General features: G+C 44.8%; 3 protein-coding genes across 5 annotated transcripts in view; 1 reads left to right on the top strand and 2 right to left on the bottom strand.

Annotated features, from left to right (window-relative positions):
• The window catches only part of LOC111143115 (sestrin 2), an 18,109-nt gene extending 4,177 nt beyond the window's left edge, over window positions 1-13,932 (bottom strand). Inside the window, exons 1-8 of the mRNA XM_022496599.1 lie at window positions 13,443-13,932; window positions 6,714-6,779; window positions 5,250-5,447; window positions 4,542-4,724; window positions 4,222-4,434; window positions 3,524-3,674; window positions 2,920-3,038; window positions 2,366-2,556 (exon numbers count right to left, since the gene is read on the bottom strand). Of these exons, the coding sequence (XP_022352307.1) occupies window positions 2,366-2,556; window positions 2,920-3,038; window positions 3,524-3,674; window positions 4,222-4,434; window positions 4,542-4,724; window positions 5,250-5,447; window positions 6,714-6,779; window positions 13,443-13,535 (1,214 nt within the window). The 5' untranslated portion in view covers window positions 13,536-13,932. The remainder of the gene's footprint in view (window positions 1-2,365; window positions 2,557-2,919; window positions 3,039-3,523; window positions 3,675-4,221; window positions 4,435-4,541; window positions 4,725-5,249; window positions 5,448-6,713; window positions 6,780-13,442) is intronic.
• A 22,686-nt stretch (window positions 13,933-36,618) lies between these two features.
• On the bottom strand, window positions 36,619-38,897 carry LOC111143258 (ATPase inhibitory factor 1). 2 transcript variants are annotated; one of them, XM_022496877.1, is made up of 3 exons: window positions 38,732-38,897; window positions 38,557-38,639; window positions 36,619-36,883 (listed from the first exon to the last, which is right to left on the bottom strand). In XM_022496877.1, the coding sequence occupies exons 1-3, from the start codon at window positions 38,816-38,818 to the stop codon at window positions 36,739-36,741; spliced, it is 315 nt and encodes a 104-aa protein (XP_022352585.1). In that variant the 5' UTR covers window positions 38,819-38,897; the 3' UTR covers window positions 36,619-36,738. The 2 variants fall into 2 exon arrangements, with proteins under 2 accessions (XP_022352585.1, XP_022352586.1); XM_022496878.1 differs by lacking the exon at window positions 36,619-36,883 and adding an exon at window positions 36,922-36,958 and having other exon boundaries at window positions 38,732-38,860.
• Window positions 38,898-41,364: 2,467 nt separating this feature from the next.
• LOC111143329 (DnaJ heat shock protein family (Hsp40) member C8) lies at window positions 41,365-68,381 on the top strand. Of its 2 annotated transcripts, none has more exons than XM_022497001.1 (9): window positions 41,365-41,471; window positions 44,134-44,235; window positions 55,366-55,422; window positions 59,392-59,458; window positions 59,973-60,067; window positions 61,604-61,675; window positions 65,018-65,109; window positions 66,478-66,553; window positions 67,626-68,381. In XM_022497001.1, exons 1-9 carry the CDS (start codon window positions 41,394-41,396, stop codon window positions 67,677-67,679), a joined length of 693 nt encoding a protein of 230 aa, XP_022352709.1. In that variant the 5' UTR covers window positions 41,365-41,393; the 3' UTR covers window positions 67,680-68,381. The 2 variants fall into 2 exon arrangements, with proteins under 2 accessions (XP_022352709.1, XP_022352708.1); XM_022497000.1 differs by having other exon boundaries at window positions 67,557-68,049.
• Window positions 68,382-70,037: the final 1,656 nt, after the last annotated feature.

Here is a 70,037-nt window from a genome sequence, read left to right as displayed (position 1 = left end):
GAAGGCAGAGGCTCAACCTACTGCCACCCAGGCACCCCTGTTATTTCTGTTTTCTAAATTTACTATAAATCTAGTTGTTTCTCTTTGGAAACATCAAACATACATTTTAAAAAACATAACCATCATAACTCCAACTACACAAAGCAACTACATTAGAAAGAAGAAAAGCAACCGAGAAAGAATGTCACAGGATGTGGATGTGGTTGTGAAGTAGCTGAATTTGGGGAAAGGTTTTTTTGTTTTTTTTTTTTTTAAGATTTTATTTATTTATTTGACAGACAGAGATCACAAGTAGGCAGAGAGGCAGGCAGAGAGAGAGGAAGGGAAGCAGGCTCCCCGCTGAGCAGAGAGCCCGATGCGGGACTCGATCCCAGGACCCCGGGATCATGACCTGAGCCGAAGGCAGCGGCCTAACCCACCGAGCCACCCAGGCGCCTGAAAGGTTTTTTTTTTGGTTCCTTAATTCTTTGAATTTCCCACAATGTTATCAGAGTGAGATTTCTTCAAATAATAAAAAAAAAATCGTTCTGGGGGCACCTGGGTGGCTCAGTCGGTTAAGCGTCCGACTCTTGATCTCAGCTCACGTCTTGATCTCAGGGTTGTGGGTTCAAGCCCTGCATTGGGCTCCACCCTGGGCATGGAGCCTACTTAAATAAATAAATAAACAAACAAACAAATAAAATTGGGGGGGTGGTGCCTGGGTGGCTCAGTCAATTAAGCCTCTGACTCTTGATTTCAGCTCATGTCATGATTTCAGGGTTGTGGGACAGAGCCCCAGGTTGGGCTCACACTGGGCATGGTGCCTGCTTAAAGTTCTCTTTCTCCCCTTCCCTGCCCTCCAAAAAATAAATTTAAAATTTTTTTTAAAAATTGGTCTGTGTATATTCTTGACAAGTAATTTCACACCTAGGGCTCATCTACAAGGACTTAGTGTGAGGCTAGTCAGTGCACATGATGTTTTTAATAGTGAAAAACAGTGAACTAGTTATAACTGGAAAGTGGTTGAGTTAGGCTACATCCATAACGGAACACCACACAGTGGTTAAAAAGCATAAAGGAGGGGCACTGGGTGGCTCAGTTCATTAAGCATCTGCCTTTGACTCAGGTCATGATCCCGGGCTCCTGGGAATGAATCCCACATCAGGTTCCCTGCTCAGTGGGGAACTTACTTCTTTCTCAGCCCCTGTCTTCCCCCCTGCTCATGCTCTCTCTTGTTCACTCCCTCTCTAAAATAAATAAATAAAATCTTAAAAAAAAAAAAAAAAAAAGCATAAAAAGATCTATTCATCCTGACAAGGAAGGCAGTTCACAATAGATTATTAGGTGAAAAAAAGCCAGTTGTAGAATATATCAAGCATGATTCTATCAATTTAAAAAATCTACTTAAAAAATCAGGAAACGGGGCACCTGGGTGGCTCAGTGGGTTAAGCCGCTGCCTTCGGCTCAGGTCATGATCTCAGGGTCCTGGGATCGAGCCCCACATCGGGCTCTCTGCTCAGTGGGGAGCCTGCTTCCTCCTCTCTCTCTGCCTGCCTCTCTGCCTGCTTGTGATCTCTCTGTCAAATAAATAAATAAAAATCTAAAAAAAAAAAAAAAAATCAGGAAACATGGGGTACCTGGGTGGCTCAGTGGGTTAAGCCTGCATGGGGCTCTCTGCTCAGCAGGGGGTCTGCTTGCCCTTTCCCCTCTGCCTGCCTCTCTGCCTACTTGTGATCTCTCTGTCAAATAAATAAATAAAAAACCTTTAAAAACAAAATCAAGAAACACTTAGGTAACGAAATGAAAATGTAATTAATCACACACTATCCAGAGACAACCATTATTAATTAACATTTTAGTGTGTAGCCTTCCACACATTTTCCATGTACGCACACATTTTTAGCAAAAAAAAAAAAAAAAAGAAGGGAAACAAAAGGAAGATTCTGGTCGGTAACCAACTTTCTTTCTTCTCAATACATTTTGAACAATTTCCCATAGCAATATAAAGAGACCATTATTATAATTTATAATAGCTGTGTACTTCTTCACTGTGTGGATATAACGTTATTTAAAGTCTCCTACCAATGTGCATTTATGTTGTCCTTATTTACTGTAAGAGAAGAAGTCCCATTTGGAATGGAAATACACTCTCCCTTCCCTCTCTCTCTCTCACTCTAGGGGGTGGGATTAAAGAGTTTCATCTCCAAGGTTCAAACAGTCCACACATCTAGTATCATTTATAATCGGCAATGAAATAAATTTGCTTTGAAAAACAGTATAGGCAAGAGGAAGGGAAAATGAAAGAACAAAATAGAAAAGGAAAGAAGCTCTTGAGCTCAGCCTGAGGACTTGTGCACATGCACTGGATGAGGGGCCGTGAGCTTACCTGATACCAAACACACAGTGGATGTAATTCCAGATGGCCCTGCGGAGCACGGACGTGTCCACCCCGCTGTGCATGGCGATGGTGTTGTAGGTGAGGCTGTAGGCTGCCTGGAACTTCTCATCCAGCAGCTGCCCACCCTCCGGGTAAAGCCGCTGGATCAATGAATAGCCGTGGTCTTCCCAGGTGTAATCCTGAGAAACGTGGAAAGGGGTCAGGGAGTACAATCTTAGGGGCCCAAGTCTGGCCACAGGGACCCCATCCTCTGGAGCACAACTTTGCTCTCTATAACGTCCCTTTCCCGCCCCACAAATCTAACCTGCTGCTTGGTCTGGGCCTAAGAAGCCATGGAGAATCCACCTTGGTGATGGTCTTCTCCCTGTGATCAGGATCCCCTGAGCTTAGGGCACAGATGGGCCCTGTCATGATCTAGGGTCTTCTGTTTCCCTCATGGAATCTTGAAGGAGAAGGTGCCTGACTCTCCAATCACTCCACCCATCCAGCCCCTGCTTGTTTGTAAACCCAGAGTGATACCAAGAAGAGCCCGGAGGGCCTACCTGGGCACGGAAGGTGGGGGGCGCCTCAGCCCCTCGCCGGGTGAAGTCCTCATATCCAAACGTGGGGTCCTCCACAAAGCACAGCATGTCTGGGTGTGGAGAGGGCTCCAGGAAGTCAGCTAAGGATGTCAGAGAGAGGCCACAGTGAGGCCAAGGCATGGAGTACAGGGTACCTACTCGTGATTAATCACCTGGTGGCTGGAGGGAGATGAGGCAGGCCCATGGACCTGGGGATGAGGCCCCCGTTAATAGTAACAGCAACTCTGGCAACACTAGTCATTTGTGAAGCCATTTACTCTGTGCTAAGAGCTTTGCTTCCATTGTCCCATTTACCTCACAAACCAATCCTTCACATGGGAGGAGACGGAGGCCCTGAGACAGGAAGTAACTTATCAGGGGGTCACACTGCTAGAAGGGCTGACAGGTCACCATTCTCACCCAGATCTGACCCTAAAGCCCACGCTCGGAACCTCTTAGAAGAAGTGGTTGAGACATGGCCACCTTCAAAATATAAGCGTTGCCATGCACGGAGCTGCCTACTCCCCAGCAGAGATGATGTCAGAAGGGGGAAGACCCTGGACCTGGGATGCCTGCGATCCTGTACCTGAGGGAGTCACCAGAAGGCTCTCTGACTTCTCCAGCTCAAAGCGGCTCTCCATCTCCTCCTGGGATGCTCCCTCATCCCGTAATAGGCTCTCCTGCAGCTGCCTCATGCGTTCCATCAAAGCTTCCACGTCCCGGGCAGCCTCAAAGCCCTGGAGGAGGGACCCAGCAGTGACCGTTTACTCCTCGGCCCCAGGAAACCCCACACATCCTCCCCACAAGCCAGGCCTTCCTGAGTGATCGCAAAGGCCTACTGCCTCCTGAGGCAGCCATGGAGCTGGGCGGCTCGTGAGGCCTGTGTCTTCTAAAGCAAAGTTTAAGAAGATATGGGACAGGCCTATCTTCTCTAAGCATCAACTTCCTGCACAGGAAAGGGATTGTTAAAGTATCTATAAATTTATATTAAAACAAACAAGGCCGCTTTATAGGATAAGAGGCAAACTTTGTATTGGTAAAGGGCTAATACCCAGGAGACGTTAAGCCTCTGACACAACATGCTGAGGGACCCACCATTTACTCCTCACCACCACTGTGAAGTAGGGTTCTTTAGCCTCATTTCACAGATGAGGAAACGGAGTCTCAAAGTCAACTAACTCTTCTGAGGTCCTTCAGTGTGAGACAGGGAAGCAGTGGCTTCCATCCGAGGACCGGAGGCCATGCAAGCTTCCTCTCCCCACAAGACCTGGACCCATCACTTACCCCAGAGCTGTTCAGTGGGTCCCTGCTGGGGGGGCTGCTCTGCTCACTGGGGGGTGAAGGTGCCTGGGGGGCAGGGCTGCCTTCGGAGTCCCCCTCAGGGAGGATGCCACAGCCAAACACGAAGGAGGCCAGTGAGTGGCAGTGGGTGAGCAGGACCAGGGCCTGGATGAGCTCGGCCAGAGACCAGCTGTGCTCGCCTGTCTTCAGCAAGGCCTGGAGAGGAAAGAAGGGCAGACTTGCTCAATGCCTGGCCCTGGGCTGACTGCCTGACATGCCCCAGCCCGGCCCCCGTGCTCCCTGTGCCTCTCTGCCCACGGCACCTGGATGTGCTCCTTGGTGATGAGCCACGGCCGGTGTGCCAGCAACTTGTTGATCTCACTGAGCTTGCGTAGCTTCTCAGGGGCCCGGTGGAGACCAAGCAGCCACTCAGGGTCACCGCCAGTCTGCAGAAACTCGGCCATGTGGGAACCCACCAGGTAGGAACACTGGTGGCGGGCGGCAGCCTGTGGAAAGGGTGGACAGAGCCTTGTTCGGGGTGGATACCCCATGGAGGGAAGAATCGCGGGCCTCACTATTGCCAGAGAGGGAGGACACTTAGGTCCTAACCCCAGCAGCTGCACTAGTGTGCTGTCCTCCCGTGGGCAGGTCACCTGACTCTCTCATGCCTCAGTTTTCTGATTCTGACTAAAATGCCTCTCTCTGGGGCAACCGGGTGGCTCTGTTGATTAAGCATCCAACTCTTGATATCTGCTCAGGTCTTGATCTATTTCAGGGTCGTGAGTTCAAGCCCCACACTGGGCTCCATCCCGGGTGTGGAGCCTACTTAAAAAAAAAAAAAAAAAAAAAAAAGGCCTCTTTTCAGAATCCAGAACTCTGTGGATGATCAGATAGTTAGGGCTTTCCTCTGCTCTGGGCAGCCTTTCCTCCCAGCCTCTGAAATGGGTTCAAAAAGCGCCCAGCAAAGAGACCTGAAGACCAAATCCCCCCACGTGGCCAACTGTACAAGGGCTGGGCTCCGACAGGCTTACCATGATGGCAATGTAGTGGCGCCAGGAGCTGGCGAGGGGCCCATCTGTGTGTAGCAAGAGGTAGTGCAGGCGCCAGAAGCAGGTAAGGTAGTCAGGGTGCAGGCCCATCACCACAGCCAGGTTGTCCACCCGCCCCGAGGACATCAGTGCCTCAAGCCTCAGGTGCTGCTCCAGGCTCTCTGGTCCCTCCTGAAGGACCTGCCAAACAAAGGCGAGAGGATGGGTTCCCGGCCCGCTCTCCGCACCAAAGAGACCAACGCACTCATTGTGTTGGGACTGTAAAAGCCAAGAAACCCAAAATGACCACCATGTCCAAAAAAAAAAGGAAAATAGGGGAGGAAAAGATAATTCATTAAGTGACTTCCTTGCTCAGGTTACAGATCTAGCAAATGACAGAACGTGGATTCAAATCCAGATTACCAAAAAGGCCCATTTATTTCCTCCATTATAAAAGAGGACCGATTATTTACAAATGAAAAAATAAAATATGAGGACAATACTTGAGTTGAAAATTCTGGGCTAGATACAAATAATCAGCAGGTGGTTGTTTGCTTTCCATTTACAAAGGGTGGAGAGGGAACTGGGTGGGGGGGGTAGGTTAGACATTTGTTAACAGCTCATTAACTACCTGGCTACACATTTAGGAGAGCAAACAGGATGACAAAACAAAACATTTATTTTTGTTCACCGAAGGCCAAAGAAATAGGAGGAAACTTATTTTTAGAATTTTCCTGGGCATGTATTTCAAAGGTGTCCCTGCCACCATCAACCCCATCCTAGAATGTCAGCTGACAGCAAGGATTTTTGTCTGACTTGTTCTTTGCTGTATCCCCAACACCTACAACAGTGCCTGACACAGATTAATCATTCAACAGATATCTGTTAAATAAATGAATGAATGATCTGACTCGGTGGATGAAAGGTTATCTCTTGTATTAAGTGACAAAAATAAAGAATATGGCCATAACCCCCTCCTCCCCAAATGTTGTAAACCATGACCTTGGTTCCATATGACAAGAAGTCCAAGAAACAGTGATAAATGTTAAGGAACAGTGATTACCTCTGTGGGAGGCAAGATTACAGGAGACTAGAGCTTTCTGAGGCATTAAAATTTTTCTTATAATGAATATAATATTACTCTTCAAGTTGAGAAAAAAATGTCATATATGTATAGTCGAGGAGGAACAGTTAATATAGACAGTTCTGTCTTTTTAAAGAATAGGCCTCGCTCTGGGGAATCAAAAGTTTGTTCATTACCTAGCTGCGTCATTATCACTTTATCTCTTTGAGCCTGTTTCTTCCCAGCAACGTCTGATACGCGTGCTTCAGAGAGCTGTTTGTGGGTTAAATGAGTCAGGAACCTGAAGCTGCTATTTCAAGAGACAGGAAAAGACCTCCACCCACACAATGTCCCATGTCCTTTCTTCCCAAGAACCAAGAAGTCCTTACCCCCTCCACGCTTACCTCCTCTACCGGGATGAAGGCACTGGGCCCTCGGGGGCCTCGCCGAGCCCGGCTTTCCCTCTGCTCCTAGAAGGAATCACATCACGGTTACTGGAGGTAGAAGGGAGGACTAAGAGTAGAGTTCTCTCTTCAGCTTTCTCCTTCTACCCAACAGGCCATGCTGAGCTTTTTTTGTTGTTGTTTTTAAATTAAAAAAAAAATTTTTTTTTAAGATTTTATTTATTTGACACACAGAGAGAGAGAGAGAGATAGAGATCACAAGTAGGCAGAGCAGCAGGCAGAGAGAGAGGGAAGTAGGCTCCCCGATGAGCAGAGAGCCTGATGCGGGGCTCGATATCCCCAGACCCTGAGCCAAAGGCAGAGGGTTAACACACTGAGCCACCCAGGTGCCCTCACGCTGAGCTTTTAAAACCAGTCTTTTGGTACACCCTGCATGAAGGAGTCAGGTGGGAGATAACCACCTGCTGGCAGGTGGAGAAAGGGTAAGCAAGAAGGCTCACCCCACAGGCTGAGTTCTTCAGGAACTGGGAGCCCCAGTTTTGGGTGGGAGGGGCGTGGGGAAGGGAAATATACAGACACCATGGTGCACATCTTTAGGAGGCCACCCTTTGAGAAGCCCTGGAGATCCCAAGAAACCCCCTCGTTTTGCATCCTGTAGCCAGAGTAGCAAGCACCTTAGATTCCTATGGATCCTAATCGAAGCCCCTGCTGTCTTCTATGGTCACTTCTCTATCCCTCCCACCACCAGCACCTCATAGACTATAACCATCTCTTGTCTGGACCCCACCTCCACCCCGCAGCCAACAGTCTCACCCATGGTCTCCCTGCCCCCACTGCCCTGCCCTCTCCTACTGATACTCGCCCAAATTAATGAATAAAGAAAACATCCTGCCTGAGCGACACCTCTAGAACGAGGAGCCCATGCAGTGAGTCCATGACACTGGTGGTTTCTAGGAGGGCAAACTTTCTGCAGCCAAAGGAATATTTCTTAAGTGCAAATTTGAGCAACCGGCTTAAAACCCTGCCTCTAGCTCCCGTAACCTTCCAGGGAAATGAGAGGTTCAGGCCTACTGTGCTCCCACTGGTCACTCCTTTTGCAAAACTAACTCACAGTCTTCCAGGGTCTGGAAACCTTCTTCTGACCCTAGGCTGTGACCCTACAATTCCTGGTGCTTTTGCTTCTGAAAACATTGTCTTACAATTGTCTGATTCAGATCTCCCTACTGCCAGGTCACATTTTGTGGAGAGTGGGGCCAGGTCATTCATACCAACCTGTGAGGGTTGGTATGAGAAAGCAGAGAAAGCAGAGCGGAGTAGAGGGATTCAAAGCAGGGCACAGAAGGTTGCTGGTACAACTATTCTAATGCCTCTTTGGAAACCATCAGTCACGTACTCACTAAATCTGCTCCTAGTCTGAGAAGTGGGGTTCAGAGAGGATGTTTTATTTATTCATTTGTTTTGGTTAACTGGGAAGGGGGCTCTTAGTACTGGCCTCGGAAATAGTTTACCCAAACCAGAGTCACCCTCACTGAACACAGACAGTGTGCCCCTAACTCTCCCCTCCTCATTGGAAACGAGACTGAGTATCCATCCCCAGGTGTCCAGAGGCTAAAGATTATAATTGAACCTTCCTTCTCACCAGGCCAAAAGACCCCGGAGGGAGGCAGAACTCTGGGACTCTCAAAGACCACACAGAAAGAACAAAGGGATCTGGAAGTCCCAGGTCCTGGTACCAATTCTACTACTAATTTGCTGTGTGACTTCGAGAAAATGACCTAGACTCTCTGGGCCTTAATCTTGGACAGAGAAGATAGCTGGGCTAATTGCTCAGGCCCCTTTCAGCCCACACTTCTGGGTGCTACCAGGGCTGGCTGGTCCAAGTCCAGCACAGAAATCCCAGCAATCTCCAAGTACTCATTCAGCATCCCTCCTCCCTCACCAAAGAAAAAAAGGTTAACAGCTCTGTCTAGTGGGAGATAAGGACTGCTGACTCCACAACCCAGACCTCTCCCTCAGGGGACCTGAGGACAGATAGAAAACCACAGCCTGGGGAGGGCAGGAGACAGTTGGGGAGGGGGACCTGGAGGGCCCCCCAGGGTACAGGTGAAGTACAGGGAACAGCCTTGGGAACTCCTTCATACTTTAAAACTTGCCTCAGGACTGGTCAAGGCAAGGAACTGATACCTGTGGGTCTCCAGGTGATAGGTCTGGACCCACCATATTCAGTCCTGATGACGATGATGGTGATGATGGTAACAGCCATGATGATGATTGTAGAGTACATTTAAAAGATACAGGCTCTTGGCCTGGGATACCTGGGGCCACTGGTCAACTCCATACCTATTATCTGCTACCTATGGAGTCTATAGTTTCCCTACCAAATAATGGGGATAATATTACCCACTTTCACTGGGCAGTCATGAGGATTTAATGAGATAATGCTCCATAGCCATTACCTCAGTACCTCTGTTGCCAGAACACTTAATAAAAGTCAGCAGTTGGCAATCGTTAACCTCCACCTCCTTGTAATTTCAAACAAGGGCTTTTCAGCGGGAGCAGCACAAAACCCCTTTGAGAAGCTTTTAAAAAGATGCCAGTGCCAAGGTCCCACCTCCAGCAATTCTAATTTAACTGGGTGGGGTCCAGCATCATTTATAGCCAGGGTGGAAGGCCACTGTTTCCCACCCTTTATCGATCATTTTCTCAAGTGTAAGTCACCATGCTAAGTGCTTTCCAGGTGGAACCAGAATTAATTTGTTCATTCAACAAATATTTTTGATGACTATAATGCAGGCAGCTAGAGAACAGGAATGAAAAGACAGTCTCAGCTTTCAGAGAATTTATGATCTAAAGGAGAATGACAGATGATGAACAGGGTTTCAAAGCACAGATTGTATAAAGTAAATGAAATAGAGCAACGAGAGAGTGTATGATGGGGTGGGGGTATACCATATATTAGTCTGAGGAGACAGGGAAAGCTACAGGGGAGGTAATCTTTGCGTTGATATCTAAATATCAAATATCTAAATGAGTTGATGAGAAGGCAGCAGGGCCCATAAAGATCTAGGGGGCAAGCATTCCAGCCGAAGGGAACAGAAAATACAAAATCCTGAAAGCAAGACCACATAGATTCCAATCCAGAGCTCCAATACCCTGAAAGCTTCTCTGACCCTGACACCTAGAACTTTAGGGGAAGCAAACAGGACAGGGTCCCGCTGCCAAGAGACGCTGCCTCCAAATCAGCCTTCTATTTCCTGAGGTCGGAAGTCACAACAGCCAATGGTAGGTAGCACCACTGATTACCATCAGCCAGGCATTTCACCTGCCCTTCGATGTCGGCTCGACTCCTCCTCCTAGGGCTCCCATTCTACGGATGATGATTAAGTCTCAGAGGGGTCAAGTCAGGCTTTGCACCTGTGGTTTATTAACAGGAGAAGCTCCTCTTCCCTGCCCATGTTCCCGGGGATCCACGGCTCCCGGTCATGACATCTGGATATTGGGTTTTTTTCTCCGTTGGAGGACACACACTGGATCTTCAGTAACAATGAAGTCAGACAGTGCTCTCGGGGGCAATGAGCAGGGAAGGCTTCAGGCAAGTTGTAAAAAGAGGATAATCACCCCTCAAGCTCAGTGCCTGGCGCCTAATTTAGACACTAGCTCAATGTTATCTTTTATATTAGCTCGGGCATCTGCACACGGGTTCCATCTACTCTTCATCAGTTTTGGGGTGGGGGTGGGAGGTCTCTATGTTGCACCCACGGAAGGATTAAGAGTCCAGAGGTTAAGCACCAGCCGACAAGTGGCCAGCCTGAGATGTGAACTTGGTTCGGTTTGTCTTCTAAGGGTTCTGTCCACCACCCACAACAGTCTCTTGGAGCAGCCCCAGACTTTATTCTCGGTATCCTATCCAGAGCCTGCAACCCCCATCCCAGGACTCAGCTACACACACCTATGAAGTCCCACCGCCAGCTGGGAAGGGGCAGAGACTGCCAGCACCCCACTCCTCGGACAGCTGTCTGCAGAACTCAAGTACCTGCCTGAGTTTACACAGGAGAGGGAGACCCCGTAGCCCAAGCTGCCTGCTACCTCCAGCCTTGGAAGGAGAGGGGGTGATCAGAGCCATGGGCTGGGCCCTAGGCTAAGTGCTTTTACACAGACGATCTGGCTGATTTCTCACAACTACCCTGAGGGAAACAGGGCTTATTTTTCCTTCTTCAGAGAAAGCTCACTGAGGCTCCTTTGGAGTCCTGCTCCAGACGTGCACAGCTCATAATCTGACTTTGAAGCACGCACAGGTCATGAGGGTCAGTTAAGCCAACAGGGGGTTAAGAGAAGCATTTACTAGGGGCGAAGAACCACGCTGGGGATGTGACCTACAGAGTGTTTCTAGTGTAGCACAGGAGACATGCAAAATGCTGATCACATGACTGTTCCATTATAATTGGGATTAACGCTCCAGCCTCTGAGAAGAGGGACTGAAAGAAGGTATGTAGGAAGGACTTATTGGGTGGGGGAGGGAAAGCTTCCCTGAGGAAGTGATGTTTGAGGAAGTGATTCTAGAGCCCAAGAGGGCTCTAAATACATACTACCAGTCCTAGAGTCAAGTCCTGGAGTCCTTGACCCCTTTAGGTTAAGGGCATGTGGTGAAGTGATGGGACTTGAGGGGTCTGTTTATCTGGGTGTCCCTTGGGAATCGGGCTCTGTTAAGTTCAGTGCCCTACTGTCTTCTAACGATTCTGCATAAAGCAGGCATCTTCCCAAGGTCCTCTTTTTCTTGAGAGAGAAGAGTTATGTGGAAAGGGTTCAGATATCACCATCTTTCCCTTGCTGACAGGTGGCTTCCATCTAAAGGCCACTCCCTTAGAGCCTGCCCAGACCACCTGGGGCACTCTCTTCTCCCCAGGCCACTTCCCAGAGAGGGATGGGCCAACTCGCCCCTCAGGCAAGAGGGACAGGTTCAGGCACCCCATTGTGACACACTCTGGGGAAAGGGAAATGACCACATTCTAACGATACCCAGCATCTCTGACTCAGTTACTGTATTTCAGGCACTGTGCTTTAGCTTTTGCTTGTATTCTGTCATTTCTCCCAACAATCCTCAGAGATGCTATCAAATATCCATGGGAAGAAACTGCAGACGGGAGAAATGATCACTTGGGCCAGGTTACACAGCAAGTGAATGGGAGGACTGGGATATGAACCAGGCACCTCCCCTCTAGTGGCCAGGGATCCTCATTGATAATGTGAGTCCCCCTTAACCCCCACCAGAAAGAAATGGACTCCGAGTAAAGTGACTGGGTGCCACTGGGCAGAGAAATGACAGGAGTGGGTTTCATTCCTCCCCCTGGAGTTCTCAAACCATGATGTTCAGGAAGGGGCGCCTGGGTGGCTCAGGTCATGATGTCAGAGTCCCGGGATCAAGCCCTGCATTGGCCTCTCTGCTAAGCAAGGAGCCTGCTTCTCCCTCCCTCTCTCTCTGCCTGCCTGCTTGTGATCTCTCTCTCTGTCAAATAAATAAACAAAATATTTTTTAAAAAGTATTTAAAAAATTTAAAAACATGATGGGGAAGGATAAACAAGCTCACAGAAAACCCAGGACATGAACCATCCACCGCTGGAGGTAAGACCTCCTAGAAACCAAGTGACTCAGACAAGTCAGCGATTTTCCCAGGGTCACACAGTTCAGGACTAGCACTTGTCGCACTCCCAGGCCCAGCAATACACTTGCTCCAAGCTCCAGGACTGGAAACTAAAACAAGCAAAACTCTCTGTAGTGCCAAGCACCCTAGGGAATCCTAGAGAAGCCCAGGCCAAAGAATGAGCTACTTGGTGGGACTAGTGACGGAAGTCTCTCCACAGCCCCTCCTGGGCCTCAATTTCCTCATCCTGGAAAACGAGGCTACAGCGTAGCTCCTATTTTGCTAGTTTAGTCCTGAGGACTCAGAAAAGGCAACACCCGGAGACCGGCATCTGGTAGATGCTTAAGAAACGGTAAGATAGATGTGTCGGTGGTGGTGAGGGGGGTGGGGAGGAGGCAGGAGGTGTGTCAGATTAGGCCCAGCCCATTCCTAGCTTCACTGCGAAGAGTCCCTGAGAAACAAACTTCTGCGACCTCAGACCACTTAGTAGGGCGCAGCCTAATGCGCGCTAGCCGCGCCCAGAGTTTCTCCCCTTATCCCCCAGCTTCGTTCCGCCGCCGGGACGCCCGCGCTCCCCCGCTCCAAATCGGGGGTGCAGGTGTGGGTGGGGGGCGAGGTCTACCTTCCCTGGCACGTCCCAGGTGCCTCAATGCCCGCACTGGGAGACTGGAATGGGGACGTATCCTAGAAAGAGTCCTCCGCGCGCCAGCCCCAGCCTAGAGGAAGGGAATCCGCGGAAGGGGGCGGGGAGGAGGAGTGGTCGGGCCGCAGCCGCCGGGGTTTGCCTGGACTTGAAGATTCTCCCGTCAAGAGCCCAAACCGAGGATAACCTCGAGAAGGCTCCCCTCTCATTGGCCAGGAGTCCGAGGGAGCCAAGGAAGGTTCCACAGCCCCGGGGGGAGGGGGCGGAGAGGGCCGAGACAGCCGGTTGATGCAACCCCATTCCTAGGTTACGCGCTCCGCTCCCCCTCCCCGAGCCTGGGCGGTTGTGGCGGGGTGGGGGTGCTCATAAACTCAGCTCCGGACAGCCCGAAGCTCGGCTGCAGCTCGGGGCTCAAAGGAAGAGTGGCGTCGCTCGGCCGCTGCTTACCTCTCCGGCCCCGGGGCCGCCGCCGCCGCCGCCCGGGGCGAACGGCAGGTAGCCTTTCAGCTCTGCGCGGCACTCGGAGTCTGCAACGATCATGGTGTGTGCCAGGATCCGGCCACTGCTCGCCGGTGACCCGTGCACCCGAGGGGGTTTGGGACGGACGCACACAGGAAGCGGGGACTGGGGGCCGCTGGGGAGGTTCTAGAGCCCCGGGGTGTCTCTCGGGGTTCCAGAACACTCCGAAAGCCCAGAATCCGGACAGCAGCTTCTCCGCCGGACTCTCCCCTCGGCCGGCTTCTAGAACGGTGAATGGCCTCGGGAGCCTGGGATTGGCCTCGGCCCAGGGGTTTTCACGGCCCGGAGTGCCTCGGAAGTCCGCAGTGGCCACGGCTGCTCGCCAAACCAGCGCTCTTCAGCATCCCCGCCGCGGAACTGCCAGCGCTCGCCCGGCTCTGACACTAGCAGCGCCGCTCAGCCTGCTGCGGTCCCCGGGGGAGGGCGGGGACACAAAAGCCCCGCGCCGCAGCCAATCAGATGCCTGTTTCCCGGGGAGGCGGGGGCGACACGATCCCCTGGAACCGACGGCTCGGCCAATCGGCACCGGGAAGCGCCCAGGAACTCTGGGAGCTGTAGTCAGCCCCGGATGAATGCTGCAAACTTTTGCAAAAGGGGTTAGTCAGATTGTTGGCAGTATCAGCCGAGAGTGACAGCCAAGAGAGTCATTAGGGCTGCGTGATGAAACGGGACTTCACCGGGCTGGGCCGGTGAGCCGGGTGTAAATCCCTCCCAAGTACGTTCTTCAGCTTTTCAGTTCCTGCAGGGACTGGTTAGGGTTAGGAGAGCTGGTGCTAATTACAGAGCTGAACCCCAGATCTTTGGAGATTAGAGGGCACAGCCTTGTCCCCCTGGCCTCCGGGAGAGCTCCACCTTAAAATGTACCAGGCACGGGGAATCCATCTTAATGGTGGAGTCCCTGGAAAAGCCATTCATCGAAAGTTTCTTGTCAACCCTATGTCTAACCTCAATCCCTATGTCGCAGTTTCCTCTCGTTTGCTTCCTCGGGGCCTCCTCCAGTCTTGTCTTCCATTCCTGCCACTCCCTTTCTAGAAACTTTGAGACAAGGTGTTCTCCTGGGTCTTTTCTCACATCTCTCTCTCTCTCTCTCTCTCTGGCCACTCCTCCTCTGACTCCCTAGAACGTGGGTGTTCCCCAGTTTCTATTTTTATCCCTCCTCTCTCCAGACATTCTGGCCTTCCCTGATCTCATCCACTTCCTGGCCTTCAGCGCTCCATCTGGGAGTAAGCTACTTCTACCAGCACCTCAGCACCTCAAAATGAATTCATCTCCTTCCCACAGTCTCTTCCTTCAGTTTTTCTTCAGACCTCCACTTTTTGCTTCCATTTCAAAGTCACTGTTTATCCTGGATAGAGAATCATGGGTGGGCTAGATGACCTCCAGTTTTCCCTCTTGAGGTTTTCTGAGACTAGGCTTAACCATTCCAAGGATGACCCTCTGATTTGGTCTCCTGCCTCCAGCTCTTGGAAGAGGGAAATGAATTTCACCCTCTGCTGGGCAACAAAGACACTTGGGCTGGGGCTCTATTATAACACGTATCCCGCTCTACTTTATATTGTAATTTTCTGTGTACATGTCTTATCTGACCCTCTTGATTATAAGCTCCTTTAGGGCACAGTCTGTGTCTTGACCTCTTTGTCTCTGCCCTATGCCACCAAGGGTGTCCTGCTAATAATATGCCCTTGGTGACTGAATCGTTCCTTGAATTGAATTCCCCTCTAAATTAGCATATGTCAGACTCAGATTTCTTTTTTTTATTTGAAGATTTTATTTATTTTGAGAGAGAGAGAGAGAGCACGAGCAGGGGGAGGGGAAGAGGCAGAGGGACAGAGAGAATCTCAAGGAGACTCTGAGCTGAGTGTGGGGCCTGACATGAGGCTCCATCCCACACCCTGAGATCATGACCTGAGCTGAAATCAAGAGTCAGACACCCAAATAATTGAGCCACTCAAGTGCCCCCAGATTTCATGTTTAAAATCTACTCTGTAATGTCAATGTTTAAAGATTTATTTATTGATTTGAGAGAGAGAGGAGTAGCAGAGGGAGTGGGAGAGAGAATCTCCAGCAGATTCCCTGCTGAGTGCAGAGCCTGACTCAGGGCTCAATCTCAGGACCCTGGGATCATGACCTGAGCCAAAATCAAGAGTCAGACACTCAACTGCCTGAGCCACTCAGGTGCCCCTGTAATGTCAATATTGAGATCAAAAAGTTTTACTGGCATTTCATCAGCTACAAAATAAAGGTCAAACCTCTAGATTGACATTTATATCTGCCAAGATCTGCCTCAATCTACCCTTCCAGTCTTATCACCTGCCACATCCATGTTTCTTGTTTGGCCTTCAAACCTTTCTTCCAGTAGTTCTTTCTGCAAATCTCTGCCCACTGAAATCCTACCCAGCATTCAATTCTTTCATGCGTGTTTGTGTGAATGAAGCCCTCAAAATACCACTTCCTACAGAAAGGTTGCTTTTTCAGATCAGCTGAAAAAGATCTCTTCCACTCCTCCACTTCTTAACACATTGTTTCTACCTCTTTATACCACTGATCTCCAAATTTGATGCAGCCTTGTTATCATCTCGGTGTGTCTTACCGCTTCCTTCTAACTGACAATAGAATATGTCACTGATCACTTTTGCAAAGTGTGGAAATTTGAGCTCAGAAAGGTAGAGCTTCATGTCAAGGTTGTACCATATCTTCTTTTGACTGCACCAGGCTGTGCCAGAGCTCCTTTGAGGCAGTGTCTAACTGCCTTTGTATTCCCCATTAGCAGGCAGTGGGTCCTCAGCAAATATTTTTGAATTAATAAATGAGTGACTCCATAGAATAGTCCCTTAGAAACTTCAAGGAAGCCACTAAATCATTCCCTGACTTCACATACCAAGTTAGTGATTTTGTGAAAAGGAAACACAAAGGATACTGATATTCTCAATTTGATGCACTTTTGTGACCCAATCTCCAAGGAAGGAAAGCTCAGAAGAGGCACAGATACTGCCATTTACTGGGCTCCAACAACAGTCCAGGATACATCTAATATTTCATGTAACTCTGACCACAACCTGGTGAGGTGTGCTTTATGCCCATTTGACAGATGAGGAAACTGAGGCTCAAGAGGTTTGTCGGCCAGGATAGCTTAATAATGTGTCAAGTAAGGATTTCAAACCCAGGCAGAAATGACTCCAAAGCAAAAACTATACACACCAAGGACGAGAGAAGGACCTGAATTGTAAGAAGCAGGCTGGCACAAGGGAAGAATGCAAAAAGCGGAATTACAATATATTAATTGAGAGTGACAAATATAATTGTCAAGTGGCCTGTAATTGGTGGGCCAGCACACCCCTCTTTACAGGACAGCCTCCATGAAAAGCCAAGTCACCATCTGACAGTGGCTTAGAGCAATTGAAATTTGAGCAAGAGAATCCAGTGAAAAAATGAATCACCGAACCAGCTCCACTCAGAACAAATCTGCTGGTCAGGGCTCCCATTTCTTCCCTCTCTCTTTTACTCAGTAAATATTTATTGGCAAGCTAGTGTATACCCACCTCTGTCCTGGGCTCTGGAAATCCAGCAGGGAAGCCTCTTGCCCAGCAGGGCATGGCCTGGTGACACAGGCTGGGCCTACTCCTTCCCTCCCCCACACCTTGTATTTTTGGTTCAGTTAAGATCTCCACCTCCTGTTGCCATACTCACTTGACTCTTGCATCAGCTATGTTGAGACCACTGATTGGCCAAAGCTTTTTTTATTCTTCAATCACATTCCAGCCCTGAAGATACATCTAGATTGGATTTGAAATGTTTTTGAGGTTTCTTCAGCTTCAGACCCTCTCACAGATTTTAACCCTAATGGGATTCTCATCCGTTCTGTGTTCATTCTTCCTGAGTTAATTTTCTAATCCCAAATTCTGGAATCACTCTGCTATAATCATCTTGTACCCTGACCATACCTGGGGCTGTGATTTATCACCTCATCTGTAATTCTGTGAGCTCTTTTTATTGTTTTCACCGCCCCTCCCCCACCCCCCACCTCGGAATATAATTCCTGCCTTTGGGGAGCTTTCAGGAAAGAAACCTAACTCCGACTGGTTTGATAAATCAGACCCACCCTCCATGTCTCATTCACACATTTAATTACTCTGTAGGTAGGCATTGTGCTAGGTGCTTAGGAAGATTCTTCTGGCTGACAGGTCCTGAGCTGTGAAACCTTACAACCAAAAGTGCAATTGTCCTTTGGAATTGTGCATTAGTGGATAGGACAGCCACAGACTCTAGGAAACATAGCCAATTGTCTCCAAAGACCACTATCCAGGAGTCAGGCACCTAGGGTGCTAGTGCTAGTTTTTAGCTAGGCAACCCAAGTGACTTTGGGTTTGTTTGTTTTTTTAGCTTTTAGAATTTGTTTCCTCATCTGTAAAACAAAGGAACTGAAATGAGCTCCAACCCTTCAGAGCCACTGTAGAGAGGACTCCTGTTGGGCAATGAGTATACTTCAGTTTCATCAATTGTGTACTGTGGACAGAAACTATCAGGTTTCAAAAACCTCACCCCTCTTAATAAATAAAACACAAAAACTGACCAGCTGGGTGGTTTGGGATAATTCCCGAAGAATTTCAGTTTGCTTGCGTCGGCTGAGTGAGCCCTCGGCGCCCCCTGCTGGCAACACTCTGCTACAGTTCAGAACGGACTGGGCAAAAGAATGGATTGAGGGTCACCCCCAAACCATTTTGAGTTTATAGGATTGTCAGGTCCCATGCCACCGCCTAAAGGTCCTGAAAAGAGTCCAAGCAACAGCTAAATAAAAATCGTGTGGTTGCTGAGGATTCCTCCGATGCCAGCAGAGGCCAGACTCCCTAAAGACCTCCCAGCCTGAATGCACTTGCCGTCGTTTTGGCTTACTCTTTCATCTCACAGGCAGGAAGCTTGAGGGCCCCCAGAAAGTTGATCACAGGGCAGAGGCAGAACCTTTGTCAAGCCCCCACTGCAGGGCCACTTGCACCATTGTAGGTTACCCTGGGAGCCTCACATTCCCAGAAACAAAACAAAACAAAACAAAACAAAACTGATTTTACTCTTCTGTTCTCTCCCTCTTTCCCTTTCTCCTCCACTCCTAGAAGTCCTGCACTTCCCATTTTCAGACAGTCGCCCTGAGGTCTGTCCTTGGCCCTTGTCACCATCCTGTCTCTGGCCCTTGTCACCATCCTGTCCCATCTCTTCCTACTGAAAGACTTCTGTACCCACTCCCCCCAGAAAATAAGTTGGACTTGGAGTCAGGATATAGGGATTGAAGTTTCCAGTTCTAACCCTTTCTAGCTGTGTGAACCTAGGAAAGTCACTTCACTCCTCTATACAGTTTCCTGCTGTATAAAATGGGGCAATCAAATTTACCTCCAGAGGTTGTTGTGAGGATGAGAGCTAATGCATACAAATTCCTTAACAACGCTTGACGCAGATCAAGTGCTCAATAAACTGTAATTATTATTATTTACGTGTTACTGTTCTTACTTTAAAATATCTGACTCAGAAACTGGCAGATAGTGGGTGCTCAAGAAAGGTGATCTAACCATTAAAATTTAAAACTCTGGAGCACAGAGACTGGCATTTGGCAGGAAGTGGACTAACGGTGGTTTGACCCAAACGCGCAGTAGGGTCACAATCCCACATTTTCGCTCAGCAGTTCTTTTCGCTCGGCAACAGGCTCCTCTTACGTAAACAGCGGCAGCTAATGAGCAGGCAGATGGGCGGGGTTACATCGCAGCCAATAGCAGCCCACAGCGGCGGGCAGGCTGGGCGTAGGCGGGTTTCCTGGCTGGTTAAGGAAACTGAGCCCGGAGGCGTTTGAGGGGCGGGGAGTATCTTCAAATCTCCTGACTCTGCCTATCAACTGAGCTGTGATTGGTGCAGGCCCTGCCTGCCCGCCCCTCCCTCCATCCAGCCCTGGCTTCCTGCAAGAGGGCAGGGACAACTCTGTTTGCTTTCCGTTTCTTTCTTGTTTTCTCTTTCCTTTTCTTCTTTTTAATGAACGTTTGGTTTTAGTTTTCGTGTTTCCCCTTCAAATTGTAAGTGACATATGTTATTGCAAAATTTTAAAAAATACAGAGAAGTTTAAAGGTAAAAAAGAAATAATACGAAATGGTATCTTTCCCTTTTTGATTTTTCAATGTTTTTTAGGCTTTCTGACTTAAAACTGGTATTACTCCTGATGGTGGCTCTATTGTGGTAAAAGCATAAAACTGGAAGCGATCAAAATGTCCTTCAAGGGTACTGATTAAAGTAAGATAATTTCGCCCACACAATGGAACAACTTGAAAAGAAACAGAAGGAGGTAACTAGCTATGTGAAATGAAAAGGTGTGCAGGATTTAATGTTAAAACAAAAAACAATCTGCACAATAATATATGTATAGAGTAATCTCATAGACATCTATATGAGTCACAGAGGCAAAAACTGTGTGGAAAGATACACAGTTTGCAACACAGTATACAGTTGCCTTTGGGGTGCAGGGGGAATAGAGAAATGATGATTCTTTATACACTTTTTAATTTTTTTATGACAAGATGTATTATGTCTGTAACTTAAAAAAAATTTCTTTATTAATTGATTGATTAGTGAGGGGGGGCAGGAGGGACAGAGGGAGAGGGAGAGAGAATCTTAAGCAGACTCTCAGCAGGCTCCCAGACCAACCTGGAGGGCACTCCCCACCAACTCAGTGATATATCTCACAACCCTGAGAACATGACCTGAGCTGAAATCAAGAATTGGACCTTAACCGAATGAGCCACCTAGGTGCTCCACCCTCTCCAAAATTCCTTTAAAGAGAGAGGGAGAAAACATCCTAAAAAGAAAGAAAGAAAGAAAAAATGCTAATCCCACTACCAAGAGAGAACCAATGATAACATATTGGGTTTTATTCTTTGCATATGTTTATTACATATTATGTATTACTATTATATGTGTATTCTGCCTTTTGTTTATGCTTATATTTGTAGTATATAAATTATTTATAGTAACATGGGTTGCTTTTTCCACTTACTACATTTCACGATATTTTCATAATATTTAATATGCTTTAAACATAATTTAAAAAAATTTTTTTAAAGAGTTTATTTATTTACTTGACAGAGAGAGAGGAGCACAAGCAGGGGAGAAGCAGGGGCAGAGGGAGAAGCAGGCTCCCCACTGAGCAGGGAGCCTGATGCTGGGCTCCATCCCAGGACCCTGGAATCATGACCTGAGTGGAAGGCAGATGCTCAACTGACTGAGCCACCCAGGTACTCCTCCCTAAACATAATTTTTAATGACTTTATTTGAGAGAGAGAGAGCAAGAGTGCTAGCAGGGTGGGAAGGGGAGGAGCAGAGGGAAAAGGAGAGAGAGAATCTCATGGAGCCTGATATGGGTCTTAATCCCACAACCCTGAGATTGTGACCTGGGCCAAAACCAACAGTCTGTTGCTCAAATAACTGAGCTATCCAGGGGCTCCTTTAATGAATTTTTTTTTTTTTTAAATAAGCCCTCTCTGCAATAAGTTTAAACTCATAAGCCCAAGACCAAGAGCTGCATGCTCTACCAACTGAGCCAGTCTGCACCCCAGACATAATTTTTTAAAAGATTTTATTTATTTATTTGAGAGGGAGAGGGAGAGCATGCACACAAGTGGGAGGGGCAGAGGGGGGAGAAGAAAGAAATTGAAGCCGACTCTGCACTTGAGCTTGGAGCCTACATAGGGCTCAAACTCACAAGTGAGATCTTGACCTGAGATGAAACCAAGAGTTGAACACCCAACTGACTGAGCCACCCAGGTGCCCCCAAACATAATTTTTTTCCCCAAACATAATTTTTAATGGTTGCAGAATGCTTATGTGTGATATAATTCATTCCTTGATCTCTGCTGCTGGAAGATTAGGATTTTCATTCCAATTTTTCACTGTAATATATCAAGATGAGATAAAGCTCTTAGCATAAAAGGTGTTATATTTTATCCCTGATTCATTCCTTAGGTTAAATTTCTAGAAACAAATTCATGAGTTGAAGGCTATGAGCAAATATATTTATGACTCTTAATGCTAATTGTAAAAACTTCAAGAAGTTTATTTTTAACATTATTGATGCTTGTCTTAGTCAGCTTGGGCTGCCATAACAAAATTTCATAGACAGGGTAGTCTAAACAATAGATATTTATTTTGTCACCATTCTGGAGGCGGAAGTCTGGATTAGCATGCCAGCATGGTTGAGTTCTGGTAAGAGCTCTCTTCCTGGCTCTCAGATGGCCACCTTCTTGCTGTGTCCTTCCATGGCCAAGAGCCAGCAAGTAAGCTCTCTGGAGTCTTATAAGGGCGCTTGTCTCATCATGAGGACCCCACCCACACATCTTCATCTAAACCTAATTACTTTCCAAAGGACCCAATTCCAAATATCATTACATTACATTACATTACCAACACACAAATTTTGAGGAGATTTCGGTCCATAGCAATGTCTATGATGGAGCTATACTGTGATTCAGGCAGGAGTACAGAGCTGAACACTGCCAGGATCGAACAGGTGAGGAAGATGGAAATAAATATAAATTGCTCAGACAAGCAAAGAATCCTAAAATAGTCTGTCCAAGTCACTACTGGACAAAACTCTTCATGGCCCTCATTGTTCAGACTGTGTTTGGACATACAGTGGGTCATATTTGGTCTGCTGAAACACATTGTTCAGTCCTCTGGGCTTAACAAAAAATTGAGTAAGTTGTTAAGCTTTAAAAATTAGGAGATTTTAGTAAAATCCCCCAATTGGGAATTATCTTAGGAAACAAGTAAAATATGTTAACAATGGGCCTCCATTCCTGGTGCCATCAGTAGGACTGAGTACCTGGGCTTGTCTCCTCCAGCTCTCAGTTCCCATAATAGTAACACACAGACCACTTGACTCATTTATGTTACTAGCCTGGGAACCTGACTTTGAGACCTTAGGACAGGGTCAAGATTCCTTAACATGGCATTCAAGGCCTGTGATGGTTTTGTGCCTTCCCTTTCACCGTTACTTGCTTCTATTGTTCACTTTTGCCCAAACACACCTTATTCAAGGTTAAAGGATAAGGTCGTGGCAGAGTGGGAATTAGAACCAGGGTTTCTCATTTCACTCTTTTAACTACCTCATCTGGTTCTTTACTCATTAACTTGAGGTGTTTGTTTTTTATAAGACTAGGCCAAAGCAAGCCAGTTGGCATAAAACCAAATGGAATGTAAAACAATAACAACAACAACAAATGGAATGGAATGTTCAGAGGTGGAAATTTTGCAACCAGATGTGCAATATCACCAGTGTCTTACTCCCTCACTCTGTTCCAGCTATACTGACTACTTTGCTTTGACCATGGTAAGCCACTCATGTCTCAAAGCCTTTGCCTTTGTTATTAGACTTCAGCTTGAAATGCTCCGTATCTTCATAGCTTATGCTATTATGTTCTTTTTTCATAAATTTTATTTATTTTTAAATTTATTTATTTTTATTAACATATAATGTATTATTTGTTTCATGGATATAGAGGTCTATGATTCATCGGTCTTACACAATTCACAGCACTCACAATGGCACATACCCTCCCCAATGTCCATAACCCAACCAGCCCATCCCTCCCACCCCTCCTTCCCTCCAGCAACCTTCAGTTTGTTTCCTGAGATTAAGAGTCTCTTATGCTTTGTCTCCCTCTCTGGTTTCGTCCTGTTCCATTTTCCCCTCCCTTCCCCTATGATCCTCTGTCTTATTTCTCAAATTCCTCATATCAGTGAGATCATATGATAATTGTCTTTCTCTGATTGAATTATTTTGCTTAGCATAATACCCTCTAGTTCCAACCATGTCATTGCAAATGGCAAGATTTTGTGGATTTTTTTTTAAAGATTTTGTTTATTTGACAGAGAGACACAGTGAGAGAGGGAACACAAGCAGGGAGAGTGGGAGAGGGAGAAGCAGACTCCCCACTGAGCAAGAAGCCCAATGTAGGGCTCAATCCCAGGACCCTGGGATCATGAGCTGAGCTAAAGGCAGACACTTAATGACTGAGCCACCCAGGTGCCCCGAGATTTCAGGGGTTTTTTGATGGCTGCATAATATTTCATTGTATATATACACCACATCTTCTTTATCCATTCATCTGTTGATGGACATCTAGGCTCTTTCCATAGTTTGGCTATTGTGGACACTGCTGCTATAAACATTCATGTGCGCATGCCCCTTCAGATCACTACATTTGTATCTTTAGTGTAAATACCCAGTAGTGCAATTGCTGGGTCATAGGGTAGCTCTATTTTCAACTTTTTGAGGAACCTCCATACTGTTTTCCAGAGTGGCTGCATCAGTTTGTACTCCCACCAACAGTTAGGTGGGTTCCCCTTTCTCCACATCCTATTAATCATTTTTTAAAGTAATCTCTATGCCCAACAAGGGACTAACTCATGATCACAAGATCAAGAGTCACGTGATCTTTCAACTGAGCCAGCCAGGCACCCCTCTTATTATATTCTTTAGTCCCATATCTTATTAGGACACTCTATAAAGTGGCAACCTGATCTGATTATACTACATAAAATAGTTCAATCTCAGCCATTTTATATCCCCTTACTCTGATTTATTTTTCTCCCACAAACTTGTTTGTGTAGAACTTTCTTCTACAAACTTGTTTAATTTTTGCTTCTCACATTATGAAAACTCCAGGAAGGCAGGACTTTGTTTGGTTTTCTGTTGTATTCTAGAACCTAGCACAGTGCCTGGAATAAAAGAGGCATTCAATAACTGTTTGTTTTAATATATTAATGAATAAATAAGTGCATTATACACGCCTAGAAGAATCCTACTCTTTCACAGACTAGGTGATTTTCAATTCATTACATCTTTCTCCCACAAGTTATGGAAACTTTGTTTTTAGGACTAGAGATACTGAGAATGGAATGAGAAAGTTAGAGGCACCAACAAGAGGAACACTTCTAGCATTGTCAGGAAACTGACGGCAATGCCAGAATCTTCTGACCTCAGTCTGTTTGGAAGGATGAAGGAAGATACACTAGGCATAAGAGCATAGGGATTAAGTTGATAAGAAACATTCAGAATGTATTTCATCAGGGTCTTTGAGTTAATGATCACGGTATACAACTCTTAAGATGTTTCCCCGGCTTACAATCCAACTTATGGAAACTACTCCATATACAAGAGGGGACTATAGCCATGCTTTCCTGGCCCTGGCCCTTTAGACTAAGTGGGATTGTCTGACTTGAGCTGGGCCTGAGTAATTCCCAAGAGTTGGAAATTTGCAAAGTAGACTCTTCCTGGATCTAAGTTACAGTTCTGATCAACAGCTGTGTTAAAGTGCAGATTACTGTGGGTGCCGGGGTGGCTCAGTCAGTTAAGTGACCAACTCTTGATTTCAGCTCAGGTCATGATCTCCTGGTTGTTGGATTGAGCTCCATGTCAGGCTCCACGCTCAGCGCAGGGTCTGCTTGAGATTCTCTCTCTCTCCCTCTCCTTCTGCCCCTCCCTCTACTCTCATGTGTGCGCTCCCTAAATAAAATCTTTTAAAAATGCAGATTGCTGGACCTTGCTTCAATATTCTAATTCATGAGACCTGAGGTAGAAGTTAGAATTTTTCCATTTTGGGGGCGCCTGGGTGGCTCAGTGGGTTAAGGCCTCTGCCTTCGGCTCAGGTCGTGGTCCTAGGGTCCTGGGATTGAGCCCCATATCGGGTTCTCTGCTCGGCGGAGAGCCTGCTTCCCTTCCTCTCTCTCTGCCTGCCTCTCTGCCTACCTGTGATCTCTGTCAAATAAATGAATAAAATCTTAAAAAAAAATAAAAGAATTTTTCCATTTTTAAAAAGCACCCCCAGTGATAAAAAATGTTAGAGCTGGGAGCTAGAGGAATTGTTCTGTCCACTAAAACAGCCACTAAACTGGCAAAAATGGTCAGAATAAACTTCTTTGGAATGCTGGAATCTGATCAAATATGTATGGCAACCAGGAGACAGCTTAACAAAGAAAGAGGCTGCTAAATTTCAGTGCTGAAAGAAATTTTTGTCAGGGGTACCTGGGTAGCTCAGTTGGTTAAGTGTCAGCCTTCAGCTCAGGTCATGATCCCAGGGTCCTGGGACTGAGTCCTGAGTCAGGCTCCCTGCTCAGTGAGGAGTCTGCTTCTCTCTCTCCTTGCCTCCAGCTCCTGCTCTCTCTCACTCTCTATCTCTCTTTCTCAAATAAATAAAACCTTTTTAAAAAGTAAAGAAATCTTATCAGGTACTGACTGATTGCTGAGATAACAGAATAGCGACATCAGGGACCACACATGACAAAGAATGCATTCCCTGTAAGGATAGTTTGGAAAAGCCACTAAACAAACAGACCACTAGAGGCCACGCAGGTAATTATAGCTCAGCAAGGGAGGTGTGATGGTTAGTCTTATGTGTCAGCTTGTCTGGGTGCACAACATTTGGTTAAACCTTATTCTTTCTGTGTCTGTGAAGGTGTTTCTAGATAAGATCAACATTTGAATAGAAGACAAGCAAAGCAAATCAGCCTCTCTAATACGGAGGTGCTCCCAACCAACCGAGGGCCTGAATAAAACAAAAAGGTTGACCTTCACACAGATAAGAGGAAGTTTCCTTCTGCCTAGCTGCCCAGAGCCAAAACAGTAGTTTTGCCTGCCTTTGGTCTTGGATGAGAAATATACTATCCTGGGTCTCTAACTTGCTAACGCAGACAGTGGGATTTGTCAGTCTTCATAATTGTGTGAGGCAATTCCTTGTAATAAACTTCTTTCCATATATATATATATAGAGAGAGACCCTATTGGTTCTGTTTCTCTGGAGAACCCTGAATAATACGGATTTTGGTACTGAGAGTGGTCCTAGAACAGAAATTTAAAGATGAGTTTCTGAATTGATTCTAGGGGTTCTGGAATTGGCTTTTCACTCATACTAGACTTAAAGACACTAATGACTCTATTTCTAGTAGTAAAGATTGCACTGATAGTCCATGGTATGATCTGGCAATAGACATATGCAAAATACTACCACTAGATACTTTAAATATTTTATTTATTTATTTGACAGACAGAGATCACAAGTAGGCAGAGAAGCAGGCAGAGAGAGAGGAGGAAGCAGGCTCCCTGCTGAGCAGAGAGCCCGACTCAGGGCTTGATCCCAGGACTCTGGGATCATGACCTGAGCTGAAGGCAGAGGCTTTAGCCCACTGAGTCACCCAGGTGCCCCCTCTAGGTACTTTTAATCAACTACTTATAAGCAGTAAAGATCTGAGTGACTGTAGATATGACACTTTTGAACATTCCTATCAAACTAAGAAATACAATGAGGGGGTGCCTAGGTGGCTCAGTGGGTTAAAGCCTCTGCCTTCGGCTCAGGTCATGGTCCCACGGTCCTGGGATCGAGCCCCGCATCGAGCTCTCTGCTCAGCGGGGAGCCTGCTTCCCCCTCTCTCTCTGCCTGCCTCTCTGCCTACTTGTGATCTCTGTCTGTCAAATAAATAAATAAAATCTTTAAAAAAAAATACAATGAGATTGGCTGGTTACCCCTAGTGTCACTGGACAATGTGGGGGGAGAAAGGGATGAGCGCGGGGATGCAAATTAACACATTCCCTGTTATCTAGTATGTAGCTATTGAGCTGGCAAATGCTTTTCTCTCCATACCTGTTGAGAAGAACCTCCAGAAACCGTTTGCTTTCAGCTGGTATGGTGGCTAATTTTTATGTATTGATTGGACTGGACCACAGGGTACCTGGATATTTGGCTAAACAATTTCTAGCTGAGTCTATGAGGGTGTTAGGGTGTTTCCAGGTGAGATTAGCATTTACTCAATACACTGAATCAAGCAGATTGCCCTTTCCCATGTGAATGAGCACCATCTAATCCACGGAAGTCCCAAAGAAAACAAAAAGGCAGAGGAAGGGAGAATTTTCTCTTTTCCCTGACTACTTAGTTGGCACATAGGTCTTCTGTACTTAAACTAAAACTTACTCTTGGTTTTCCTGATTCTCAGGCCTTTGACTTCAGGCTAATATTACATTACTGGCTTTTCTGGGTCTCCAGTTTGCAAATGGCAGATCGTGGGATTTCTCAGCCTCCATAACGGCCAAGCCAATTCTGTACATGCCATTGGTTCTGTTTCTCTGGAGAATCCTGACTACTATATACAGCTGGTGAGGCCAGCAATAGACCCTCACTGTTCTCCCTCAGGAATATACCAGTTCTCCAACTCTATGTCAAAATTTGGTTCAAGGAAAATTGATCACTGTCTTAGCCCATTTGGGCTGCTATAACAAAATGCCATAGACTGGGTAGCTTATAAACAACAGAAATTTTTTCCTCACAGTTCTGGTGGCTCGAAGTCCAAGATCAGACAGACAGTATGATTAGGTCCTGGTGAGCTCCCTTTTACAGGTTGCTGACTGTTGGACTTTTCATAGTATCCTCACCTGGCAGAAAGTGAGTGAGAGAGTTCTCTGGGGTCATGTTTACGAGGGCACTAATCCTACTCTAATCACTTTCCAAAGGCCCCACCTTGTAATACCATCACATAAGGGGTTGTAATTTCAACATATGAATTTTGAGGGGTACGAACATTCAGGCCATTACAGTCACCTTTCCCTTCCATGAGCTATCACACTGGTTTATTACATTGATGACATCATGCTAATGAGACCTAGTGAGCAAGAAGTAGAAACTAATCTAGACTTATTGGTAAGACATTTGTGTGTGAGAGGGTGGGAAAAAAATCTGACAGAAATTCAAGGGCCTTCTACCTTTGAGAAATTTCTGGGGATCCAGTGACATGGGGCATGCTGTGGTAGCCCTTCTAAAATGAAGGGTAAGTTGTTTCATCTGTCCCTTCTACAACTGAAACGGAAGCATAACCCTTAGTAGGACTTTTTGTGGTTTGGAGGCAGTGCTCTTCATTTGAGTGTATTAGTCCAACCTGTGTGCTGAAAAACCTGACGAGCTGCTCATTATGAGTTGGGGTCAGAGCAAGAGAGGAGACCAGGCTCCTCCATTTGGGTCATACTTGGGTTATCCAGCAGATTCAATGGTGCCTAAAGGGTCAGTGGCATATGGGGAGGCTCTTTGGAATCTTTGGCAGGCCCATATAGATGAATTTTAGCGTAGGCCCTTAGGGTTTTGGAGCAAAACTCTGCTATCCTCTGCTGAAAACTTCTCTCTTTTTGTGAAATAGCTTTTGGCCTGCTCTTGGGCCTTAGCAGAAATGGAATGCTTAGTCATGGACCAACCAAATTACCATGATACCGGCAGTGCCCATCATGAACTGGCTATTTTCTGACTCACCAAAGCTATAAAGCTGGGCATGCACAGCAGCATTTTATCATCAAATGGAAGTGGCACAGATATATGATTGGGCCTGAGCAGACCCAGAAGGCACAAGTCAGTTACATGAAGTATCCCAAATGCCTGTGGTCCCACTCCAGTTACATGACTTTCTCTTTCCCCACCTGTATCTGTGGCTTCGTGTGGAGTTTCCTAGAATCAGTTTACATAGGAAGAAAAGACTCGGGCCTCGTGTGTAAATGGTTCTGTGCAATATGTAGGCACCAACTGAAAGTGGACAGCAGTGGGACTATAGCCCCGTTCTGGGACATCATGAAGGTCAGCAATGAAGGAAAATAATCCCAGTGGGCTATACTTCAAAGTGAGCCCCAGGTTGCTCACTTTTTTTGGAAGAAGAAATAAGGCTAGACATGCAATTATTTACTGGTTCCTGGGCTATGGCTAATGCTTTGGCTGGATATAAGGGACTTGGAAGGAATATGATTGGAAAATTGATGACAAGAGAATTTGGGGAAGAGGTATGTAGATAGACCTCTCTAAGTGGGCAAAAAAATGTGGAGATATTTTTGTCATATATGAATGCTCACCAAAGAGTAACCACAGCAAATGAAATGTTAATAATCAAGTGGACAGGGGCGCCTGGGTGGCTCAGTGGGTTAAAGCCTCTGCCTTCGGTTCAGGTCATGATCCCAGTGTCCTGGGATCGAGCCCTCCATTGGGCTCTCTGCTTAGCAGGGAGCCTGCTTCACCCTCTCTCTCTGCCTGCCTCTCTGCCTACTTGTGATCTCTGTCTGTCAAAAAAAAAAAAAAAGTCACCTGTTTAAAAAAAAAATCAAGTGGACAGGATGACCTATTATGTGGATACCAGACAACCTTTTTCTCCAGCCACCCCTGTCATCACCTAATGGGCTCATCCACAAAGTGGCCATGGTAGCAAAGAGGGTTGATATGCCTGGTCTCAGCAATACGGACTTCCACTCACCAAGGCCAACCAGGCTGTAGCTACTGTTAAGTGCCAAATCTGCTAGCAGTAATGACCAACACTGAGCTTCTGATATGACACCATTCCTCAGCGTTATCACCCAGTGCTGGTAGGTTGGTTACATTCCATCATGGAAGGAGCAGTGTTTGGTTCTCACTGGAATAGACACCCTGGATAACAAAGTTGTCTTCCTTGCATGCAATGCTTTTGCTAAAACCATCATCCGTGAGGTTACAGAATGTGTTATGTACCATTATAACGTTCCACACAGTATTGCTTCTGGCCAAGGAGCTCACTTGGCAGCAAATGAAGTGTAGTGATGGGCCCATGTTAATGGAGTTCACTGATTTTACCATGTTCCCTACCATCCTGGAGTAGCTGGCTCGATAGGACAGTGGAATGGCCTTTTGAAGACTCAGTGCTAGCTGTGTGGCTCTACCTTGCAGGGAGGGGGCAAGGTTCTTCCAAAAGCTGTATATGCTCTGAGTCAGCAGGGCTCAATCTCATGACCCTGAGATCGTGACTTGAGCTAAACCAAGAGTTGGATGCTTAACTGACTGAACCACCCAGATGCTCCTTGAATAGATGTCTCTTAAAGAAGGTATACAAATGGCCAATAAGCACACAAAAGATGCTCAGTATCGTTAGTCATCAAGGAAATGCAAATCAAAACCCTAATGTCATACTATTTTATAACCACTAGACAGGTAGAATCAAAAGGCTGAAAATAACGTATTTTGGTGAGGCAGGGAAATGGGAACTCTTGTACGTTGCCGATGGGAACATAAAAATGTTGCAGCTGCTGTGGGGAAAAAAGTTTGGCAGTTCCCCCATAAGTTGAACATGGAATTGCCATATGACTCAGCAATTCCACTCCTAGGTATGTATCCAGAAGAACTGAAAGCAGGTGTCCAAACAAGTACTCCTATGTGAATGTTTTAGCAGCACTATTCATAATAGCAAAAAAAAAAAAAAAAAAAAAAAGGAAACGAGCCAAAGGGCCATCAACTGATGAATGGATAAGCAAGCACTCCATACCATGGAATATTACTCTGCCATAAAAAATGAATGGCGCACTAAAAATATGCTACATGGATGAACCCTGCAAACATTATGTTAAGTGAAAGAAGCCAGATTCAGAAGGTCACATCTGTGATTACATTTATATGAAATGTTCAGAATAGGCAAGTTGTTAGAGTCAGAAAACAGACTAGTAGTTAGGTGGATGGGGGGAATGAAGAGTGACTGTTTAATGGATATGGAATTTTTGAGGTGATGAAAATGTTTCAAAAGACTAGAGGTGATGTTTGTACAACATTGTGAGTATGCTAAATGCCACTGAATTTTATACTTCATATGGTTAATGATTAATTTTATGTGAATTTTACCTCAATTAAATAAGAGTGCTGAGTAAGAGGGAATCTGTGGGGTCTTGGTAAATGGAAGTCCGTATTGTGAGGTTGTGCCAGGTGGCACCAAGTGAAGCAGTGGCATGTGTGTCCCCGTGCTTCTTTGTTCCTTTGCCTGCTTGAAAACTTTTGGTTCATTTTTAGTGCTTGAAGTTAAGATTTGTCAACGTGGGATACAAGTAGGTTAAGTGTTTTCTGCTCTAATAAAGGAGTCTACCTAAAAAGAAAAGGGAAAGGAGGAAGAGAGGGAGGGAGATAGGATGGAAAGAGGGAAGGAGGAAGGAAGGACTGAGGAGTAGGACATAGCGAGGAAGCTTATAAGTGGCCAACCCAGCCCTCGGAAGATTGGTAGAAACTAGCACCCTACCGCCGATTCCTCCCCATCACTCCCAGCATCCTCCACATGAACAGGCTGAACTATTGTCAATTCCCAATAACTCGCGGTATCTCTCCATGCCAGACTTCTTCAAATGCTGTCACTCAGACTTGAATGTCACCCCATTCTTTTTACCTGGCCTGTTATACCTCTTCTATCATGAGGTCCCTTTGAATCCCAGGTCTGGGTGGAATGCCTGTCCAGGGTCCTTCTTCCAGAACTCTTCATTCACTCCCATTAGCACACTTCCCACATTATTTAACCACTTGTTTTTCCTAATAGGCTATGGGTTCCACAAAGACAGGAGCTGTGGGATGCCTGTCTGGCCCAGTGGGGAGAACATGCAGCTCTTGGTCTCTGGGCCATGAGTTCAAGCACCATGTTGAGTGTACAGTTTAAAAAAACAAAAAAAAAGGTAGGAGCTGTGATTGTTTTGTAGTTGTATTCTCAGTGCATACCAAGTGGCCAGCATATAGTAGATGCTAAAGAATATTTTTAATGAATACATTTTAAAAATCTGAACGTGGAATATGTAGATTATACAGCAATGCATATTCAAGAACAATGGAATGACCCAGGGTCCTCTTTATAGGAATTAAACAACAGGTGACCCAGAGTAGATGCCACTCTTAAACTAGAGTGCACTGCTTGATGAGCAGGGTATGGGCTGAATTTTAATCTTCCCTGGCCCCTTTAGTTAGGTGTCCTTATCCGGTGAACAACCTGCCCAGCCATATCAACAGATCCGCAGGGATCCTTTAAACCAGTGGGTCACAGCTCTGGTCACATATTGGAAAAGGGGGGGGAGCATTTTGAAAATACCCAAGTTCACACCTTGGTCTCAGAGATATTGGTCCTGAGACTTTGGCTTAAATTTAAAGCTGTTAAGTATTTTGATGTGCTACCTGGGCTGGGAATTACAACTTCGGACTTTCTGATGTGAAAATTTCAAACTAGACTCCATCGCAAATGTGTGTTTGCATCATCTAGGCAAGCACTGACATACTGATAGGGTTCCTGATGCAACCAAAATGCTAATGCCAATTCCAACACCAACCAGTGACACTTCTACATTTACTTCCTGGGATCTTCACCATTACCACTTATTCCCAGATCAGGTGGTGCCCCCAGCCTGTCCCACGTTTTCAGGGGGGAGCTAATAATGGGCGGCTGAACCACTACACTGGGATTGCAACCTAAGTCTGTAGGAGCAGGAGTTTTTCTTTTTTCCTTTCTTTCTTTTTTAAGATTTCTTTTATTTATTTGAGAGAGAGAGAAACAGCATGGGTGTGCGCAAGCAAGGGGAAGGGGTAGAGGGAGATGCAGACTCCCCATTAAGCAGGGAGCCTGATGCAGAGCTCAATCCCAGCATCGTGACTGATCAAGACAGATGCTTAACTGCCCCTGTGGGAGCAGGAGCTTCGAAGGAAAAGTTCTTGCTCAGTAGAAACCTGGTTGTTTCACCTTGAGAAACTTCACAATTCCCTGCTTCGGTTACTTTGTTTATGAAATTGGGTGATGAGCATTAAGGAGGGCACGTGATGTGATGAGCACTGGGTGTTATACACAACTGATAAATTACTGAACACTACATCTGAAACTAAATATGTACTATATGTTGGCTAATAGAATTTAAATAAATAAAAAAAAGAATGGCATGGATCTGTTTGCCAGAAGTCTCATGAGGTTTAATGAGCAAGTAATTGTGACATATTCATAAATATATATTTTTGTGTAATTGTTAAATAACTTCCATAACTTCATTGTGTAAAATTCCATAGAAATCTTAAATCACTCCAATGATTTTGACACAGATGGTTATGAAGCTGCTTCAACAATCTGCTCTTGCAGTTGTCAGAGCTTCTCTGGTCCCTGCCTTTCAGAGTTTTGTTTGTTTAAGTTTTCTTGAGATTCTGAGACAATAGCCACTGTTCTTTTTTTTTTTTTTTTTAAGATTTTATTTATTTATTTGACAGAGAGATCACAAGCAGGCAGAGAGGCAGGCAGAGAGAGAGGAGGAAGCAGGCTCCCCTAGAGAGCAGAGAGCCCGACGCGGGGCTCGATCCCAGGACTCCGAGATCATGACCTGAGCCGAAGGCAGCGGCTTAACCCACTGAGCCACCCAGGCGCCCTAGCCACTGTTCTTTAAAAAAATATCTTTTTCTCCATTGTAAGCCAGACTGTGCTGGTTATCTGTTACTTGTAAACGAAAAGGATTTTATTCCAGGAAATAATATGTTCTCAAATGTTAATATGGTTTGTACAAGAATAATCTTTTTTTTTTTTTTAGATTTTATTTATTTATTTGACACAGAGAGATCACAAGTAGGCAGAGAGGCAGGCAGAGAGAGAGGGAAGCAGGCTCCCTGCTAAACAGAAAGCCCAATGCGGGACTTGATCCCAGGACCCTGAGATCATGACCCAAGCCGAAGGCAGCGGCTTAACCCACTGAGCCACCCAGGTGCCCTGTACAAGAATAATCTTAACGTATCTTTTTATTCTGAAATAGCATTCATATGAAGAACTATATGTATTTTTATAATAATCTGCTTCTATAAAAGTGTTCTATGCCCAAGGATGCCAGCAAATGCCATGAGAAACTATGTGAACGGTGTTCCTCAAACTTCAATGGACTTTAGAATCACTTGGGGAGGGGCGCCTGGGTGGCTCAGTGGGTTAAAGCCTCTGCATTTGGTCCTGGGATCGAGCCCCGCATCGGGCTCTCTGCTCAGCAGGGAGCCTGCTTCCCTTCCTCTCTCTCTGCCTGCCTCTCTGCCTACTTGTGATCTCTGTCAAATAAATAAAATCTTAAAAAAAAAAAAAAAAGAATCACTTGGGGAAGCTTGTTAAACAGATTTCTGGGTTCAATCCTCAGTTTTAGCCATCTGTGATGGAGGCTGAGAACTTGCCTTTCTAACAAGTTCCCAGGCAATGCTGATGCTGCTGACTTGTGGGCAGTTTAAGGACCCCTGCTGTAGAGATGCCTGGGTGGCTCAGTTGGTTAAGTATCTGCCTTTGCTCAGGTCATGATCCTGGGGTCCTGGGATTAAGTCTCGCCTGGGGCTCTTTGCTCAGCAGGGAGCCTGCTTCTCCCTCTGTCATTCCCCCTGCTTGTGCTCTCTCTGGCAAACAAATAAAGTCTTTAAAAAAAAAACCCAACAAAACCCTGCTGTAGTATTTTCCAAATTCCAAGAAACACCTGGGGAATCTTATGACCTGTGCTATGTGTCTGTGGTTACTGGTTTAAATCACATCAATTGAGGCGCCTGGGTGGCTCAGCGGGTTAAGTCTCTGCCTTCGGCTCAGGTCCTAATCTCAGGGTCCTGGGTTCAAGCCCTACATCAGGCTCTCTGCTCGGCAGGGACCCTGCTTCCCCATCTCTCTCTGTGCCTGCCTCTCTCTCTGCCTACTCGTGATCTCTGTCAAAGAAATAAATAAAATCTTTAAAAAAATCACATAAATTATCTTAGGATTTTAAGAAAGATATATTTATTTTTTATTTTTAGATCTTATTTATTTGTCAGATTGAGAGAGAGTACAAGCAGGGGGAGAGGCAGGCAGAGCAGGAAGAGGGAGAAGCAGGCTCCCTGCCACGCAAGGAGCCCGATGCAGGACTGGATCCCGGGATCCTGGGATCATGACCTGAGCCGAAGGCAGCCCCCTAACTGACTGAGCCACCCAGGCGTCCCTTAGAAAGATATATTTAAACAAATATATTTAAGAGATATTTTTACTTTTTTTGTAAAGATTTTATTTATTTATTTGACAGAGATCACAACTAGGCTAAAGAGCAGGCAGAGAGAGAGGAGGAAGCAAGATCCCTGCCAAGCAGAGAGCCTGACTCGGGGCTTGATCCCAGGACCCCGGGATCATGACCTGAGCATTAGGCAGAGGCTTCAACCCACTGAGCCATCCAGGAGCCCCAAGGAGAGATTTTTAAACTGTATTTTTAAATAATATTTGTATTTTGCTTTTATTATAGCAGGATAGAAAAAATTAACCACAGGTATGTCACAACAAAAAGACCATGAGTTACCACTTTCATGAGTTCAGCTCGTCTTAAATTAAGCTGCTCCAAAAATTATTCATTTTATCTTCCTAAGAATTCAAGCTTACTCTTCATCTTCCACTTTTTGCTTGCTTTATTTGATCATTATTAGAGTGATTTTAATTTAAAATAGATCTCAAGAGCAAATGGCATACTCAGGAACATCCCTTCTAATAGATCTATTGTGGATTAGAAGTCATGAGAACACTATCATCTACAAACTTAAGGGATTTTGTAAGGCTTTTAGTAGGGCCAGGTAGGGGGAGGCTCACAAAAATGCAAAATGGAAGATGTTACTTGTTCAATTAAAAATTTTAACTTTTCAAACTTTGTACTGTTGTAAAGTTAAAAAAGAAGGCATGTGACTTGTCATTATTTTTTGCACTCCATCTTTGAGGTAATCTTATTGCTGGCCACTTGAATCTCAGCATTCACGTCAGGAGTGTCTATAAACTTTCCACTAGCCGCATCCACACTGGACATGTGTTTTGGAAACTGACATCTAGTATCTTGTTTGCAGGAGTAAGGTCAATGACTTGTCTGAACTTTTGTCAATGATCCTGAAGGCCTTTTTATAATGGGGTCTCACAATAAAGACTGAGCAGAGAGCCCGATGTGGGGCTTGATCCCAGGACCCTGAGACCATGACCCGAGCTGCAGGCAGAGGCCTAACCCTCTGAGCCACCCAGGTGCCCCTGGTTAATTTTTTAAAGATTTGTTTATTTGAGAGAGAAAAAGAGAAAGCAAGAGAGTACGCATAAGTGGGAAGGCAGAGAGAGAGAGAGAATCTGAAGCAGACTCTGCCCTGAGCAGGGATCCTGAAGCGGGGCTCAATCCCATGACCTTGAGATCATGACCTGAGCCCAAATCAAGAGCTGGAAGCTAAACCAACTGAGCTACCCAGGCACCCCTATATGATTCATTTTATAAGTCCAGTAGTACTTTCCAGAGGGTGGAAAAAGGCATTAGACACAATTCATTGATGACGATTTATTATAATCTGTTGGCAGCACAGATAGATATTAATAAAACCAGAACTATGTTTCCACAGAAGTGGGCGATGATATATAGCTATTCTATGGGAACTGCACACATTTAATCATCGTCATCTTTTAGATGTTTGATCTTCTTCTTGTGCCGCTCAATTTCTTTCTGCAGACGCTCAATTTCCTTTACATGATGGGTGATCTCCTCTTCATGGTGTTTCTTCAAGGCTGCCAGTTGTTCTTTAGTGCGTGCTCTACAAGGATACAGTGGCTCTGCATTAAATCCCAATCGTTAACCCACAGAGACCTCTAAGCATAACGTATGATACCTAAGGCAAAGAACAGGAATCCCAATCCCACTAGAATCTGGTTGGTCATCCTCTTCTACCTGCTCCAGCCCCACTAGAGAAAGAATACTCCATCTTGAGATATATCCACCTTAAGAATGACCAAAATGATTCCATTTTCCTGGTGCCAGTGCCTGAAATTTCATTATTTATGAGTTATTCCTTTCAAATTTCTCTTTAGAAAACTCCAAAAAGGTGTAACATTAAGTCTCATATACCTTAGGATAGGAAGCACCCAGAGATCAGAATCCCTTTTTTTGGGGGTGGGGGTAGGGTGGGCAGAGCAAAAGGAGGGAAGGATGGACAAAAAAACATATCCTATCTCAATTTATCTAGGGCTTTCTTTGCCTAGGGAAATGCATGGCTCACTGTAAAGGTCAAAATGAAGGGGGAAAAGTACTTGGAAGTCCAATTTAGGTCTCAAGAAGGGACATTCAAATGTTGGTTTGGGCACATACCGGCCTCAGTTTTCCTTAAGTGTAAAATGTTGATGCCAAATTAGATGGTATCTAAGGGCTGTGCCTTGGTTCTCTGGTATGGCAGGCGCCATGCTGATCGTTCTTAAGAGTGAGCAATAAAGGGCAGAAGTTAAAAGCTAGACCAAAGCAGAAGAGGCAAAAGTGAGATTAGGTCCACACTGCTCCCCACTGTGGACAGAAGTCAGTAAATGATAATTTAGGGCTAGGAAAGAGTCCCTTGGGCAAACTGCTCTGTACTCTTATGCAGGAGAAATTTATCCGTTACAGCGGCTGGGCTGGGCTGGGTTGGGCAGGGCAGGGCAGGGCTGGGCAGGGCTAAAGTCTCCAAGAAGTAGGAGCGGAGGGTTCCAACTAGGAGCTGCTGCCTTGGTTGGAAGCACTCTGGCGGAATTGAAGACTTGGGGTCTAGAAATGGCTGAGGATCTGGAGAGCCAGGGACTCCATGGGGAGGAGAAAATAGAGAGTAGAAGGGTTATGGGTGGTTGAAGGCTGAGGGAATCAAGCTCAGGGTGTTTTCAAGTATTGGGCAGTGGGACCTATACATTTTGGAAAAATCTGGAAGCCATTTTACAAGACCGGGGAGAACTCCGTGGGTGGGCATGGTAAGTGATTCAGGAAGAGTTTTGGAGACCCGCGGGTGGAAATGGCTTGGGTTTGGGCCCCCCGAACTGTTCGGGAGCGCCCTATAGGTGGTGACAATCAGGACCTCAAGTGTTGGGGGTAATGGGTTCAGGGCCTGCTAGTTCTATTGGGGGACGGGCGCCCAAAGGACCAGGGAGGGACAGGTAGGGCTACTGGACTTTTTTTTTTTTTCCTTTTTAAAGATTTATTTACCTATTCGAGAGATTAAGAGAGAGAGTGCGAGCGAGAGAGCGGTGGGGGAGGGGCAGAGGGAGAGAGAGAATCCCAAGCAAACTCCCCTCCCAGCACGGCACCCGACCCCTGGCTCGATCCCACAACCCGAGATCACGACTGCAGCGGAAACCAAGAGTGGGCTGCTCAACCGACTAAGCCACCCAGGTGCCCGGACGATTATAAGTTTAAGAAGGATCGGAAGGCCCCAAGAGATCTGGACTGGACTCGGGGCTCCGTGGACCTCACCGGAAGTATCGTTCCTCTTCAGCTTGCTCTCTCTTTCCAAAGGCCCCACCTGCCTCCCGGATTGAGCCAGCGCTGGAGTCTGACTGCGGAGAGAGATGGGAACGTCGGTAAAGGCGCGAAGGGGAGATGGAACCCGCGCTCAGGGCTGGGGCTGCGGACACTACCGCCGGCGTACCCGATCGGAGCTGAAGCCTCGGGCTTGCACGGCCCTAAAGCCCCCCACGCCCAGCCAAATCCGGGCCGCCGAAGTCGCGACAGCCATTGTTGTTGGTGCAGGACTTCTCCAGTCACCCGCGGTCGAGCCTCTCCGCAGGCGCTAATGACTCTGGGAGCCAGGCAGCCAATGGTTTCGATGGAGAGGCGGGATGAGCCCAGGAGTAGCGAATTAGGAAGTGGAGGAGGCGGGGTTCCTGCAGCTCGCAGCGAGTCCTGAGCGAGAGGCGGGCCTATTCTTAGCCAATCACTAGCAAGGTCTTTGGGGCCAACGGCCTGGAGAATAACAATGGAGTTAGGGACAGTGTGAGAAATCCAAATCCGGGCTTTTGGATCCATCAGAGTGAGGACCCATCAGAGCGAGGGATACACCCCATCCCACGATTCCAATCCTGAAGTTGTTATTAAACACCCAAAGGAAGCCTTGCCTTTCCTGGACTACTAGCATCGATAAGATATCTAATGTAGGGGTTGGGGGAGGGGGTATGTCCAGGATGCTCCAATTTAGCGTTCTGGGGAAAAATTTTTCTAAGTGTATGTGTATGTAGTCTCTTAAGAGATGTCAGTGTTCTGTTGTTGCACTGACATTTCACTCAAGTCGCAGTTTAAAAGTCACTTCAGAAACAACCCCCGACCTCCTTAGTCATTCTATTACAGCTACATTTTGTTCTTTCTTCCTCTCTCTTTGTGCTTTTCACCATTTGAAGAAGAGCTTTGGTCAAGTAGACACTGAATTAATATTTGTAAAATGTATTAATATGTAATTGAACAGGCTTGATCACTGGACGTTTGGCAATGTGATGTAATGAAGTGGAAAAGAGCTTAAGTAGGAGTGTGGGGGAAGTTTTTGCCATGACCTTCCTTTCACCATCTAACAAATGTGAACAAGACCATAGTGGATTATAGCCTTTTCCTAAGTCTTTTTTTTTTTTTTTTTTCTCTCTGGGCCCAGTTTTTCTTCCTTTAGATGAGAGCGTTAGGCCAGATTATCTTATTTGTGATTATAAAAATACCTTCTTTGCTTTCTATGAAATTGTAGAACCGTTTTTATTGATCATCTTTTGGTTGGAAAAATACCAGCCCTAGTTTGTATGACTTAAATGATAGGAAATGCCTGCAAGGCACATTTTCAAATGTTCGTGGCAGAAAACTTGGAAAAATACAAAAGCAGAAGGATAGAAATAATAATCACTTTTACGCTCACTACCCAGTAGTAATAATTTACTGTGTTTCTAGGTGATATTTAAGTGCCATTCTAGTTTCAGAAACTGATCTATTTTTCAGGAATTGCTGTTTCTTGATTATCTCCTAGGCTAGGCACTCAAGGTAAGGTCTTACTGAGTTTGTGCAAAGGATTGTGTATGGGGCGCCTGGGTGGCTCAGTGGGTTAAAGCCTCTGCCTTCAGGCTCAGGTCATCCTGGGATCGAGCCCCACATCCGGCTCTCTGCTCAGCGGGAAGCCTGCTTCTTCCTATCTTTCTGCCTGCCTCTGCCTCTCTGCCTACTTGTGATCTTTGTCTGTCAAATAAATAAATAAAATCTAAAAAAAAAAAAAAAAAAAAAAGGATTGTGTAGGCTCTAGGATTGGCTGTAATTAAAAAAAAAAAAAAAAAGGAAAATAACCAGTGTTGGTGAGGATGAGGAAAAACTGTAACCCCCCATACATTGCTGGTGGGAATGTAAAATGGTACAGCTACTGTGGAAAATAGTTTGGCAGTGGCTTAAAAAGTTAAATACAGAATTAACATAAGACTCAGCAATTTCGGGGCGCCTGGGTGGCTCAGTGGATTAAGCCTCTGCCTTTGGCTCAGGTCATGATCTCAGGGTACTGCGATCAAGCCCCACATCGGGCTCTCTGCTCAGCAGGGAGCCTGCTTCCCTCTCTCTCTGCCTGCCTCTCTCTGCCTACTTGTGATCTCTCTCTGTCAAATAAATAAATAAAATCTTAAGAAAAAAAAGACAGCAATTTCACTTCTAGGTATGCACACCCTGCCCTAAACTGAAAACTGTCACTCAAATACATGTACACACGTTCATAGCAGCATCGTTCACAATAGCTAGAAGGTGGAAACAACCCAAATGTTTATCAATTGATGAATGAAAACAAATTGTGGTATATTTATGTAGCAGAATAACATTCAGACATAAAAAGTAATGAAAAAAATGACACATACTATATTTTGGATGAACTTTTAAAACACTATGCTCAGTGAAAGAAGGCAGACACAAAAGATCACATATTGTATGATTGCATTTATGATGTCCAGAATAGGTAAAGCCATAGAGGCAGAACACAGATTGCTGTAAGGGGTTGAGTATAAGGGGGAATGGGGAAGAACTACTTAATAGGTGTCAGGTAAACTTTTGGGGTGATGAAACTGTTTGGAACTACATAGACTCTGGTGGATGCACAACACTGTGAGTGTAATAAGAGATACTGAATTATTCATTTTAATTATATGTTGTGTATATCTCACCTCAATTAAAAAAAGAGTAGAGATGTCTGCTGGGCTGCGAACCCTTTAAGAGTCACAAGGAAGGGGCGGGGCTAGAGAGGCGGGTCTGTAAGTATCACAGGAGGCTGCGCTTGCGCAGGGGAGTCACGTGGTTGCTGGGCCGGGGAAATGGCGGCTCCAGGAGAGAGCGGGGCTTCGGCTGGCGGAGGGAGCACGGAGGAAGCATTTATGACCTTCTACAGTGAGGTGAACACCGAGTGAGGAGTAGTGGCGCCGGGGTGACTCCGTCCGGTCCTACTTTCCCAGCGGGAAAAGGCGGTGGTCTTTCTGGCCTGGACCGTTGGGCGGCTCCTCCTGTCTGGCCTTCGGGGAGGCGGGGGGCTGGGGGTGTGTGTTAGTCTCTGCCTGATAGCTGCTTTTGGAATCCCTTGGGCATCGAAAAAGGGGCCAGGGTCCGACGTCTGCGGGTAGACGACGAGTGTGGCCAACGAAGTGCCAGGGCGCGTGCAGAGGTCCCCAAGTCCGCGGAGTCGGAGCCTGGCAGGGGCTGGCAGAAGCTGGCGTTCTTGGGGGCGACTTAACTGTCTTGGGCCTCATTTTTGTTCTAAACGGAAGCACTCTTCCCTTTTAGTGCTCTGTAATGAGTTGTATTAGTGGTTATTTCTGCCATTCGCGAACGCCAGGCATTATGCATCATGCCAGGTAGGCATTATCTCTGTTTTATAGATGCTGAGGTTTGGGGAGGTGAAATAATTTGTTCTGGGTCCTAAAGCAAATAACAGCTTGGTATCATGTTAGGACTGGAGTCAGTTTGGTCTGAGCCTCGATTACTGTTGCATTTCCAGGACCTAGGACATAGTGATTGCTTGGTAAATATTTGTTGAATAAGTGAGAGAAAAGCATACCATTTGGAGTCAGAGGACCTTGGATTGGATTTTTGAAAGGCAGTTAATTGGACTGTGTTGAATTTTTTTCAAGGCATTTTTCAGATTCTCCATTTCCACTTCTGTAAAGCGAAGAGAATATTAAAACGAGTTTTATGAAGGTTAAACGAGTTAGTGTTTCAGAAGGGGTCTAAGAGTTAAAGCTGAAGATGGACCTCTGTGAATTGGCATGGGTTTGAGGAATGGAATTGCGCCCCTCTAGGCTGTGAGCTACTCAGTTCAGCTCTATGTCACATTTATCTTTTATCTTTTATTTTTAACAGTGTTTGTTATATAGTAGTTTCTCCAAAGTATTAAATTTAAAAATGGAGTTAGCACAACTTTTATAGTTTGTCGTTTTGAGATGCCCAGTTAACTTGAAAATATTGATAAACTGGTACCAAAATTTATTGACCTCTAATGACTGCTCTGCGGTTGCACAGGAAATTGTTTCACTTACCATCTCTTAGTTGAAGAGAGAAAGAGAAGAAAAAAGAAAAGCAATCCTGGTTTGTTTGAATTGAATGAGAGAAAGTACCTAAAGGAGGACCCTTCAGTCATCATTCAATCAGTGTTATTGGGTACCTGACATGTACTAGTGTACTGCTTAGGTGCTAGAGGTATGTTGGTGGACAACAGAGAAAAATCCTGTTTTCTTAGAGCTTGCATTGTATAGAGAAGGATAAGCATAAGCAAACATGTACAATGTAGTGTCAGGTAGTGATAAGTGCTATGAGGAAAAATAAGTCTGAGAAAGGAGATAGAGTATGGGGAGTAGGGAGTGGCATGCTATCTTAAAGAAAGTGAAGAGGGAAGATACTGAGAAGGAATGGCTTTTTATGTTACTGAAATTATTTCCAAACTCCTTTTGGCCATAAGAATAAAGGTGGAATATAACATACCAGTGATACATTTTAACTAGTATTACAGCTTTGACAATGGCGCCAAGGATGTTTTCCTGGCACTGCTTGGTGCTTGTTCTCCTTAGCATTGTCTTTGGGTCAGGGGGTTTTCTTTTTCTTTTCCTTTTCCCTTTTCCTTTCTTTAAGATTTTATTTATTTATTTTTTGGGTGGGGAGGGGCAGAGAGAGGGAAAGAGAAAGAATCCCAAGCAAACTCTGCATTGAGTGCAGAATGGGACACAGGGCTTGATCCCAGGACCCTGAGATCATGATCTGAGTGGAAATCAAGAGTTGGGTCCCCAACCGATTGAGCACCTGGGCCAGGGATTTTCCTAACTCTATTTGAGTTTGGTAAGCAGAGTTACTTACCTCTCTCAAATATTTTTTTGTTCTTTTTTAAGATTTTATTTATTTATTTGACAGATCACAAGCAGGCAGAGGGGCAGGCAGAGAGGCCAGAGGAAGCAGGCTCCCTGCTGAGCAGAGAGCCTGATGTGGGGCTCGATCCCAAGACCCTGGGATCATGACCTGAGCCGAAGGCAGAGGCTTTAATCCACTGAGCCACCCAGGCGCCCCTCCCATATACTTTTTTAATGCTGTTTTCAGTATATATTTCAGTGTGATTGTATTTTTCTTAAATAAAAAGTTGTAAATTAAATATGAACAGCACAGGTGCATCTTCCATCATTACAGTGGAAGCTTTTTGAAAGTGGCGGCTGTGATATATTTATGTTTGAATATTCTTGGTTCCTCAAACTGTTGCAGTTAAAATTCTTGTTTGCAAGTTGAGTAGTTGGGAACAAGTCAGTTAACCTCTCTAAGTCTCAGTTTTCTTATCTGTAAAATGGGGATAATAGGAATATTTACTGTATAGGATGGTTGGGAGGAATAACTATGTGTAAAGTTTTTACATTTTTAGAATTCAGTAAATGATAGCTATTGTAATTATTCCCAAAACATTTGGCAATCTGTCTTCCACATGTAGACAAATGTTTGCTGAACATGTCAGTAGCTTCTTAAGATGACAATTCAGAGTTTATTATTGAACTTTACTAATAAAGTTTTTATCTCCCTTCATTTTAGGTGAAACAGATAGAGAAGAGAGATTCAGTTCTAACATCCAAAAATCAGATTGAAAGATTGACCCGTCCTGGTTCTTCTTACTTCAATTTGAACCCATTTGAGGTGAGCTCTCTGATGTTGCTGCGGCTTTGTGATGGGGGAGCTTTGCATAGCTGCAGACCGACTTACAGCAGAACACACAATTAATTTGTCTTATAGTTGGAACTGAGATTTGATGGTTTTATTGTGAGCAGAGGTTGAGAGGCATAATGTTAAGGAAAATGAGATGGTCTTTACCTTGTTACATATTCTCCATCTTCTACCAACCCAAATATATAGGTCTTCATTTTCAGATATGAAGGGATAGCTAGCCTTGACAAATTTAGGATCTTGATTTAGTTTGCTTATTACAGCTTTTCGGTTTTACTGCAGTAATAAGTATTAAAAACTCAATGACCGGGGCGCCTGGGTGGCTCAGTGGGTTGGGCCGCTGCCTTTGGCTCAGATCATGATCTCAGGGTCCTGGGATCGAGCCCCGCATCGGGCTCTCTGCTCAGCAGGGAGCCTGCTTCCTCCTCTCTCTCTGTCTGCCTCTCTGCCTGCTTGTGATCTCTCTCTGTCAGATAAATAAATAAAAAATCTTTAAAAAAAAAAAAAAACAAAAAACAAAAAACTCAATGACCAAAAAATGATCATAAGGTTGTAGACAAGCAAATATACTTCTTGGGTTTCCTTAGTTTTCTTATTTTATTTTTTTATTTAATTAATTAATTTATTTTTAAAAATACTTTATTTATTTATTTATTTGACAGACAGTGATCACAAGTAGGCAGAGAGGCAGGCATAGAGAGAGAGGAGGAAGCAGGCTCCCTGCTGAGCAGAGAGCTCGATGTGGGGCTCGATCCCAGGACCCTGGGATCATGACCGGAGCCAAAGGCAGAGGCTTTAACCCACTGAGCCACCCAGGCGCCCCATTTTATTTATTTTTAAAAGATTTTTATTTATTAGAGAGAGAGAAAGAGATAGCAAGAGAGAGCATGAGCTTAGAGGAGAGGGAGAAGCTTTCCCTAGGAGCAGGGAGCCAGATGTAGGGCTCAAGCCCAGGAATCTGGGGTCATGACCTGAGCCAAAGGCAGGCGCTTAACATCTTGAGCCACCAAGGTGGCCCTAGTTTTATTTTAAAACTTTTCCTAATTATGAAAGTGAACCATATTTCTTTCTTTTTTTTTTTTTTTTTAGATTTTATTTATTTATTTGTTTGTTTTTGACAAGAAGTAGGATATATTGGAGGGCATGAATAGGGAGGGGGCAGTGCCAAGGTTCTCATGAGTGCAGAGCCATCCGTTTGTCCAAGGGACCACAATTAGGGATGTATTTGACCCCACAGCCATCTGGGATAAGCTGCTTTTCAGCCATCATGTCTTCAAATTTATCCACATTAAACTTAGTAAAACCCCACTTCTTGGAGATGTGGATCTTCTGGCGGCCAGGGAACTTGAACTTGGCCCTGTGTGGAGCCTGAATCTCTGCTCCTTGTTCTGCAACTTGCTATGGATGGGCATGATGACTTGGCTAATGTGGACCCTGGTTTCTGTGCCCTGGGGCTTTCCAAAGGCACCCTGCATACCTCTCTACAGCCTAGCTTGGAGATAGCATGAGGTCAGACCTCCATATCCACTGGAAAGGACTGTCTCCAAGGTCCCTTAGGGCAACCCATACAATCAACAGGCTGCATAGCCAAGGAGGCTACTGTTTGCAGCCGTGGCATACTGGACCCCTATGGAGAAAGAGCACAGTCAGCTTAATGGCTGGAGAGATTTGTTTACTGAAAGATTTTATTTAATTTGTCAGAGAGAGAGAGAGGGCACAAGCAGGGGAAGTGGCAGAGGAGGAGGCAGAAGCAGGCCCTCCGCTGAGCAAGGAGCCTGATGTGGGACTTGATCCCAGGACCCAGAGACCATGACCTGAGCCAAAGACAGATGCTTAACCGACTGAGCCACCCTGGCATCCCAAGATTTTATTCATTTATTTGACAGAGAGAAAGAATACAAGCATGGGAGTGGCAGGTAGAGAGAGAAGAGGAATGATATGGGCCTCCATTCTGCTCAGGTCATGATCCCAGAGCTGAAGGCAAGTGCTTAACCAACTGAGCCACCCAGGTGCCCCAGTAAACCATATGTCTTATAAAGATTTGAAATATAAAGAAAGTGGGGGCGCCTGGGTGGCTCAGTGGGTTAAAGCCTCTGCCTTCGGCTCAGGTCATGGTCCCACGGTCCTGGGATCGAGCCCCGCTTCAGGCTCTCTGCTCAGCAGGGAGCCTGCTTCCCTTCCTCTCTCTCTGCCTGTGTCTCTGCCTACTTGTGATCTCTGTCTGTCAAATAAATAAATAAATAATCTTAAAAAAAAAAAAAGAAAGAAAATAACTTATCTGTTAGGGGCGCCTGGGTGGCACAGTGGGTTAAGCCACTGCCTTCGGCTAGGGTCATGATCTCAGAGTCCTGGGATCGAGCCCCGCATCGGGCTCTCTGCTCAGCAGGGAGCCTGCTTCCTCCTCTCTCTCTGCCTGCCTCTCTGCCTGCTTGTGATCTCTCTGTCAAATAAATAAATAAAATCTTTAAAAAAAAAAAAAAGAAATATAAAGAAAGCAAGAAGGGGCGCCTGGGTGGCTCAGTGGATTAAGCCTCTGCCTTCGGCTCAGGTCATGATCTCAGGGTGGAGATTGAGCCTGCTTCCCCCGCTCTCTCTGCCTGCCTTTCTGCCTACATGTGAACTCTGTCTGTCAAACAAATAAATACAATCTTAAAAAAAAACTTAAAGAAAGCAAGAATAATCATGTGTAATCCCACCTAAGAGAAATAGCCACTCTTAATTGTTTATACATCAGCTATTTTAAATGTTTTATTTTAGGGGCACCTGGGTGGCTCAGTTGATTGGGCAACTGACTCTTGATACCAGCTCAAGTCTTGATCTCAGGGTCATGAGTTCAAGTCCCATGATGCTGGGCATGGAGCCTACTTAAAGAAAAAAAAAAGTTTTATTTTAAAACAAGGAGGATGATGCACTTCATTCTTAACATTTTAAATGCTGTACTATATAAAATACATATTTGTGTACATTTCTTTTTTATGATTGATTATTTTTTTAATAAAAGTTTATCCTTAAGTGTACAACAGGATTTAAGACAAAACTTCATTGCAGCTATAGGTAGCAACAGATGCTATGACAAGGAATCTAGATGTTTAAACAGGAATGGAATTAAGGATCATCATTGCCTCCGGCACAAGGAACAGCTTACTTTTTGCCAGTTTTTTTAATTCCACGTGTAGCCGGGGGGGGGCCTTTACCTGTGGCCTTTGATTTTAGCTCCTCAGGTTTCTTTTGCTCCTCTTTCTGTTTCTGCTTGAATGCTGTATCTTCCTCATTCATCTTCTTGTCCTATTTCTTGGGCTGCTTCGGGAGCTTTCTCTCCCCACCTTCACAGCTGGACATGGTGCCTGCCACCCCTTCCCTAGACCTTGTTCCTGGAAGCGGTAGATACATTTCTGAAAGTCTTTATAATTATTGTTTAAGTAATTCCTTTATTGTAGGATATTTAAACTAGTTTCTAATAGCTTACCACTAAATTTTGGCATGAATATTGTTATAGCTTATAAAAACACTGAGTATTAAAAACCTTTTTTTTTTTTAAAGATTTTATTTATTTATTTTACAGAGATCACAAGTAGGCAGAGAGGCAGGCAGAGAGAGATAGGAGGAAGCAGGCTCCCCATTGAGCAGAGAGCCCGATGCGGAGCTCAATCCCAGGGCCCTGGGATCATGACCTGAGCCGAAGGCAGAGGCTTTAACCCACTGAACCACGCAGGCTCCCCAAGAGTTTTTATATTTTAAAACAATCTCAGATTTGTGGAAAGGTTAGGAGTGTACCGTGAAGACTTTCTTAGACTATCTGGTACTAAGTTGTCCATATTGCTGCCCTTTTGTCCTGCAGTACTTCGATGTATTTTTCCTATAGATGACACTCTCCTCCTGAAGCACAATATAACCGTAAAAATCAGGAAACAAACACTGATAACATTGTTACCATGTAGTTCTCAGACCCCACTCAGTTTGCCTGTTGTCTCAGTAATGTCCTGTGTAGCAAAAGGATCCAGCCCAGAATCAACTCTTAAATTTAGTTGTCATGTCCCTTTAGCCTTCAGCCTGGAACAGTTCCTCAGCAATTCCTCAACTTTGGTGACCTTACCGTTTCTGAAGATTATAGGCCAGTTATTTTAGAGCATATCTCTCAATTTGAGTTTTGTTTGATGTTTCTTCAGCTGGATTCAGTTTATGCTATGTTGGCAGGAGTATCACAGAAGTGATATTGTATTCTTCTCTTTGCAACTTATAAAGTACATGATATTTCCATTAGCCTTATCCCATGACTAATGATGTTAACCGTACCACTTCAAGAGGTAACAGCTATGTTTGTTCATGAAGTTACTTTTATCCTTCTTTGTAATAACTATTTTATGGGGAGGTACTTTGAGACTCTGTAAATACCCTCTCCTTATCAGAGTTTCAATTTATTCATTTATTAGTATAGATTGAGGCTTTCCTATTTTATTCAGTGTGTTATATTTTGATATTATTTATTTTATTGCTCAGGTTGTCCCAAATTTGGTGAGTAGGTTACCTTTCAAGCCAGATCCTATTTTTCAAAATGTCTTCATCCTTTGATTACTAGGCACTCTTGTACTTTTCCTCACTCAGCCTAAAATTTATCGTTTCAGTGAGGAGCTCTGGTTCCTTTTAGTGAAGGGTGTATTTAGAAGTCAAGATGTGGGTGCTAAGTGTACTTATTGCTGTTGGGAATGTCACTGCCCCTAGACCCTCTTGGTAGATAGGGCCAAGGATTGGGGGTGAGTGTGTGTGCATGTGTGTGCCCACACGCTGGTGCATTTGCATACATGTGTATATACATATATTTGCATCCAATTTCAATCTAACACTACAGAGTTTATTCTTATTTTTTTTCCTTTCCATGCTTGTGGTTCCTTTTCGTAGTGAGAACTTGGGCTCTCCCTGTCATATATATATATATATATATATATATATATATATATATATATATATATAAATTTAATTGATCTCCGGGGTGCCTGGGTGGCTCAGTGGGTTAAAGCCTCTGCCTTCGGCTCAGGTCATGATCCCAGGGTCCTGGGATCGAGCCCCGCATCAGGCTCTCTGCTCAGCAGGGACCTGCTTTCTCTCTCTGCCTGCCTCTCTGCCTACGTGTAATCTCCGTCAAATAAATAAAATCTTTTAAAACAAAATTTAATTGATCTTCCTATTTGCATCTGATCTCGCAGCTGCCATTCCCTCCCTCTTGCGAACGCCCTCCTCACCCTGCTTTATTCTGACACCAACACTAGGCTGCCTTACTGAGCAAAAACCCTTCTCACCATACCTGAGCTCAAAACTCCCATGCCAGCTTACCCTTCTATGTAGGTGTGTTCCTCGCCCAGCCCAGGCTCCCTGTGCTTGCCCTCTACCCCTGGGGAGTCCAGCATCCTCCTCATCAAGCAGGCGTCTTCCTACCCTGCTCTGGCTTTGACACCCTCTGTTAGGCTAACTTCCTATGAGAACACCCTCCTCATCTTACTTGGGCTTTAACTGAATGCTCCAGGTCACCCCTGTGCGTGGAGGTATCTTCACTCTGCTCAGTTCCAACTTCTGCGCCAGCCATACTTCGATGCAAGTGCTCTTTACATCCTGCTTGGGTTCTGACACCTCTTGTTGGGCTGCCTTCTTACAGTGGATGCCCTCCTACATGGAAACCCACCTCACTAAGCACAGGTTTCCCATGCCAGGCCATGCCTTTGTGAAGATGTTCTTGCCTGGGCTCCTGTACTCTGTGCCAGGCCACCTTCCCTTGTGGACCCTGCTCAGTCTCAAATACCCAGTGGTGGGCTCTGCTTCCGTGTGGATGCCTTGCTTATCCCTCTTGGGCTCTGATACCCTGTACTTGGCTACCTTCCCATGTTCAGTCTTACCCTGCTTAGTTATTAACACCTTACACCAGGCTGCCTATCAACTGAGGTGCCCTTCTTAACCCACTTTGTACCTCCATGTCTGGCTGCCTTTCTGTGTGGATGCTCTTCTCGCCTGTTTGTGCTCCACCACTGTGTGACTGGCCACTACTCCCTGTATGGTCACCACTGTCTTCATCCCAGATGGGCTTTGGCACTGCTCTGGGCCGTTTTGATGCCCCACCCAGAGAAGATGTCTACTAGTAGATGTCTAAGTGCCTGGCCTCACTTAATGTGTTTGTATTGTATTGCTCAGAAAGGGAAGGGGAAGATGGAAAGCTTAGAGTACTTTTGAGGGGTGCCTGGCTGGCTCAGTTGGTAGAGCCTGTGACTCTTGATCTCAGGATTATGAGTTTGAGCCCCATGTTGGGTGTAGAGTTTACTTAAAAAAGGAACAAAATCTTTTATTTATTTATTTATTTATTTACTTTATTTTTAAAGATTTAAAAAATTTATTTGACAGAGAGAGAGATCACAAGTAGGCAGAGAGGCAGGCAGAGAGAGAGGGAGAAGCAGGCTCCCTGCTGAGCAGAGAGCCTGATGTGGGGCTCGAGCCCAGGACCCTGAGATCATAACCTGAGCCGAAGGCAGAGGCTTTAACCCACTGAGCCACCCAGGCACCCCATAAACAAAATCTTTTAAAAAAGTACTTTTGATTTGATTTTGAGAAGGGCATGAAGAAGATAATTTGTTTGAGAAGTGATAAAGAGTTTGATGGTACATCCTTTCTGTTTAACCATACTCTTTTTTTTTTTTTTTTTTTTTACAAGGAGGGGGAAAGAGAGAGAGATCACAAGTAGGCAGAGAGGCAGGCAGAGAGAGAGAGGGGAGGAAGCAGGCTCCCTGCAGAGCAGAGAGCCTGATGCGGGGCTCGATCCCAGGACCCTGAGATCACGACCCGAGCCGAAGGCAGAGGCTTTAACCCACTGAGCCACCCAGGCGCCCCTAACCATACTCTTAAATTGTACGTAGTATCATGAAAAGGGGACATGTGATCATGTAACTTACCCATTTATTTGTTAAGGTAATTCATGTTTCCTCTGGAGATCTGATTGACAAGAAGTGACAGATTGCTGGGACCAGTATAAAGACTCAGATTTTAATGCCCTACTAGTTACTGTGATTCTGGAAGTTATTGCCCCGTAGCTCCTGTCCTGATTATAGGAAGTATGTTTGAGTATATATATAGTTTATGCATACATATACACACATATGCATAATGTATGCAGTTGACCCTTTAACAATAGAGGGATTAGGCATGTAAACCCTTGCACAGTCAAAAATCCATGTATAACTTTGGACTCCCCCAAAATTTAACTGCTGATAACTACTCTTGACTGGAAGCCTCACTGATAACATAAAACATCAGTTAACACATATTTTGTATGTTGTATGTATTAAATACTGTATTCCTATAATAAAGTAAGCTAGATAAAAGAAAATATTAAAATCACAAGGGAAAATATATTTATAGTAGTATACTGTATTTATTGAAAAGAAAGTCTGTATGTAAGTTGACCTACACAGTTCAAACCTGTGTTGTTCAAAGGTTGACTGCATGAGCGTGTGTGTGTGTGTGTGTGTGTGTGTGTGTGTGTGTGTATTTGAATATATACATCTTCACACAAAGATATGCTAAGGTTGACACACTGGGGAAGATGGGACATTGTGTTTGAATGAGCAGGACTCCATGACTACCCATAAGAATATTTGTCTTTTCTACACATGGGCTGGCCTCTTCATAGGGTGGACGTCATTGGCCATAGTCTTCTTATAAAGTTGCTTTTTGACTCTAAGTCAGAACTTTAGTAGTTGTTCCTGGTGACCCAGGAATTGAGTGACTTTTGCTCCTCATGCAGCAACTGTTGAGCCATCTGAATGAATCCGATTTTTCTAGAGAGGTAAGCCGCCTGGGCTTCTGGTAAGGAGAGTAATGCAGTCATGGCTATCACCTCAGCTGTCAGCTGAATTATGAATGGTCTTCCTAGACACTGTCTTACTGAGCAGCAGGCAGAAAAGGGAGGAAGGTAGACTGGGAGTCTGAGGGCTCTTCTCAGAAGTCCTTATACAGGGAGCATTTTTTTCCTTCCTGCCATCTCTTCAGCTCCCTATTTGGACACATGTCTAACCTTCAGCCATTACGCAAGCATCTTTTTTTCTGCGCTCTGCAGTGATTCTTGGGTTGAGGGCCCTTCCCCACTTTCTTCCCAAAGCTTAGATGAACCTGTGTCCCTGCTCAGTCCTACGCTTTTTGTGTTCCTTATTTTGATATGACTTAAAGATGCCAGCAGGGAGCATCACCGACTTTTGTTTTTTTCTGTCTTATTAAGTACCTGGGAAGGAAAGGTATTTCTCTCGAAGAACTCTGGTACTTGCATGTTATTAACAGGTCATGGAGGTCAGATGGGACAGAGACTGGATTCCTGTTTGAAGCGGAAGATCCCAAGGGAGGCTGTTATAGATTGAATTCAGAAACTTGTATAAATGTCAGGCATTTTTGTTAATGTGAGATGATTAGTTAACCCTCTGAGGTCTAAGACTGTAGATTCTTCATTGTAGTATCCCTAAAGCCTGAGACACAGTAGGAGGTCAGAAAACCTTCCAAGAATCTGAACAGATCTGTGGGCTTCCTAAGAACCATATTGGTAATGTGTCATTTATCTTGTTTGTTTTTTTTTTCATTTATCATGTTTGGAAGAATTACTTATTACTTGTCTGTTCTCCCCCTGATGGATGTTAAATTCCGTGAGATTAGTAGCGAGCACAGTATCTAGCAGCCCTTGGTGCTCCAAAAATTTGTACCGAGTGGGAAGCTGGCTTCAGAGAGGGTTGGGCCACAGGGATAGGCCCACTGTTTTCTTTGTATTTCCACATATGGCACCTCCAACTCTTAAAGATAGGAAAGGGGTTGGATTAGCTTTGAAGGCACCCAGTGAATATTTGTTGCCTGTGATCACATGTGCACTTGTGATACAACTCTTGGAAAAATAACTTCAGACTGGTATGTGTGTGTTTGTGCGTGTATATATACATACCTTCTTCATTTTTGCCAAATCATATGAAAGTGAGCTGTAGACTTGTGAGGCTTCGTGCCTAAATAATTTACCACACATCTCAGAACAAGAACAAATCTCTGTGTAACCACAACACCATCATGACACCTAAGAAAAACATTAATTCATTTAACATGATCATTCTAATGGAATCCACACTCAAGCAGCCCTGTTTGTCCCCCAAATCTCAGTTATCGCTATTTTATTTGTTTAACTTGGGAACCAGTCAAGGTTTATGAATTGCCTTTTGGTATGGTTAGCTCTGGGCTGTAACTTTATTGGAGGTTTTTTTGGTGTGTGAAAGTGGGAAGTTTTCTTTCTCATTCATTATGGACACCTGGGGTCTGTTGGGTTTTGGTTTGCTCCAGTACATTTCTTTTCCCCAGAACCAAGGTAAGGTAAAATTCTCTTCTGAATATTTGTGTAGGTACAGCTATTTCCCTTTGTCTGTAAATCTTTTATGGCTGCATACTTCCTCTTGAGTGACTTTTCTCCAATTCCTTTCTCCCTTGGGAAGTCATGAGGGGACACAGGGAATCTTGAAAATTCTTTGCTTTAAAGTTCTTCTTTTCCCTCACCCTGAATGAATGTCTGCCTAGCATTGGAGAGTGGGTATGCTTCTGTCATAACCTTCCAAAGTCTGGCAAATGCAGTGGTGTTCAGCTTCACTGTCTACCAATAACTTTATTACTATAGGTGGGCTGTTGGAATGTTTTGAAAGCTTGCAATAATCTTGACGTTACTTGTTACCAGGTTTTTAAAAAAACTGGAGGCATCTGACTGAGCTTGGTGGATTATTTTGCAGTTTAACTTCTAGTATGTATTTTTCCTTTCAAGATTTATTTTCACTTTTTTCCTCTTTGCTGCTGCTCCCCCCCTGCCGCCCCCTCTCCCACTACTAACTGATCCCTAGTTCTGCTAACTTCAAATGTACTTTTTTCTAAATGCCATCATTTCTTGCTGGTGCTTCTCAGACTTGAAAAGATTCAGATCATTTGGGGATCTTGTTGTACTGAAGTGGGGCCTTCTCTTCTGAATTTCTAACAAACTCTTCTTACCCTCTGCCCTTTCAGGACCTTCCTCTGGCCTTGAATACCAAGTAAATAAATGCTAGGTGCTCTGTTGAATCCATGGACTACACTGTGAAATCATCTGCTTTAATTGTATATAACATTCCCTTCCCCCAAAGCACTTATTATATGGTAATTAAAAAAATATGTTTTCCCTGTTTATTTATCTTTGCATTTCTAGTACATAGCAGTGTGTTCAGCAGATAGTAGCTACTATATAGATGTTTGAATGAATGTATGTATTTGTGGTGCTGGGGTGAGGATCTTTGATGAGGACTGTCTACACCAGCTTACCTAGGCTTGGAGAGGAATGATTAAATTTATTTTTAAAAATCAAGGTTCCTTGAAAAATACAGATGCTTCCATTTGGCTGTACCTCAGTTCTAATGAGTTGGAATTAGACTTTTCTAGAGTAGGGCCCAGGCATCACTCACAGGTCTTCACAGGCAATTCTGATGTTCACTCTGGACTGAGAGCCATTGGCCCATGTGATTTACAGATATAAAATGGAGCCCAGTAGACCTTTCTGGATTGAAAATCAGGGAGCCAGCCTGATTTTTCTCCCTATTGCATGTTTATGCTTTTCCCACATTTGCAAAGACAAGTAGGGGTGGGTAGGGGGATAATTTCCATAATGAACGAAGGGAAAATGCAACATGATCTGGAAACATGTCTCTGGGTATAAGGTAAATTCCGCTGATGGAATAAAAGTAGCTACTGTATTGAGAACCCTAAAGTGGTGTAACTATTATTCTGTTACTGATTTGCTCATTTATATTTCTTTTTAAAAATATTTTATTTTTAAAAAATAATCTCTACACGCAATATGGGGCTCGAACTCATGACCCCAAAACAAGAGTTGCGTGTTCTACTGACTGAGCCAGTTGGGCACCCCTCATTTATATTTCTTGAGCATTTTTTAGAACTGTGTGCCAGGTACCATTCTGGAATGCTGAGTACTGTTCTAGGTGGTGATTATAATATATATAATTACTGGATACCTGTTAAATTCATAAATTCTTTTAATCTCTTTTACATTGTTGATTTTGATTCTTTCAGGTTCTTCAGATTGATCCTGAAGTGACAGATGAAGAAATAAAAAAGAGGTTTCGACAGGTATAGTACTGTTCCCCTGTAATAGATGGAGTTTGATTTGGGAGTACAGTAAGCACATGATTCTCTTAGGTCTTCTATTATGACTTATGGGCCAAAATTTAACTTTTTTTAAAGATTTATTTATTATAGAAAGAGAGCATGCATGTGTACGGGTGGCAGGGGGTGGCATGGAAGGGCAAAGGGAGAGGGAGAGAGACTCTCAAGCAGACTCCCCACTGAGTAGGGAGCCCGACACGAAGCTTGATCTCACAACCCTGAGTTCATGCCCTGAGCCGAAACAGAGTTGGACGCTTAACTGACTGAGCCACCCAGGTATCCCTTAGCTTTTCTTTTTTTACCCTTAAGGCTGTGTAACTCTTAAAAAAGAAAAACAAAACACACCTCATAGTGACAAAATTCGTACATAACTTAAAGACCACGGCTTGCCTCTGACACTCACACTGCCGGCAGCGGCAGATTTGTTGGTAGGCGGTAAAGCCTGGCGACAGCTTCGTTCAGAGACTTGGGAAGGTTACAGCAGGAGCGTGCCCACTCTCAAACCGAGGCATTTGGTTGGGAGTGAGGGCGCAGAATAGAACAAATTTGACTTCTGAATAGAATGAATTTTATATCCAAATGAATCTTTCCAGCCCCTTAATCAGGAGAAATACAATATAGAACAGTAGAACTTAATTCTCTGCCTTCCCAGGGAGAATATGTTAAATGATTTGTAACAGGTTTTTTTTTTTTTCCTTTTTTTTTTTTTTAAGATTTTATTTACTTATTTTTAGAGAGAGAACACATGCAAGCAGGCTGAGGGAGGGAGGAGCAGAGGGGGTAGGAGAGGGAGAGGAAGGATTCTCAAGCAGACTTCCCCCTGAGCACAAACCCTGACTCAGGGCTCTATCTCAAGACCCTGGGACCTGAGCTGAAACTGAGAGTCAGATGCTGAGCCACCCAGATGCCCTTCATAACAGTTTTTAAATTGTTTAAGATCTCCTTCCTCAGTTATTTTATCTTTTGCAAACTTAAATAAGTACCCAAGAGATACCTGGTTTCATACAGAGTGCTTTCTTCCCAATCTGATGTTTCATAACCTGAGCTTACAAAATTTTATAGTAGCCTTTTAAAAAATGCTTCCAATTTTGATAACTGAGTAATCTCCAGCCTTTTCTTCCAGGAGTTAAATAATCATACTCCTTGTAACCTGTCTTTACTAACTGGATTTTCTGTATATTTCAGGTCATTTTTCTTTTTTTTAAACTTCACCCAACTTTTTTATATCTCTCATGTTCTTCATATTTTAAGAGGACCTAACCAGTGCTAAATATAATTCTCAGTTCCTGCAGGACATACTTTTTTTTTTTTTTTTAAAGATTTTATTTATTTATTTGACAGAGAGAGATCACAAGCCAGCAGAGAGGCAGGCAGAGAGAGAAGGGGAAGCAGGCTCCCTGCTGAGCAGAGAGCTCGATGTGGGGCTCGATCCCAGGACCCTGGGATCATGACCTGAGCGGCTTAATCCACTGAGCCACCCAGCGCCCAGGACATATTTGTTAATATCCAGTGTTGTGCCTGCTTCTTTGATACTGTAATTGCCCCCACTTTGCTGATTCATAATCATCTTCTGGTCTACTATTAAGTCAAGATGTTTTTTATCTTTGCCTACCCAGGCATTTCCCGTTATATAATTTCCTAGCCTTTTTTTTTTTTTTTTTTTAATTTATTTATTTATTTATTTATTTGACAGACAGAAATCACAAGTAGGCAGAGAGGCAGGCAGAGAGAGAGGAAGAGAAGCAGGCTCCCACTGAGCAGAGAGCCCGATGTGGGGCTCGATCCCAGGGCCCTGGGATCACAACCCGAGCCGAAGGCAGAGGCTTTAACCCACTGAGCCACCCAGGTGCCCCATAATTTCCTAGCTTTTTATAGAGTTCTACTCTGCATCTATATTCAGCTTTTCTTCTTTTTCTCTAAAATTTCAAGCTTCCTATTGTAATGCATTAGCAGTCTTTCCCAATTTAATATAAACAAGCATTCAGATCCATAGTTAGAACAACTATTTATGTAGCTGTACAAAGAACTCAATAAGAGTTCTTTAGTCATTAATATGGTCTAATAGTTAAGAGTGTGAGCCTTCGGGGCACCTGGGTGGCTCAATCAATTAAGCATCTGACTCTTGGTTTTGGTTCAGGTCATGATCTCAGGGTTGTGAGTTGGAGTCCCACATCAGTCTCTGTGCTTAGCGGGTGGTCTGCTTCTCTCCTTTTCCCTCACCCCGCTCATGCATACATGTGTGCGCTCACGCTTTCTTTCTCTCAAAGAAAGAAAAAAAAGTGTGGGCCCTACACCTGTTTGACTTGAGTTCCAGTCTTGGTCATACCCTTTATAAGCAGTTTGAACAAGTTACTTTCAACCTTTCTGTGCCTGTTACCACATTTGTAAAATGCACATAATGATGATAATTATATGCTAACTGTTGTCAGTGTGTGTTAGACAGTATGTTAAGTTTCTTACTTGTATTTCATCCTTAAGAACCCAGTAAGACAGAGGTACCTGGTATTTTCCTGTTTACAGAGAAGGAAACTGGCACAGAGATAGGCTAGGAGAACTGCTCAAGGTCTTAGAGCCGGAAGGTGACTGAAGTTGGAATTAGAGCTCAGGATTCTGGCTCTCCAGTAATGCTGGATTTAGCATTTGATTCCCACTTGTATCATTCCCCCAACACAGTTCCACTGTTCCAACTAGTTGATTTAGGTCTGTCAATGATAGTAGGTCAGTGATTCTTAATCCTGGCTGTCTGAAAATAATACCTTGGAGATTTTTGCTTTTTATTTTAAAAAAAATAAATATTTTTTATTATAAAAAACTTAAATTACATTTTAAAAAGGAAGAGTAGAACAGTGAACACCCATATACTCATTATCTGTGTGTAACGGTTTACCTCATTAACTCTATGTTTTTGGCTGAATTGTCGTAAGTTACAGACAGCACACTACTTTACCCCAAATACGTCATCATGTGTCCCCCCAAGAAAAAAAAAGGGCATTTCCTTGCATTTCTTACTTGTCATACCTAGCAAAATTAACACTCCAGTAGAGGTCTAGAAAGTACAGTTGCCAGAGACTCATCAGAGGTTCTGAGGGTAGAAAGTAGACCTATATTTTTAAAAAGCTTTATAGGGTTGTGGGTGCCTGGGTGGCTCAGTCATTTGGGCATCCGACTCTTGATTTCTGCTTGGGTCATGATCTCAGGGTCGTGGGATCAGGCCGAGTTGGGTTCCACACTCAGCAGGGAGCCTGTATATCCCGCTCCTCCTGCTCCCTGCTCCTGTGCGTGCTCGCGCGCTCTCTCAAATAAATAAATAAATAAAATCTTAAGGAAAAAAGGCTTTACAAGGTTGGAGTGTAGCCAGAACTAAGAACCACTACTTTTTTTTTTCCCCAAAGATTTTATTTTATTTCCAGTTAATATACAGCGTATATTAATTTCAGGTACAATATAGTGATTCAGCGCTTTCACGCATCACCTGGTACTCATTGCAGTGCACTCCTTAGTCCCCATCTCCTGTTTACTGTACTCACCCCCCCCCCAACAAGAGAACCATCACTTAAAATTACAAGTTCTTTTAGGAAAGAGATGTCTCATATGTGCTTTAGCTTCTTCAGTGCTTGGTTTAAGGGATGTAATAGGAACCGGGTGCTTCTCAGTTTCTCTTCTGCAACCTCATGGCGTCCTGCTGATGTGAGACTTTTATTTGTTCTTAAGTTTGTGATTAAAACCCTACATGTCTCTCAGCTGTGCATTGACCTTCTGGTGAATTTTAAGGACCAGTATTTCTGCACATTTTATGATATTTATTAATTTGTTGAAAAAGCTTCCAGCTGACCATGTTTTTTTCCATAACACCTTAGAGCTTTTGGTACAGTGCAGGTGAAGAGTGACTAAATGTTCCTCTCGTTGACAAACCTACCTTTCCTCTTATTTTAGTTATCCATATTGGTGCACCCTGACAAAAACCAAGACGATGCTGACAGAGCACAAAAGGCTTTTGAAGGTATTTGTAAATTTACCTGCTTCCAAGAACTGTTTTATCAATGCTAGGGACTAACTGTTCCTTGTCCTGGATCAAGAAAGGAATGTTACAGTTTTGTCTTCTGGTCATGAAGAAGCTGTGGTTTTCAGTAGAACAATTGTTCCAAAGCAGAATGTTGCTGTTTAAGAAATAGATCTTAACTTTGCTTTGTTAAAACTTTTACGTGTCAAGACTGTTACTACGTAGGATCATTTTTCTTTTTTGAACATAAAAAAAATAACTGGCAGTATTTTACCACTGAATTAAATCTAGATGTGGTGTATTTAGTCTTGAGGGTATATTTAATTTTTTCCAAGGCTCGCAAGGAAAGTCATTGCTATAGTTGTATGTTTTTTAAATTAGTTTAACGACAATAAATAATGTAACAAAGTAGGGGATGCTTTTAGATGACACAAGTCCATTTACACTGCCTGAGTATAGTTCAGACTTTCAGAGGGTGTTTGCAGAAACAGTTAATTTCAATGTTTTGCATTAGCTGTGGACAAAGCTTACAAGTTGCTACTGGATCAGGAACAAAAGAAGAGGGCCCTGGATGTAATTCAGGCAGGAAAAGAATACGTGGAACACACTGTAAGTATTTATAGTGCTGCCGTGTTTACAGGAAGTATTAGCAAGCCTTGGGCACCTTGCAGGAGGGTAAATGTTAACATAGCAATACCTACTGGTGTAACTTGTGACCTCTTATCTGGTCTCCGAAAGTTTGCTGTGGTGCTCATAAATAGGGCATGCGCTAGAGCTCAGGATGTGGAGTGGCTAGGAGGCTGCCCTTCCCTCTTTCCTTGCCAGCCCAGGCTGCACAGAGAGGTCCTCTCTTGCCCTCTCCTCATAGTGTTGTCACATTCCCAGTTCTGAGAGTGGAAGAGTGGAGCAGCCATGATGAAGATTTTTATTCTTGTCTCTGTGAAGGGGTTGGAACGTGGGCTTGAGAAAGATTGGCAAGGGGTCGTGAGTAAATTTTTTTAAAAATAGGAGGAGGTGTGTATCTGTATTAATAATAGGGTTTGGGAAGGATTCAACTAAAATAAGTTCAGTTATAGTTGATTTTATTTTTTTGCATTGCCTAAATCTCCCTAGTGGTGGGAAGTGTTAAGATGGCTTACGTGAGGTAAGAAAGGTCTTTGTTTTAATTTTTTACTTGCTGGGCAAGAATTGTGAGCCCATTTGTAAGAGCTGTTTCAATTGGGAGTGAATATGAATGTGACCTTTTCTTTGAAGCGCTTTGGAATCGGAAACAGAACTGTATAACCAATAATAATAATAATGAGTCCAGTTTAGATGAAGAAAATGAGTAAAAGGAGGAGAAAGATGGCCATAACTAGGCCTTGTTGGTCATACGTTGGAAGTGGTACCTATAGGCCAGATTTTGGTAGAAATCAGAAAAGGACCTGACAAATTCTCCTTAAATTCCTGTGGTAGTTACTTTTTCTCTATATTTTGCCTATAAAGGAGCCATCCTCAGGCTTTTTGGCCACAAGGTGGCAGTAGGGTTGTTCTGAGCTTGGAAGGCGCTGGCTTTTCGCTGGAGCAGTAGTGTATGGTTATTAGAGTAATGACATTCTTGTGTGAAGGAGTATATGTAATTTGTTTTTTAGATCTCAGTGGTGGCCAACGCAATAAAAAAAATCAGTTAATATGATTGGTTTAAGGGGATTTCACAGTGAAAATTATCAATAATGCAGTTGTTGAAATACCAGAGAACAGTTAAGCTTAATGCCACAAATTTGGTAGCTTGTTCTAAAACTTGACAAATACATTTTCGTTGCTATAAACACTTAACTACCGGCCGCGAAAGAGAGTTGGGTAATCTGTTCAATGTATCCAAGGCTCTTTGGCTCTGGCCTAGGATCTGATGAGTTGGGGGCAAGTTCACTGCTGGTCCCCTTCCATCCTTCCTGGTGGATTGGATTTTAGATGAGGTTTAGAGGAAGGACCCCTGGTTTGTAGTTCTCCTTTGATTGCATTGTTGTTGTGGAGGGGGAGGGGCAGGGGCTCATTTTATTTCCACGTAAACCTTTGGTCATGTCTGTACCTACAGAAGGTGCATGTGCCATTTGTGTGCAGCTCAATGGATAGTCTCAATTTTTTGATGAAAAACATTCTTTTTAGGTGAAAGAGAGAAAAAAGCAATTAAAGAAGGAAGGAAAACCTACAAATGTGGAGGAAGACGACCCTGAGCTGGTGAGTGAGATTTGGGAAAAGCCACGCTGTCCCCTGAGCTTGAGCCCACCGATTGCTGGGTTCAAGAGAGGGAAGCCTAAGGAGTGACGCATACGTGCTGGAAACATTTTGTTTTAACTTAAAATATTTAAATGTATGTCCCTGCACTTATTTTTAAGCCTCGCCCTTTTTTTTGTCATAGGGCCATGGCCTTTTCCTTCAGTGTGTGTCTGCTGATTGGCGTTTGCCATTGACTTTATTTTGTAAAACACACACAGCATCAGCCATAGTTTGTACTTCTAATGCTTTTTTGCAGTACGTTGAAACTTAGGTATTTGCGAAACAAAACTTAGGTATTTGTGAAGCAAAACCCAAGAGCAAAATCCTAGTCATTGGTTGTTTTGTTTTGGTTTTGCATAGAGGAACAATTGCTTCATTGCTTTGCTGGGTAAGGAGGCTGCGGCAAGCTAAGGCCTTCGGAAGTGCAAGCCCACCCGGATGATTTGTTTTCCAGTCTTTATTGGATGTCTCAGCCTGTACCTAATTTCACAGCAGTATTTTAATGTATTTTTTTATGATTTTTTTTTAAAGATTTTATTTATTTATTAGAGAGCACGTGCACAAGCAGGAGAGCAGCAGGAAAGAGGGAGAAGCAGGCTCCCTGCTGAACAAGGAACCCGATGCGGGACTCAATCCCAGGACCCTGAGATCATGACCTGAGCTGAAGGCAGACACTTAACCGACTGAGCCACCCAGGCATCCCCAACGCCAGTATTTTTAGGGACTTAACGTTTATTGAATCTTTCTAAAGCATTCCACTTAGTTTTAAAAGGAAACCAGCATTTATTTGTATAACCATATTCATCAATTTCTGTGATATTTAAATCTCATAGTAGTTGTTGGCAGCTGGCACAGAGCACTTTGGGAGCAACCACAGGTGACTCTAACCAGCTAGTGAACGGCTTTCCACCAGCCATGAGTGCTCACTGTGCTCCAGGTGATAATTTACAGAGAAATGGAGAACATTGCTTCATCCATTGGGTTTTTTGTTTTTTTTTTTTTAAGATTTTAATTTATTTACTTGATGGACAGAGATCACAAATAGGCAGAGAGGCGGACAGAGAGGGCAGGGGGAAGCGGGTTCTCTGCCAAGCAGAGAGCCTGATGCGGGGCTCGATCCCAAGATCCTAAGATGATGACCTGAGCTGGAGGCAGAGGCTTAACCCGCTGAGCCACCCAGGCACCCCTACTTACCTTGGTTTTAAAGATTTATACGAGAGAAGCTGTCTTGCTAGGGAAGCTTGCCTACAACTCCTTGCTTCAGTGATTTTGCTGACAGTGTTTGGCCCCGTCTTCTGTGTGGTAACCCTGCTTATGAACTGTGAGGTCACCTTTTGCACTAGCCACCTGTTTTGAATTTACTCTGTCCCAGTATTTCAGTTTTTTCTCCTCAGTCTTATTTTCTCTTCCCTTTCCTTTAATGATCTCTGGTCTTTTTTGAAGACCCTCTTATAAATACTCCTTGGTCCTCCTGAGTTTTTAAGAACCCTAACTTTTTTAAGTTGTCTTTTTTTCCCCTCCCCCAATTATAAAGGAACACATGCTAATGATAGAACATTTGGAAAAAGCAGAAGAATATAAAGAATTCAGTCATCAGTAACCATCCGTCCAAGAGAGTTTGGAGCCTTTAAAGATATTGAAATACTCTTACAGATGCCTTCACTCCTTTGATGTTTGTCCTTATTAGGGACTGGGGTTTGTCAGTGTTGCTTTTATTGAGCAGTGGCTGGCAGATAACAGTATTAAAAAGAAGTGACAGGGGCGCCTGGGTGGCTCAGTGGGTTAAAGCCTCTGCCTTCGGCTCAGGTCATGATCTCAGGGTCCTGGGATCGAGCCCCGCATCGGGATCTCTGCTCAGCAGGGAGCCTGCTTCCTCCTCTCTCTCTCTGCCTGCCTCTCTGCCTCCTTGTGATCTCTCTCTCTCTGTCAAATAAATAAAAATAAAATCTTAAAAAGAAGTGACAAATTCTGGGGCTCCTTTACTTCCCTTTCTCTCCATATATTACTCTTTTTTTTTTTTTTTAAGATTTTATTTATTTATTTGACAGATAGAGATCACAAGTAGGCTGAGAGGCAGGCAGAGAGAGAGAGGAGGAGGAAGCAGGCTCCCTGCTGAGCAGAGAGCCTGATGCGGGGCTCCATCCCAGGACCCTGGGATCATGATCTGAGCCGAAGGCAGAGGCTTTAACCCACTGAGCCACCCAGGCACCCCTGTATATTACTCTTTGCTCCAGTGTCTCTGCTTTTGGGATTCAGGCTCTATGAAATCTGCATGATGGATTAGTTTCTATTTTTCTTTGTATTTTGGGGGGAAAAAGTTTTAAAGATAGTTCTGTTTTCTGTCTTACATTGTGTGATTTTTTTCCCCATCTGCGCATTACTTAGAGTATAAGTTCGACTGCATACAACTGAGACCCAAAATGATGGTGGTTTGAACAAGACAGTGATTTGTTTTCTGTCCTGTGTAATATAGTCTTTGGGAAGATGGCCGCTGCTATGGCAGCACTGGACCACGTGTCATCCAAGTACTCATTCTCCTCTCTGTGGCTCTGCCAACAAGATGCTGCCCCCTCCTCACAGTCCAGAATGTGTCATCACCTCACCCATGTGCCAAACAGCAGAATAGAGGAAGGGGACAAGGAAGGATACATGTACTCCCTCTAAGATAATTCTAGGAAATTGCTGCATCACTTCTCTTTATGTCCCATTGGCTAAAACCTAAGTTACATGGCCACACCTAGTTGAAAGGAAGCCTAGGAAATATGGGCTTCTATGTTGGGTGACCAGGTACCTAAAGATAAGGGATTTTACATGGAAGGAGAACAGATGATGGCGGGTAGGGGACACATAACTAATAGCCCTGACAGTTCCACTGTAGTCAGTAACTGACTCCTGAAATGGGTCTGCTTGGTAGCAACTTCTAGTACCTGGCTGGGAGCCTGGCACAGAGTAATTTATAAGATATTTGTAAAAAGAAAGAATGAAAGTTATTTTTTCGAGGTTCTTTGGAAGAAAGGGTCCTCCCACATGGTTGTGATAAGCAGGTAGAAGTTTTTTTCTCTGGTGTTTTACACCAGAACAAGTTTCTTGCGTATCATCCTCATGGTGAAAGTGGAAAGATCTCCTGGGCGATTATGTTATTTATCTCCCAGGAGGGAGCATCATTAAGTAGTTCTCTCTGAAATCTTTCTTCCTTGCCGGTTCTGACATGCTTTTTGTCTGAGGCTCTGTCTAAAAGTGCTTGATTCAAGTTACTGGTAAAATACTGACTTTTATTTTCTTTTGTTCTTAATTTTCTTGTAGTTCAAACAAGCAGTATATAAACAGACCATGAAACTCTTTGCCGAGCTGGAAATTAAAAGGAAAGAGAGAGAAGCCAAAGAGATGCATGAAAGGTATGCATCAGACTATTTATTTAATCCATCTAAATACCTAGATTAACCAAAATTGGTCTTTGGGATTTTCTTAATGAAGGATTTTTCTAATCAAGGAATTATATAGTACATCATTTAAGAAACTGTGTAAAATAGTTATCTGAAACAGCCAAACTTTGGAATCCCTAGGGTAAGAAATTGTCTCTGACTTTTGGGATATATTGAATAGACCTGTCCTTAGGTAGTTTTTAATCAAGAGTGCTGTGTGTTTTCTTCCTGATTTCCAGGAGTTTATAGAGTTATTTATTTATTTTTTAAAGATTTTATTTGTTTATTTGACAGAGAGAGACAGTGAGAGAGGGCATACAAGCAGGGGAAGTGGGAGAGGGAGAAGCAGGCTCCCTACTGAGCAGGGAGCCCAATGTGGGGCTCAGTCCCAGGACCCTGGTATCATGACCTGAGCCAAAGGCAGACGCTTAACAACTGAGCCACCCAGGCGCCCCATACGCAGTTGCTGAGGCCAGAACCTTTTGTGTGACTAGTGGCTGCAGCTTTGGCAAGTCTGTAGTATTTACTGTGTAGTGTAATCACTTACAGTATATTTATTGTCCCCAAGTATGATTTCCCTTGCTTATCAGAAATCTTGAGGTTAATTTGATTTATGTATTTTGTATTGTTGATTAGTGTTTGGCAGTAACCATGTTTTGCTAGTTGAGGTTGTGTGAAATGTCCTTGTTTTGGGTTTGGGTCTTGTCCAGAGATCCTCTTGATTAAGAACCTCTGCTGTTGTTACGGTCATTCTACTGAAGTAGGCCGGCCTGGGTTCTCGAGACGGCTTTCTCCCAGACCAAACCCCGAACCTATAGATAGAGCCCATAACCTACGATTGGTTTTGGCTAGGCCTTGGCAACACGTCTGTCCGTGTAACAAGGGTATTTATATCCTGCCCTGTAGCCCTGCCTGTGGTCCCATCTGTGTGCTTTAGATGAAACATTTGTTTTTTTTTTTTTGGGTTTTTTTTTTTTTTTTTTTTAAAGATTTTATTTATTTATTTGACAGACAGAGATCACAAGCAGGCAGAGAGGCAGGCAGAGAGAGAGGAGGACGCAGGCTCCCTGCTGAGCAGAGAGCCCGATGCGGGCCTCGATCCCAAGACCCTTGAGATCATGACCTGAGCCGAAGGCAGCGGCTTAACCCACTGAGCCACCCAGGTGCCCCTAGATGAAACATTTGTGAAAAGGCTCTGAGCCTTCTCCAGACAGTCATTTTTAGAGAACCCTAGGGAATTGATTTACTTTATATACTTGCTTCTGTGGGGAGATTGCTTAACCTGTATGGTTAAGAGGATCTCTAAGTATCACATAAATACTCTGGTCTGGTTCTTCTTAGGAAGCGACAAAGGGAAGAAGAGATTGAAGCTCAAGAAAAAGCCAAACGAGAAAGGGAGTGGCAGAAAAACTTTGAGGTAAGTTTCCAGGGTGGTTAGGGATTCTCATTCCAGACTAAGAAAACTTCCCAGCATCGAGACTTGGTTCCTGGGGCACTGCCGGGACTGACTGGGGCAGAGGAACAGAGAAAGAGGAGCAGGAGTTTTGGAGAACGAGTCCCAGCTCAGCTGCCTGTGCGCTCTCTGGCCTTGGCAAGGGCAGGGAGGGTCCCTGAACAGCATCTTAGAGATTATGGAATGCACAGCTGCCAAGTGGGCTCGAGAAAAATGCTTTGCCCGTTTAGATTAGGCAGTGGTCACGGAGTGGTGCCCTCCTTAAGAGGTCTGTTAGCAGGAACTCGAGGTTCTTGTGGCCCTGATATCCCGGCTTTTGAACTTGACTCCTCTTTAACACCCTGGTTACATTTTTCAGGTACGCAGCCAATTTCCTGAATTGAGCCATGTTCGGTGTCTTTTCTTCTGTAACATTCAGGTCTCAGGCTAGGGACTGGTTAACCAGAGTGGATGACTGTTTTCTGTCCCCCTGCTTGTATGCAGGGAGAGAGAAGGAGTAGGTCTCCTGATAAGCCGGGAGAAACCCTAGTGGCCCTCTCAGTGTAACTGGCTGGTCACTGTGCTGGCGTTGAGCCTCCGTCCAAGGTTTGTGGGGCCGAAGGCAGGTGCAGTGGGAAGAGCGGCCATGCTGCTGGCTATGCATATGACCTTGAGAAAGTGATCTGACCTCTGAGCCGCAGGGTTGTCATTTGTGAAATAGTAGCAGCTGCTGACTCTCCAGCCCTGAGGTCCCCAGCAGATGTTGTGATGATGTTGTCCTCTTCTTCCAGCTCACAGCTGGTCCTGCTTGCTGTGGGTGGGATGCTACTTTTTGTGGGCCTGTGGAAGTGGGAGGAAAGTTCTGCTCTGTTTTACTCTTGGTTTATTCCAGCGGGCTGAGCCGGGCTGGGCTCTGGGGATGGCGAGCAGGTCCAGGCCCATCTTCTTGTTCACTAGTTCCCTCATCCCAAACCTCTTTTGTGCTCAGGAAAGTCGAGATGGTCGTGTGGACAGCTGGCGAAACTTCCAAGCAAATACAAAGGGGAAGAAAGAGAAGAAAAATCGGACCTTCCTGAGACCACCGAAAGTAAAAATGGAGCAGCGTGAGTGACCAGCTGGGCTCACCACCACGGAACCTTCCCCCAGCGTCTCCCCTCCTGCTTTGAAGGACTCATTCTTTCCTCCCATTGCCACCCCAACATAGAGTAGTAGTTGCTTTTCGTCCATTTTGTTTTCAATACAATTTAATATCAATCAGAGTAATTCTTTTGTACATTGAAATGAGGGGCTCAGTTAAAAACGAAACCTTCCCCCACCCCCTACCCCTAGATCAACCAGGATTGGAAGGTGCCGCTGTGAGTGTTACCTTCTCTTCCCACAGCCTGTAACTTAATGTTTTGTACTTCACTGAATTGTGATGGTTAGAAACTTCGTGTATAGTTTGTGGAAATTATCCAATTAAACATATTGCTTAAAATGGTGTTGCCGTGACTTCAGAGACAAGCCTGGGCCCACCTTAGGAACCCCCTTCGCTTCAGTTGCTTGCTTCCAAGCGTGGCATCCTTTGAAGCCCCAGATCATACCGGGAAGGCAGCGGGCACCCAGGGCAGCCGCTCAGTGCCCCGACCTCTCTCGGTGTTCGGCATGTGCTCTCCCTTCTAACTGACCATTCTGTGTGGCATGAGGCTCTGAGCCACCCAAACCTGTTCACTTTCCAAAGAGCTAGCCATCTCCCACCCAGTATCGTTGTGTCCTATCCTGTCTGCATTCGTTAGCGGTCATATTCTGTACATGGAATAAATTTTTATACCCTAACCATCGATGTACTCTTCCTTAGGTACTACTCCAAGGGTGGGGCCCTTGGCCCGACTCTGAAATGCTCTGGAGTTCCACAGAGCTGCTCCTCACTGCTCCCTGCCACTTAATGGCTGTGCCTTAGTTTCTTCATCTACAAAATGGGAATATAGGTCAGTGTGGCAGCTTTCAGGGAGGGTCAGCGATGGCATATATAAGTTTGCCCTCGTGGTGCTGAGAGGGTGTTACTAATACACTGTTATGTGTAAAATGAGTTTGCTGATTATGTCAAGAATTAAGTGAAGTAATATATGAAAACGCCCAGCTTGTAGTGTATTCTCAAACATCCTGCTGGCTGTGAGACAGAATCCGCTCCTCCATACAAGGTGGAAAACAGAAGGACGACACCTAAACTGTGAAGACAGGAGAAGCTGGGTGACTTGACTCCATGTGACGCCATGTTTTGTAGATAAGCAAAGAGGTACAGTAATCACGAAGGCAAACCGTCTTGTATCGAGACACTGCACATTTGACTTGCTTCTCTGTGGGAGGGGACAGAAGCTGGGGTGTCTTGCTGTCCTTCCGAGTGCAGCTAAGCAGTCGACACCACAGATGAACCTGAGCACAGAGTGGGGGTGTGGCTCTAGCTGGAAGCGGACAGAGGTAGAGAGGGGCCCATACTCTGTCACCCTGCCGAGGGACACAAGTCCAGAGGGAATGCAGACTCGTGTGCAGGGAGTAGCAGTGTCCTCTTGCAGCCAGGCCAAATGCAGCCGCCTCACTCCCGGATGTGTGTGGACACACCCGTCCCTTCCTCAGGGGTTCTGTGGTTGTCCTGCTTCAACTGTTTTCACAAGCTTCCGAGGGCTGGGCCTGGGCTTTGCCCCCAGGAAGCTTGTGCCAGCAATCAGTGGTGGGTGTCCTTGCATTCTACAGATAGGCTGGCGTAGAAATAAAATGTGAACTCCAAGGGGCCCTGCTGCCTGCCTCAGACTGCTGGGGCCCATGGGTGAGGGGGCAAGTGCAGAGATCATGAGAGGCACATGTGTCCACTGTTCCGAGGAGGGGGCCCTTGGTCCTGTTCTTACCAGCCAAGGCATGTTTCCTGGAGGAAGTGACATTTCTTTTTTTTAAGGTTTTATTTATTAGAATGAGCAGGGGGAAAGGAAGCAGACTCCACTTGAGCAGGGAGCCCAATGTGGGACTCCATCCCAGGACCCTGGATCATGACCTGAGCCCAAGGCAGATGCAACCGACTGAGCCACCCAGGTGCCCCGGGAAGTGACAGGGGAAGTGACATGTCCGATGCATCCATTAGGAATGTTTCCAGCTGAATGGAATAATTAGCATAAACAAGTAGGGGAGTATTTTGCTCACGAAGTCTGGTGGCAGGCAGTTCCCGGTTTCGGTCGCAGGCCCCACAGTGCTACCAAGGAACCAGTCTCTTCTGTGCTTCCCCTCCATTCTCTCAGCAGGCCTGTCATTTTATCAGTGCCTAATCTCATAGAAGGTTGTGGGAGTGCCACACCTCATCCCAACTGTGAGCAGAAGTCATCCAGGAATCAAAATTTCCCCCCAAACATGTCATTCTCTAGAAGATGAATCACATGGCTACCTCCAGCTGTAAATTTCAGAGAATGGCGAGGGAGAATGGGCAGGCTACAGACCAGGAGTT

The sequence above is a fragment of the Enhydra lutris genome, unplaced genomic scaffold (genome assembly GCF_002288905.1).
Source record: "Enhydra lutris kenyoni isolate GAN:26980312 unplaced genomic scaffold, ASM228890v2 scaffoldscaffold9, whole genome shotgun sequence".
NCBI lineage: Eukaryota > Metazoa > Chordata > Mammalia > Carnivora > Mustelidae > Enhydra > Enhydra lutris.
Note: the sequence above shows the minus strand (reverse complement) of the source record. Positions and strands in the feature narration are given on the sequence as shown.

What these genes read in the sequence shown, in the direction of transcription:
- LOC111143329 (XM_022497000.1), top strand. Translation starts at nt 41,394, where the DNA reads ATGGCGGCTCCAGGAGAGAGCGGGGCTTCGGCTGGCGGAGGGAGCACG. An exon ending in AGCACAAAAGGCTTTTGAAG is followed by an intron (nt 59,459 to 59,972) that starts GTATTTGTAAAT and finishes GTTTTGCATTAG; the next exon opens with CTGTGGACAAAGCTTACAAG. An exon ending in AGGAAGACGACCCTGAGCTG is followed by an intron (nt 61,676 to 65,017) that starts GTGAGTGAGATT and finishes ATTTTCTTGTAG; the next exon opens with TTCAAACAAGCAGTATATAA.
- LOC111143258 (XM_022496877.1), bottom strand. Translation starts at nt 38,818, where the DNA reads ATGGCTGTCGCGACTTCGGCGGCCCGGATTTGGCTGGGCGTGGGGGGC. An exon ending in GAGGCTTCAGCTCCGATCGG is followed by an intron (nt 38,640 to 38,731) that starts GTACGCCGGCGG and finishes CTCTCTCCGCAG; the next exon opens with TCAGACTCCAGCGCTGGCTC. An exon ending in GAAGAGGAACGATACTTCCG is followed by an intron (nt 36,884 to 38,556) that starts GTGAGGTCCACG and finishes GTATCCTTGTAG; the next exon opens with AGCACGCACTAAAGAACAAC.